The sequence below is a fragment of the Macaca mulatta genome, chromosome 1, assembly GCF_049350105.2.
Source record: "Macaca mulatta isolate MMU2019108-1 chromosome 1, T2T-MMU8v2.0, whole genome shotgun sequence".
Classification (NCBI taxonomy): Eukaryota; Metazoa; Chordata; class Mammalia; order Primates; family Cercopithecidae; genus Macaca; species Macaca mulatta.
In genome coordinates, this window is record NC_133406.1 from 70,327,192 (window position 1) to 70,398,347 (window position 71,156).

The window sequence follows — 71,156 nt, forward strand, 5'->3', positions numbered from 1 at the left end:
TAATTGCAGGGTTGTCAATTATTGTTTTGCCATCTACTATTACAATTCTATTTATTTAAAAAGTAAAAGGATATTTTAATAATATCTCAACCACTAAGGATGGTAAGATGAGCAAAATAGGATACTTACTCCCAAGGAGTTAATAAAACTGTAGGGAAACACATGTATAAAAATATGTACATAAAGACCAAATAGATGTGTAGCCCCTAGGACTCTTTTGCTTGTTAGAAAAAAACAGTACAAAATGGCTTAACAAAAAGTGGGGACTTGCTGGTTCGTACAACTGAAAACTCTGCAGAAAATGTGGCTGCCACCCAGTTTGATGTAGAACCTCTTGACTCTGTCCTTTTTCTCCAGTTGCACATGGCAACCTCAGCAGCCCCAGGCTACAGCCCCTTGCCTTCAAGGCCAGCTAGTAAGCTGCCTCCAGCAGCCCCAGCCCTGTACTCCCGCAGCACAGTGGCTCTACATAGATCCTGAACCCCTTCCTGGACCAACCACAGTGGTCCCTGGCCTGGTTTGCTCTGACTGGTCACCCAATGCACAGGGACCAGAAATGTGAGGGGAGTGGCTTTCCCGGAGGAAAACTGGGAAACCATTACCTGATTGGGATGGATAGATGCTGAATGGCCAAGAAGCCAAAATATCCTCTAAGAACTATGGGAACACAGAAAAGGTGTGTCCATGGCTAGCTTCACAAGCCGGATGACCTGTTCAGTCCCACCCTTAACAGGTTTCACTTTGGCTTAATGCTTTGCTGTCACTGACTTGACATTCTCAATAATTTCTGAACAAGGGGCTCCCCATTTGCATTTAGTTAATAGGCCCCGCTAATTACATGGTTAGTCCTGGATGTGACTTAACATTATTTTACCTACACAAGGAAGTGACTTTGAAACTGGATTTTGAAAGATAAAATGAAACAGCAGTTTTGCAAATGGAAAGGTTTGGATGGCAGGAGGAGGAGGAAATTCTGTCATCGACAAGAATGTTGGATGTGAGAGGCTTGATGAGAAAGTGAAACCACTAGCGCCTCAAGCGGTTGGGGCTTAAAGTGCCTGTGGGGTGTGGCCCCAGTGGAGTGGGAACAAAATATTCCTTCAATGAATTAATATTCAACACAAGTGAAGTGAAATTTAACATAAGAAAAAATCGTTTATATTTTTTAAACCTCCGTGATTCCAAATGGCCATTACAAGATAACTCCTCTTTTCCATCTCACTTTTCTACTGCACACTAAGGCTAACTTTCCCGTGTAACACAAGTGCCTACTGATCTTATCACTAGCGTGTTAGCAAGGTTAGCATTCCACTTCTGTGATTTCACCACCCAAATATTTATGAATCAGAGAGATGTTTCTAAGAACATGTTTTCCAATTGTTTACTTTATAACAATAATAGTGTGCTTTAATTACAAAGGTGACGTTTTACAACCTAAATAGAACAAGCCTCAGTTGTGTGGGAGTTCATTGCTTTGGTGATAAAAGAGAAACACAGACAGTGACTCAGGTGGAACATTTGTTTCATTTTCACTTTGTGTTTCCTTTGGTTCTACATGTCAGGACATGTAACAGAGCCAAGGCAGTGGAGTGCTGTGGGGAACGTGAAAGTTAAAGCTAACGCTCTGTATGTCAGAAAGAAAGGACAAGGTCCCCTCTCACCCACGGGCTCCCTTTCAAGGCCAATGCGAAGGGGGAAAAAGAAGGTGGCTTCCCTCTAGCACATAAATGGTGAACTAGTTAACAGTCAGTGTTTTGTTCCCAAATTCTTTAAAGGAATGCTGAAGAGATAACACTTGTTCTTCTGAATTGAGAATCTCTTTGAATTCTCACTGCTGTCTTATTTCCATTTAAATTAAGCCTAAGAGGAGAAATTAATGTTGGGGTATCTGCTAAGTGCCCAGTGTGGAGCCTCTTTCTGTCTTGTTCATTCTTGGATTTCCAGCTCTTTGAACAATGCCAGGCATGCAGTAGGCACTCAATACATACGTGATTAATAAGTGTATGAATTTATTCCTCACAGCACTTTTATGTAAGGAATAAAGTTGGCGGGGGCAAATTTTCAGATAAGAAAACAGAGACTAAGTGTTGGAATTTGAGGGAAAGAGGTGATTTGTCCAGCAAGGCACATCCAATACAGAGAAAATATGGGGCCTCCTCAGTGACTCACTTTTATGTGACCAGGTGTGTGTCTCGTCTGTAGAACTTTGGTCAATAGGGAATGACTACAAGAAAAAAGGGGCCCTTAGAAAGTAATATCACCATCATGATCATCATCCTCATTATCATCGACTGTAGACACAGCGCTTACAATCACAAAATTGAAGAACTGTAAGGAATTTCAGAATTTATAATAATAGAAACTCCCATTTACTAATGTGTTGTTATATTCTGGGTACTGAGTTATCTCTATTTCTCTCTATATATATATTTAGCCAGCTAGCTATCCATCCATTTATCTATCTAGCAATCATCTATCTATCTTTTCACCCCCTGCCCCATATGAGCCTTGCAAGGTGGGTCATACTGGCTTTACGTTCAATGTCCCAGGCCAGCAAGTGGCAGAGGTTGAGACTCTTGCTGCCTTCTGGAGCCCTTCCCTTAGCACAACCTCCTTGACTAACACAGGAGGAATCTGACCCTCAGAGAGGGACCTCAGGTTTCTCAGTTAGTGCAGAACCAGAAATTGAACCTTGGCCCAGTGTTGTTTCCACTTACCACAGTGTTCTCAGTGTAGATTAGAACACTTTGGATTTCTTTCTGTTTCGCTTATGTAAGTCACTGTGAGGTTTAGCAGGACAAAAACTGAGCTTATTGAATATTAATTCATCATTCCCTCTCCTACCTTAGAAACGATTTTGTTTTTTCCTGGATTCCATCTTAGCCCCTGGCACATTGTAGGCGTTCAAGGAGTGCTTGATACATTTAATTAAGCTAGGATTTGATTTGGATGGAATCTCAGTCTTAAGTACCCCTTAATGGCAGGACTGGAAAAAAGTAGGCAAATACACTCTTTGAAAGACACACAGTAATATTAGTTTTTGCCTTCATGAAAGTTTATGCTTTCATCTTTTAGCAATTAGCACAACCACACTATAAAACAATTGGAAAATTCAGAAATATATAAGTAGAAGAGAGAAAAGGTTACCCACTCATACTTCCAACAACTACTTTTAATATTTTATGGAAATTTCTTTATTTCCCTTATTCTATGTATTTTGTTGTTTATTTATAGCTTTTATTGAGTTATGATTGTTCTGTGTTGATATGTATCTCGTTTTTTAAAATTTATTTATTTTTAATTTTTATGGGTACATAGTAGGTGTGTATGTTTATGGGGTACATGAGATATTTTGATACAGGCATGCAAGATGGAATAATCACATCTTGGGAAATGGAGTATCCATCCCCTTAAGCATTTATCTTTTGTATCACAATCCAATTATACTCTTCTAGTTATTTCTAAATGTACAAGCAAATTATTTTGACTACAGTCACCTTGCGATGCTATCAATAGTAGGTCTTATTCATTCTATTTTTTTGTAACCTATTAACCATCCTCACTTTCCCCCACCCCCACTACCCTTCCGAGCCTCTGGTAACCATCCCTTCTACTCTCTATGTCCATGGGTTCAATTGTTTCATTTGTAGATCCCACAAATAAGTGAGAACATATGATGTTTGTCTTTCTGTGCCTGGCTTATTTTACCACATTTTCTCTATCCATTCTGTGCCTGGCTTATTTTACCACATTTTCTCTATCCATTCATCTGTTGATGGACACTTAGGTTGCCTCCAAATCTTGGCTATTGTGAACAGAGCTGCAACAAACATGAGAGTGCAGATATCTCTTTGATATACTCATTTCCTTTCTTTTGGGTACATACCCAGCAGTAGGATTGCTGGATCATATGGTAGCTCTACTTTTGGTTTTTTGAGGAGCCTCCAAACTGTTTTCCATAATGACTGTACAATTTACATTCTCACCAACAGTGTATGAGGGTTAACTTTTCTCCACATCCTCACCAGCATTTGTTATTGCCTGTCTTTTGGATAAAACCATTTTAACTGAGGTGAAACGATATGTATCTTGCCTTTAAAACTCACATTATCTCTACAGCATTCCTTAAGTTGTAACCTCTTTGTGAATATCTTTTAAAATAGTGGCATAGCACTGAAAAAAGACTTATTTAAATAAGTGTCTAGTTTGTCAATTCTCAATTATGCCAGGCTGAGGATCACTGGCTTTTCCTGGTTCTTGAAGGACAGTTCCTGGTCCTCATTAATCACTTTATAAGAAAGCTAGCTGGGGCAAATATTGTTATCCAAAGCCTGAGGGAAAGCACAGATTACAGCTGTGAACCAGTGACGTAGATTTTCATGGTACTTGGTAATTATCTGTAAATTTCCAATAATCCACACTGACATTGACTCCTACATTACGCCTTAGGCCCCACCCTGGCTCTCCTTCCTCCCTCTCTCTCCTCTCCCCCCTGAGTCTTTGCATTACTTTGATATCCCCAACATGCTGATGGCTAGGGACCATTCCCTTCTTTGACATCCCATTGCTAAGCATTTTGTCCCAAAATGCACTTATTAGTCTCTTCTCACTTCTACTCCCTATAATACCCAATCAGTTTCTTCCCACCCCAATGCTATGCTATATAACATCTGAGATAGGGGGATTCCTCCCCTCTCCATCTACCCTAACAACGAAGCGGCTGCCAAAATCCAAAGATGTCTGCCTGGAAGTTTCCCCAAATCATCCCCTCCTGTTTTCCTCACCAGCCCTGCCTCAGGTGAGGCAACACTGCTGTACTCCCAAGACTGACCAGGTACCTGCTTAGGGTACCTGTAATGGGGAGGGCCCCCAAAAGTGAGGGAAGCTCAGCTTTAATGACGCAATCCTGAATTTTTCAATGACAAGATCCAGGGGGAAAAGGCTCTTTTAATTTCAGTACGCATAAGAGCATTATGTTTTGTGAATAATTTTTATTTTGAGTGAACAACATATGAGAGTAGGCATACCACCATCTTCTCAGTTCATCCAGCCTCCGATGGCCTCACCTGACCAGTGTTGCAGCCTCCTGATGGCCCTCCATGGGCATCTTCTCTCCCATCCAGCCCACCCTCAGCCCTCTACCAGCAGTTTTCTCAAAAAACATCTGCTTGTGTCCATCTGCCACTGACAGACCCTGTGACCCCCTCCCTTTGTCTCTGGGGATAGAGTTCAAACTGATTATTACATCTTCAAAGCCTATCACACTCTGTTCTTCCCCGACTTGCTTCCCTAACGTCCCCTCTCTTTCATGAATACTCCTGCTCAGCAATTGCCTCACTGTTCTCCAAACACACTGCATGTTCTCTCCATTCTGTATTTTCATCCACTGAATGAACGCATATTCACTGTGGGTCTGGCATGTGCCTGGAACTGTGCAAAGAGCTGGAAATAAGGACAGAGATGAGTAGGGCACAGCCCCTTCCTGGCACTGACAGCCTCTTCATATGACTTTCTCTATGCCTGGAATGCCTGTCCACTTCCCTTGCCTAGAAAATGGTCAACTCAACATCCAGCTCCACAGTTACCTCAGCCATCAGCTCTTGCCAGCTCTCCTGGGCAGAGCCATCCTGCCCCACTTTAGCCCTTGCTGCATCAAGCTGTAACTATTTGTTGTCAAGTCTGTCTCCCCATGAGCTGTGAGCGCCTGGAAGGCAGATATGCATCACTGTGTACCTGCAGCTTCTGACACCGTATCCAGCATATAGTTGGTGCTCGTTAAAATGTTGGAGGACTAAACATACATACATACATATATAATATATATAAAATACCTACTATATTGCTGCACATCTGCTTCATGTATATTAATTTGCCACCTAAACAAGATTTTTAACTCCTCAGGTCAAGAAATGCTCTTGTATTGCCCTTCTATCCCCAAGGTGCCTAAGTAGACTGCTGAGAGCAGTGTCTGGTAATAGGACACAATTTTGATGCATTGATTGATAGGCATAAACTCACTGGAGTGACTCACTTTGCCCTCTGCCACTCTAGTTTCAAGTACAAGTTCATCATCTGATGATTCAAGTTCATCGTATTTTGGGAAAATAATAAAAGTCCAAAAAGCTCTATTCAGTTTACTCAGTCGATAACAGGGCTTATGTTTGTGGTTAAAGCAAATTATGAAATAATTGCAAATTTGGCAGAGGGGAAAGTATCCCTGAGGGCACAGGGATCTGGAATTTATTAAGCATGAATCCTCTGGGACATCAGGAGTAAGAATTTTCTGGTAAGGTCAACTCTAGAAGCATCTGTGCATTCAGCAAGACTTCGGTAAAGCGAGGGTGCTCATTTTCAACAAGGGAGGCAACGCTAAAGAAAAGTAAACACACGTCATGCTCTCTAAGATTCTGAGGACAGTATCGCTTAATATAAGTTTTGAAATAAGTCAGATCTGTGTTTAAATCAAGTGCCCACAAGCAATTTTCTTAACCTTTCTGTGCTTTGGTTTCCTCATCTGTAGAACCGAGATTAAAAAAAACCTACCTCACATGTTATTATAAGGATGAAATAAGATACTGGGTATTTTTAAAAGTGCTTACTATTGTGCCTGGCATGTAGTATGTGCTCAGTAAATAGTAATTACTAAATATGACCTGGCCACACATCAAGATTTTTAAATTTGTTTTCAAATCAGTCAGTAAGTCAGCCTGAGGGACAGAACTTTCCATGAGGGTCTAGACACTTTGGTGTCTCAGGTTTCCACATGACTTGGTAGCTTCAAGGGTAAGGCATGAAGAGGGAAAAATGTAATATTTATTTAATGGCACTTTTGAGGGTGAATTGTTTTTTAATTTTGGGGGTTATGCAGTAGGTGTATATATTTATTGGGTACGTGAGATATTTTGATACAGGTATACAATGTATAATGAAGGTGCATTGTTCGTTAATCCCATGATTAAGGAAACAGATATAAATGAGGAAATAGATATTATCCTCATTTTACAGGAGAAACTGAGGTTATAGGACCTTCTCAAAACAAAATAAGTGGTGGCAGCAGGAGGATTTGAACTCAGTTCTATCTGACCACAGGTTCTTTCTGCCATCCCTGGCTTCTACCCTGCACCACCCCCTTTTCAGCCCCAGGGATAGTATACCTTGTCAGCCACTAGCTAAGGATGCCCCTGAAATGTTTTAGGGTGCTCTTCTCACAATCAGCTTTTTTCACCTTGACCCTAATCTTAGCAAGAGCAGCATCTCCCCGGGCAGAGGGAAAAAAAGGGGTTCACGAGTCTCAATGGCTGCTAAGGTTCCTTTTGGTATGAGAATTTATGATTCTGACACCATGGAGAGCCACATTTCCTCTGTAAGCTCAGTTTTCTCATCCATCAAATGAGGGCCCTGAACTGCATCAGAGCATCCCAAGTTTCCCGTGAGCACTTGCCAGGAAGTAGTATGTATCGTGGCTGTGCACTCAGACTTGTGAGTCAGACTGCCTGGGTTGAATCCTGCTCTACTGCTCACTAGCTAGGTGACTTCTGGCAAGTTATTTACCCTGTCTGTGCCTCAGTTTCCTCATCTATAAAATGGAGATGTTCACAGGTCCATCAAAGGGTGGCTACAATAATTAAAAGCATTAACTGTATGTGAAGGGCTTAGTACATAGCCTGGAACACCCAGAATGCTACATAGCAGCATTTTACACTTAGAAAGAAGGGAGGGGGCCGGACGCGGTGGCTCAAGCCTGTAATCCCCGCACTTTGGGAGGCCGAGACGGGTGGATCACGAGGTCAGGAGATCGAGACCATCTTGGCTAACACGGTGAAACCCCGTCTCCACTAAAAAATACAAAAAACTAGCCGGGCGATGTGGCGGGCGCCTGTAGTCCCAGCTACTCGGGAGGCTGAGGCAGGAGAATGGCGTGAACCCGGGAGGCGGAGCTTGCAGTGAGCTGAGATCCGGCCACTGCACTCCAGCCTGGGCAACAGAGCGAGACTCCGTCTCAAAAAAAAAAAAAAAGAAGGGAGGGAACTAATCCTCTCAAGATCCCAGGAATAAAACTTTTGGCAGCCGATGCCAAACCCAGAATGTATTTGATATCTTCTCTCTTTCCTTAGATCTATATATGTTTAATATAACACAACATTTTAAGGATTTTTTACTTAAGGCAGACACTCAAGTAAGAACTCCTTTGTTTATCTCATGGCCCTGGTACACCTGTGTGTGTGCTCATGTCCAGTTTGAGAAAGATGGAAGTGAATGACTTCTAGGGTCCTTTTTGCTATGGTGTCTTTTAGTTCTGAGAATCACCACCAAACATCTGCACCTGTTCAGGTGCAGACTGAGGTGACCAGCTACCTGGTAGCCACTCATGTCACCAAACTGGCATAGAGATGGTAGAGCTGCCCGAGCTACAGTGAGAATTTTGCCTGCAGGCACAGGGAGAAGCAGAGCCTGGCTGCACTAATTCTGTACCACTAGCCCATGCTGCAGACTACATTTTCTGTTTCAAGCTAGATGAAGAGAAAATAAAGGAGGTTGGGAAGTAGAGAGGGGCAGGGATTAAAAAAGAAAGAAAAAGCGCCTGCAGGATTTTTTGTTTGGATATTAGAAAACAAGGAAAATGCACAAGTAGTCACAATCTTTGGGGGTCCTTCCATCTTCCACCATATATATGCCCTGTGTAGCATTTGAAGGTAGGCATCAAGACTCATTCTTTAACCCCGTTTAAGCATCCTGAGCAATGATGGTATTTGATGCCCCTTCCCTTATAAAAAGATTTAAATGTGTATAGCATTCAAGCAAAATATTAGCAACACTCTAAATTCTAAAAGTAGAGAAATGATTAAATAAATCATACAACATCCATTGGCAAGTTATGGTAATAAGAATCAGCATAGTGGTTACCTCTGGGAGGCAAAGGGGTCTAGTTGTTGAGTGGTGGGTTCCCAATGTGTTTTATTATCAAAATGTATACGTATATATGTGTGTGTTCTATGTAATCTTTTGCATATATGGTATACTTTATAATGACATATTTTTAAGAAGAAAGACCATATACCATTCGAGGTAACAAGAAAAAGAGCAAATTTCAAAGGTGCATGCAATATAAAATCGTAACTATATTTTACAATCATGTACATGAGAAAAAAGATTAGAGGGAAACACACTACAGTGCTGACAGTGTTGAGATTGTGGGTAATATTTTTTTCTTGTCTGTTTCCCAAATTTTCATAATGACAAAAAAATTATAGTAAAACTTTCCCCAAAGAAATCTTTTATTTTCAAATCACTTTCACATCTACTATCTCATTTGATTCTTACAACAACCTAGGGGGAGTCAATGCTAAGTAGTTCCGTTTTATAGACTGGGAAACTGAGACATCATGTTTATGACTTGTATACTCACTGTATACTTACTCAGTTGACTGGAGGTAAACCTGTGAATGAATCCCAGGTCTCCTGAGTCCTGCTAATCCCCTGACTTCCAGGACTTCATTTTGGATTCTGGGGTCTCCAGGATTTAATCTCTCAAATGGGAGTATCTGCTACCTGGGTTTTGGCCCTGTAGACCAAGGTAGATGTCTATGGTTGTTGATGATGGGCTACATGTAAGAAGTCCCCAGAGATGTAATGCATGCCTGGGGTGTTCTGCCACGCCCCTCTCTCACAAGGCACCTAGTCCATGGGGATGAAAACTCTTGGAAGTATTGGAGGTGGGAGAAAGGCTGTGTTTAAGTTGGACAGCATTTCTTAACTCTAGTTTTTGGAGGGGAAGAAAGGTTGCATAAATGGGTCTGCCCCTGTGGTATTCAGTGCCTTACCTATGATGTCTTCTCTCTCCCCATCTCTCTTAGGGAAAGTTGCCAGAGGCCCATAGGGTGGCTTTGGCAGAGGGTCCCCATTCAGGACCATCAGAGCTCAGTCCAAGGCTCCTCACTTCAGAAAAGTTGGGAGCCTTAGAAAGGGGGAGTGCCTTGCTCAAGCATATCAAAGACAGAACCAGACCCTGAACCCAAATCCCCTCCTCCTAGCCCAGGATACTTGGCAGGGCCACCCAGCATTGAGGAGAGCCCCAGGTGTGTGGTGGAGTTGCTGTGATGGGGAATGAGGACCGTTCTCATCGGTGTCTGCCTGGGCTCTCATTCCCACCCCCTTATGATTGTCATTCCTGGAGATCGCTCGACTTCATCCACTATTTGCCACTGACAAGGGGTACTCAATGAGTTCCTGGAGAGATTCAGGGGCACCTCAGAAAGCTTTTCTTGATTCATAATTAACTAATGATACCACTATTGAGGGCTGACCGGGTGCCACATCCTCAGAGAAATGTCATAACAATTTTATGCATTAGGCACTATTGTTAGTGCCATTTTTCATTTGAAGAAATGACTTACTTAAGGTGACACAGCATCTAAGTGCTGAATCCAGAATCCAAGTGCCTTCCACACTTTGGTGCCTACTGTGTGATGCTGCACCTGTTTCCTGACAATGCCCATTTTGGACGCTATTAAACTAGCAGTCACCACATTCAAACTGACTTTGTAGAAAGAGTGGGCTTCAGAAACAGAATAAAGTATAAGAAAATCGACTCCACTCCCGTTTCAAAGCGAAGAAGTAGGTTGAGCTAGGCAGACAGGGCTGGTAGTACTCTGCCGCTCCTCTGGTGGATCTTACCTTGTGTTTCTAGCATTCTGGGTGCAAATACAGTCTTAGGGTTTACAGAACAGAGTAATGGGGCAGAGGAATGTGGGAAGGGATTGTGCACTGAACTAAGAAACTGCTAGAACCATTAAATATCTCGAACTTTTTTTTTTTTTTTTTTTTTTTCGCGTTGGCTCCCTGCAATGTTTTTCTGTTTAGATTTGGTTGCCACGAGTGGGCTGTTTTCAATTACCTAGTTCCTTCCCCTCCCCTTTTTTATTTTTTCCCTTCCTTTTGCACATGTCCCAGCATGAAGTCTCCAACTCTTATCTCACTCAGCAAAACATACCAAGGCTGATCCGAATGTGGATTCCCCAGGCCGTTCACCAGCATAAAACCTCAGCAATCTTCAAGTCTCTGCTTAACCGTCTTTCATTGAGGATTAACCCCTGAAATCACCCTAGCCAGGGCTTCCTTCTAAGGCAAGACAGCCATTCTTTGGTTTGCGTCGAGAGGAGTTTTGGTGTGGAAAGTTTTTCTGTGCGCTCCTCTGCATGGCACTGGCTGTGTGTGTGCTGAGAGTGTGCACACTGGACATTGGTGGCATTAACTTAAGTCAGGGTAAAATGAGGATGCAAAGGACTCAGATGTTGATCACTCTCCTGTGGCAAAGACCTCAGGGGCTCCGCCTTGCTCTGTTCTTTTCCAGTCTCTCAATTCAGCAGGCATTTCACGGTTCTCCTGGGGGCTGAGGGGAGGGAGGCAGGCAGGAGTAGCTTTTGTTTTCCTTGGATAAGAGTTTCATTCAAGTGGGAGTGGACTTAGTTCTCTGTCAAGATTCTTATCACTTTCAGGGTTGAGAATGTCAGGATCAGACTTCTGTGAACAGCGGACAGCATTTCTATCCAGGTGTAACTTGGAGATTCCAAACTAAGAGTAATTAGAATGAAGCATGATTAATAAAAGGAACTGGAGGCACAATGGTAATAAAAATAACCCGACCAGGGTGTTAGGGGCTTCTCCCCCCACCCCAGTTACCCTTTCCTTCCCAAGGCAGAGCCCCTGACGTTTTGTGGAGGCCGGTCTGGCTGTTTATTTACTTGACGACCTAACTGGAATTTCCCCTTAAGGACGGGACCAGATCTCCACAGATTTGGCTTGCGTGTATTAATGGAATCATAGTTCAAGCTGTAAACTGGTGAAAGATTTCTGTTTCACAGCAGAAAAAGAGTAAAAAGCTTCACGTGTTCTCCCTCCTCTCCTTGCTTCATTTTATAATGGTGCTATTTATTCCAGGACAATCTATAAGTAGATAAAATAGCGAAGTAGAGATACCAAATAACTTCATTCAAATGCACAAACGCTTCTCCATCTAATCCCGCCCGGTGTTCTCGGGGTTGCTCCGACACGCCCGGGGTTTACCTGCGCGCACTCCAGCGGGAGGGCGGGTTGTGGAGGTGTGCTGCGCGGCGCGCGGGGGTGAGGGCGTGGGAGCGGAGGGTGGGGCCGGGAGAGCCGTTACCAGGGCGAAAAGTAAAGCGAAAACACCCGCCCTGCACTTCCCGCGCGACGCCGCTGGAAATCGGGTCAGGTGCAGAGCCAGATCTCTGAGGATCCCGCGTGGAACCCCAGGGCTTCGGGGCCCGCCCGGGCGCAAAGACTTCCGAGGCCGCCCTCCGCGTGTTCCCAGGTCCATGGGGAGAGGGGTGCTCTGAGTGAGGTCGGGCTAGGCGGCGAGGAACCCCGGTGGGGGGAACTGGGGACTTCAAGTGAGACCCGGGCTCCAGACACCTCTAATTTCTACCCCAAATTACCAAACTATGACCTTCGGCCGCCTCTCTCCCAGAGGCAGGTAGAAAGGAGGTGTTTCTGCCCTTTGCCGTGCTCCCACAGCCTGCGGCCGCGCAAGTCTCCCTCCCAGGCAGGTGCGAAAGTCCCGGGCCACACTTATGTCCACAAATAGTCATCCACAGGCAGTCAAGAAGGTTACTGGTTCTGCCACTCTCTGAGGAGAAACTGTTGTGGTCGGGGAATAAGAATCAGGAAATCGTTTTTAAGGTTTAAACCCAGTTCTGCTGAGGTCTCAGCTCGAATCTCGGCTACGGGGCCCCGCCTTTCCCGCCACCCTGGCTTGAGGGCAGAGGGGATTTCTGCTGCGGGTTCCGCCTGTGGTCAGTGCGTCCCCATTCCGGGCCGTCTGGTCCCAGTCCAGTAGGCTCTGGGAGCAGAAGAACCCGTGAAAGCTGAAGATGGGTTTTCCCTAAATATCGCCTGAGAGCGGGGCGACCCCCAGGCCTGGGCAGGTTCGCGGACCCCAAAGCACCTTCTCTTTCCCCCTAGTCCTGGCCACTGGCTTCCGCCCCCTCCTACGCTCCCACCGGGCTGCCTCTGATTCCTCCGGGACTCCGATCTTTTCACGCTCTTGTTGGTTTCACTGAGACGTTCTTGTCAATTTCAAACGCTTTGTGATTGAAAAAAAAGAAGAAAAATCGAACCGATACGGTCCTACCACTCGCCCTAGTCTCGGAGCCCGGAGCTGTCCTGCGTGTGCGTCTATGTGGAGGGTCCGGGGCCGTGGGCTCCGGCGCACGGTGCCAGCAGAGGGCTGCCCTCCGCTTTTGTGTTAACGGGCGGGCTTCTCGCGGTCCCCGCCGCGGAGGTCACACCCGGCGGGTAATGGCGTGGATACACCGAAGAGTGACTTTGGACACCTTCCCCACATCACAGACTAACGCTTCTGCCCCTATTCTGTCCCTGCTAGAGAAGTAGGAGGCCAGTGGGGGAGGGGGTATTTTCCTGAAGCTCCAGAAAATGACCACGCATTTTAGAGAAAGGTCGTGCCCGCTTCCCAGCCTCACCTAGTCTGGGCTGGGGCCGGGACCCGCCTCCCCACCTTCCCCGCCCCCCCGCTCCTCAACCTAGCGGAGGGAGAGATGCCAGCGCGGTGGAGTCATGCCGCTGGCTTGGGCACCATTGGTCATGCCTGGAACACGCAGCAGCGAGTACGCACATCTGGCGGCTATCCCAGGCGACTCCGGTCCTGATATGGAGAGAGAGGGCGGGCTGGTGTGTGTCTCAGTAAGCGAGGCTGGGGGAACGCGCCTCGGCTGGCTCCTCCCCGAACTTGCATCACCAGTGCCCCCCCATCTCCACCCGCCTTCCGCCCCGCCTTGGCCCCTCCCCCACCCCCTTCCTCCGCTCCGTTCGGCCGGTTCTCCCGGGAAGCTATTAATAGCATTACGTCAGCCCGGGACTGGCAACACGGAGTAAACGACCGCGCCGCCCGCCTGAGGGCTATAAAAGGGGTGATGCAACGCTCTCCAAGCCACAGTCGCACGCAGCCAGGCGCGCACTGCACAGCTCTCTTCTCTCGCCGCCGCCCGAGCGCACCCTTCAGCCCGCGCGCCGGCCGTGAGTCCTTGGTGCTCGCCCGCCGGCCAGACAAACAGCCCGCCCGACCCGGTCCCGACCCTGCCCGTCCTCCGGACCCTGGCCGCCCCGAGCGGAGCCTGGAGGTGAGCGCTGGAAGCCAAGGGAGTGAGCGCGACGAGGGCGGCTTGCCTTCATTCCCTTCGCGCCCCTCTAAGTAACCAGTCCGCCGACCCCTGACCCACCCCAGATCCGCGCCCCCAGTCTCCGGCTTGGAAATAACTCTGGCTTTAACTTCTTCTAAGCCACCGCTGCTCCTCGGCGCTTTGAAAAGTTTCCCGCAAAGCGAAAGAACTAACTTTCTCTTTTGACTTGGGGCGCGAAAGGTTCCTGGTGACGGAGGTCTGGCGTCCACTCTGCCGCCAGCCTGGAGCGCCGCTTCTCTCCGCAGACGGCGCTGGCTTGCGGGGCTGGGAGAGGGCGTGAGGTGGGTGGGCGGGTGCGCTGGGGTGTCCGAGGCTGCCCAGCTCGCCGTCCCGCTGCATCCCTCGCTTCGAGACACGGCACTGAGGGAGCCGATCCTTCCCGGGGTTGGCAGAGAGGCACGAAGGCGGGAGGCTTGCGGGAGGGCTGCCCCACGCGCGGAGAGGAATGAATGGGGAAGGGGCAGGAGGGCGGGCGGCGTCGCGTGCGCGGCCGCTGGGGGTCGCCCTGGGCACCCCGGAGCGCTGGCGGCAGGACCGTGAAGGCAACCCCGAGAAAAAGTTAGCTGGGATAAGTTTGGAAGTGGAGAGCGCTGGTGTCGCGCTGTCCCGGGGCGGACGACGGGAAGGGCTCCCGGCACCGGTTGGTGTCTGGAACCCGAGCCCGGGACTCCCACACACCTGGGACTCTCACTCTGGCTTTTCCTTCGGCCGGTCCGCGGGAGACCCACCGTGGCGGGGAAGCGAGGGTGTGGAGCCAGTTGTGCAGATATTTGAGAGAATGGCTTTGTGGTCTAGTGCCAGGACTCTGAGCGCTTACACTGCAATCGATGTCGTTGAGCCTCAGTATGCCGAGCCGGGAAATAGGGGCACATGGGCAGTACCGGCCCCCTCTGCGTGTTGGAGGGCACAATGCAGTGGTTGGACCAGATAACTGCTAAGGTCCTTTCTGTCTGGAGATTTTCAGATTCTAGGGTGGTGTAGTGGGAAGAAAAGGAGCCAGTGAGGGGACTTGAATGCTGTGGGTCTCTATCTAATGTCATTGACCGGTGTCCAGACAGTGGGGGAAAGGGGACTTTTCTGCAGGGCATCTTTTCCCTCACCAGTTTTCTTTCCACTGGATTCCTTCTCCTTCTGTGCTCCTCCTATCCCCATTTTTGTCTCTCATCTACTTCCTTTCCTCCTAAACATTTTCTTTTACCTAATTTCATTGCAGAGGTCACATATGCTTTCTTACAAATAAAATAGTTACTAAATCCTTGATGAAGCCAGAAAAAAAAAAAAAAAAAAGGAGAGCCAGAAAATCTGGATGTTCTCTCAATGTACCCCTTTCGTTGTAGGTGACAGTCACATCTTCTGTTCGAAGTTTCTGTCTCCACAATTTAAAGTGAAGGCAAAAAATTGGTATTACTGTCCCCGTTGTTTTGCAGTTAGCATTGGTTGTAGAATAATGCTACAACATACAGGCTCCTGCTTTGAGGATATCCTGGTCAAAGATGGGATGTGGTGAGGATTGCAGTTACTGTCAGAATTGTTTCAGAGACAGCAAAGAAGGCAGCACCCCACGCCCGCAGTGGGGCTAAGATACAGCACCCAGCATCTGTGGCAGTGCTGGGAGCCTTCTTTCTCTCTCTCTTCCTCCTTGCCCTTTAGCCATTATAGAATTCCTTTCTCTCCATGGCTCTTTTCTTCGATAGCCCCTCCCTATCTCAGTCCTGTCAAAGTCTCCTCTGTGGTTGGTACCAAGTGCCAGGACTCTTGACCCCTTATCTACCTGGCTAATGGCTCTGTTCTCTGGTTGCCTTGTTGGTTGATCCCTTGAGGTGGTGATACCTATTGGTGATGGAGCAAAATGAGCAGTTGGTGGGTGGTCAGCAGCTTGGCATGGGATGGGCCACTCACCAGCTTTATGACCTCAGGCAAGTCATTTTTACCTCCCTGGACCAGTGTACTCATTACAAAATGAAAATCTGACCTAGATGATTCTAATATTGAGAGGGTGTGATTTCCATTAGATAGAGTCCATGATTCCTTTCTTTTTAAAATTGGCTGGGCATGGGACAAGGCCAGTGGCTTCAAGTGTTACCCAGCCAGGGGAGGAGGAAGGACATAGTCAAGATGCCACAGAAGCTTTCCAAGGGAGAAATGGTTTTTAAGTGAGAATTGGTTTTCTTTCAAATATGTAATGGAGAAATGCTGGTGTCAGCAAATAGTGGGGTGACATCTACCTGGTCTGCGAAGAACTTGGGGTCAATCAGAGTACAAAAGAGGCTCTGAATGACCTGAATTTCTTGAAGGTTTTAGTTAATTCCTCACTAACAGGGCTTTGTTGAATTGATAACAACAGAATGAGTTTTTCCTGAAATGGAGAAGATGGAGTCACAGTAATAATGACTACCCAGTGTATATGTAAATCTCATATATCCTTCTTAACAGCCCTTTGGGGCAGGCAGTTTTGATCTCAAATTACAGAGGAAGAGAATGAGAGGCCCAGAAAGCCTAAGTGATTTGTTGGTGAGTGCTTAGTTTGTGATTGGCGCTGATAGGTTCAGAAACATTGTCTCTGGCCCTTGATGCCCAGCTTTGCACCTACAATCTTCAAGAGGTCTGGGAGGAAGACCAAGATATGAAGAGTTAGTGAAAGGCCAGTATTGGCTTCCTAGTAACATAAGATGGTTAGCGAGCAATGCTTAGTGGAAAGAGGATGAAAATTAAAAGTGAAAATTCAATGTAGCTGTAGCTACTAGGAAATAAAAATCTGGGAGCTGAATTTCCAGTTAAAGGAATACATGAGTAGTTTCACTTTCTTGAAAATGATGTAACTACCAATGATACAACATGATTTCTGATTGGAAATAATCAAGCAGAAACAAAATGCAAGTTCTTGGTAGCAAGTCTGAACAATTTTATGATCAGCATAGAAACTCTGATCTGAGGTCCCCAAACAATTTTTTTCAATGATCAGGATGTTTGAGGATCTCAACTTTCTGAAAAATTGTCTGATGATTTAACTTCATTTCCTTGTGGGGACACAGCCTGAGTCTAGGCTGAATCATAACTCAAGAGACTGAGTAAAAGAATAACTAGAAAGTATCCCAAGAAGTTAAGCTTTAGCCTAGTGCCAAGAAAACCCAGATATCTACAGATACATCTGTTTTACTTTCTGAAAGACTTCTAACATTTTTACAACCATTTCTGTCCCCAAGTAAGCCCACCCAATGCTTTCCATAAAAGCATTCCATACCACTGACGTTCTTCAGCTTCTTTCATTGGGACTGCTGACTTTACATAAGAAGAAGGGTCGGGATGGGAGTCACAAACAGCAGACCCCAAGCCCTGAGATCTCATTAATAAACCTAGTTGGGTGGCAAAATGGAACTACGCTCTACTGCAGTGAAATTCAAAGTACCATGTAGAAGGGAGCCATCCAGGCCTCCGAACAAAGACTAGCCCAGTGGTAGCTCTGAATGTCATCCCTGAATCACTGGGTTTTTAATAAAGTTGGAAAGGGCAGGGAAACATGAATGCATGGGAGAATCTTAAGCCTCTGGCTTTAGAAGTCTAGTTTCTCAGAGTTTATTGCCTGACAGTGACAAGTATCCTCCCAGCATCCTAAGATTATAGGATTAAACTGAGAGAAGAACTTCAGTTCTGACTCATTCTTTGGGAAAAGAATTACATACATAGCCTGGGTTTCTTTGACTAGTCAAGGGCAGCTTTCATTGGCCTGGAAGTCTTGCCTCCATTGGTGTATGTTAGATCTCTAGGGGGAGTTGAAGTCCAGGGTATTCTATTCAGAAGCCTTTGAGATCAAAGAGGGTGACCAGCCGCCCTCCCTCCTGGACCCCACAGAGCCTCTGTCAGAGAGCCAGCCCTGGGCTGGAGAGATCTCTGGGAGGCTTAGTAATCATGGAGCTCCTGGCCAAAGGAATGTTTTCCAGGGCATGTTCATGTATTAGTTCCTCAATTCCTCATAGGATATTATGGGAAAATAGGGTGATTGTTACAAGCCCTCTTTAACAGAGGAGAAGAAGCCACTGGGAGGTACAATGATAACACATGATGGAGTAAGTGGGCTTCAGATTTTCATCTTCTGACCCCAGTATGAGAATTTTGTGGATAAGAGACCTACTTGCTCACACTCCCAGAGGGCAGGTAGCAAGCAGCCTGGGTGTGCACCCTGACATAAAGATTAGCAGTTCATTAAACAGAGTTCAAGTTATCCCCAGGAATCTCTACTTAGCCTCGCCTCCATCACTTCATTTCCAGGCCTCCCACCTACCTTAAGGCCTGTCCCCCAAAAATTTGCTCTGGTTTTTTGTTTTGTTTGTGCAATATAACATAATACTGGTTTGTTTTTGTAATGTGTAATAATATTTGTTCATTTTTTGCAATGTACAAATTAAGGGCATGAATCCTGGAGCCAAACTAACTTAATTCCAAATCCTGATGCTGCCCCATATTAATTCTGTGACTTTGGACAAATGACTTAGTTTGTCTAAACCTCAGTTATCTCATCTATAAAAGGGGGCTAAATCCTAACTCACTGGGTTCTCATGAGGATTAAACGAGATAGTGCCCCTAAGGTTTCTGGTATGAAGGAGGCACTCCTTAAATGTTTGAGACTTGCCAGAGGGCTTCTTCGCTGTCTGGACTGTGCTAATGACCACAGATCCCTGGTGAGAGGAATGCCCAGACCACACTCATCCTACACTCATCCCTATACTCATTGCCCCTTGGAAACCAACTGCAGGGAGGAGGGGGAATGGCCACTGCTGGAGGGAGTACCCAAGACTTATGGGGGACTCTTCCAAATTGGGTCCGTGTAACTGTCACTATTTCTACTCTTTTTTTTCCTTTTGTCATCCTTTTGGGTTCACTGAGCTATAGAATAATAGAGAGAGATGAATTTAGCAACTACATCGCTGAAGCTTCTACCCCGGAAGTTGGGCCCAAGCAATGGGAATGAGAAAGGTAATCTTGGACTATGGGGGGCATTTGATTTGATGGCCCCATCCCCACTTCATTTATTCAGTTGGCCAGTGAGGCATGGCGAGTCAGGTGCTGGGCCAGGCTCTGGGTAAAGCAATGGTGTAGACTCAGTGCTGGCATTGGAGGAGCTCTCAGTCATTTACCAGACACAGACTGGGTCCTAGAGAGCTGAAGTGACTGGCTCAAGTCACTGCTCTTTAGTGCCAGAGCCAGCCCCCGGGTTCTCTGTCCCCACACCCAGCCTAAGTCTCTCCCTATACCACAGGTCTGAACAACTCCCACACAATACGGCACCTCACTTTTCTTTAAGGCCTTTTGCTTTGCCAACCTTAACCTTAAGAATCCAACTCCCCATCCCCTGCCAAAGTCTGGGGTGAAGAAACGCACCTGGCTACAGTTACCTTTCTCATTCCCACTGCTTGGGCCCAACTTCCGGGAGAGAAGCTTCAGAGATGTATTTGCTAAATTCAAGGATTCCCCACTTTTTGCTTTTACTTCCACTCACTGATAGTTTCAACTTGATGTCAAGCCTCTCTGCAAAAGAGGCTGAAAATGAGGTTACTCATGATTTTTTAAATGGCCTCACTGATTTTTAAAAAATGTTCTTCCTCTTTCAGGACTGTTTGAGGCCACATTTGCACATAGGCACACCAGCCAAAACTCATAGCTCTTGTGAATTCAGAGTAGCCTGAAACATCATCCCTAATAAACTTCAAATAAGCATTTTGTTCATGTCACTGAGCTGTGTGTATTTTAAGAACCTGTTTTACTTAAGATGAGGATGGCATGAAACGAAAACAAAACAGAAACCCAATGGCTTATGGGACTTTTCTCTGAGGGTGGAGTTCTGGTGTTGGAGGTCTGGTGGAGGAAAGGGACTTGATCCCATGCCCCAGAGCCCCTGAAACAGTTTGGGTTTCAATGTGTCTTTCAGCAAAATGATGCTTCAACACCCAGGCCAGGTCTCTGCCTCGGAAGTGAGTGCTTCTGCCATCGTCCCCTGCCTGTCCCCTCCTGGGTCACTGGTGTTTGAGGATTTTGCCAACCTGACGCCCTTTGTCAAGGAAGAGCTGAGGTTTGCCATCCAGAACAAGCACCTCTGCCACCGGATGTCCTCTGCGCTGGAGTCAGTCACGGTCAGCGACAGACCCCTTGGGGTGTCTGTCACAAAAGCCGAGGTGGGTTCTACCACAGGTGTTCATTCTTTTAGCACATGTTTTGCTCACAGCCACTGTGTGTTGGGCATGTTCTAGGCAGGGGGCTGTTGTTGAGAGTGAAACAAACGAAACCCCTGCCCTCAGGGAGCTTACCTTCTCCTGGGAGGAGACAGACAATACATAACATGTAAATACATTAAGAGATGAGTGCAAAGGAGAAAAAAGCAGGGAGTGAGGCAGAGAGAACAGGTAGGGGTGGGGTTGGTGGGTTTAAAAACTTTTCAGGCCAGGCATGGTGGCCCACGCCTGTAATCCCAGCATTTTGGGAGGCCAAAGTGGGATTATCAATTGAGTCCAGGAGTTTGAGACCAGCCTGGGCAACACAATGAGACCCAATCTCTATAAAAATATTAGCTGGGCAAGGTGGTACATGCCTGTAGTCTCATCCACTTGAGAGGCTGAGGTGGGAGGACCGCTTGAGCCCAGGAGGTTGAGGCTGCAATGAGCCATGATCACCTCACTGTAGTCCAGCCTGGGTGATGGAACAAGACTCATTTTGCTTTTAGAGACGGTGTTGCTCCATCACCCAGGCTGGGGTACAGTGGGGTGATCACAGCTCATTGTAGCCTCAATCTCCTGGGCTCAAGCCATCCTCCTGCTTCAGCCTCCCAAAACACTGGGATCACAAGCATGAGCCATTGCACCCAGCCGGGGTTGCTGTTTTAAATTAGGAAGTCAGGGAAGGATTCACTGAGAGTGGCTTTTGAGCAGAGGTCAAAAGGAAAGGAAGAAGGAAAGAGGAGAGGGAAGAAGTCATGTGGGTATCTGGTAAAAGAAATTCAGGGCACTGAGGTGGGAGTATTGGTGCCTGGTGGGCTGTGCAGTGGGACAGAGTATGGGGGTGGGAGATAAATAGGGGCTGGTCATATTGAGTCTTACAGACTATTGTTGTATAGATGTGGCCCTGTGCTCAGAGTGAGGTGGGAAACCACAGAAGGGTTTTGAGCAGAGAAGCAACAAGATTCAACACACACACACACACACACACACACACACACACACACACACACACACGTACATTTTTTTTGAGATAGAGTCTTGCTCTGGCACCCAGGCTGGAGTGCAGTGGCATGATCTTGGCTCACTGCAACCTCTGCCTCCCAGGTTTAAGCAATTCTCATGCCTCAGCCTCCCAAATAGCTGGGATTACAGGTGCCCGCCACATGTCTGGCTATTTTTTGTATTTTTTTAGTAGAGACGGGGTTTCTCCATATTGGCCAGGTTGGTCTTGAACTCCTGACCTCAGGTGATCCACCCGCCTCAGCCTCCCAAAGTGCTGGGATTACAGGCGTGAGCCACCATGCCCAGCCTTGATTTATATTTTTAAATGATCACCCTGGCTGTCATGTTGAGAATGGGCAGTAGGGGCAAGACAGAAGCTGAGTGCGCAGAAAGGAGACCATGGCAGGAATCCACGTGAGTGGGTGTGGCGGGGGGCTGCGTCAGGAGGGAGCAGTGCAGGTGCGGAGAAGTGGTTGGCTTTGGATCTGACTTGAAGGTAAAGCTGATTTGCTGATAGATTGGATGTGGGGTATGAGAGAAAGGGAAGACTCAAGGGTGACTGAGTTTTCTGGCCAGCACAGCTGTAAGAATGGAGCGTCCATTTGCTGCTGAGATTTGGGATTATAGGGGTTAGGGTGGTGGCAAGAGCAGGAGATCTGTCCTATTCTGCACCCCTGTGGAGATGTCAAGCAGGCAGTTGAATATGTGAGTCTGGAGTTCAGAGGAGAGTCTGGTCTAGAGATAATAGAGTTGGAAATTATCAGCATATAGATGGCACTTAAAAGCCATGAGTCAGGATGAGGCCACCTTCTGTGTCCAGTTGTTCTGAAGAAGCATGGAGTGTGGTGGTCCCTATTTGTATCACTACTAGGACCCAAGCACCCAGACAGTAGAGCAAGGACCAGGCAGCCTGCCCCACCCTTCCCTGTAGCAGTGTTCACAGCCTTGGGACCGGGTGTTGCTCCAAGTTCACTTCTGTCTTACACACTTGCACTGTTCCACACTTGGCAACCTTGCATAAGACCCCTGGAATAATAAACATGGTGAGAAGTCTGGGAGGCAGCTTCTGGTGATGTCATAGTGGCTTAAGGATGTCAGAACTGAGGTTCCACCATTTTATTGGCCTTTTCCTCGTGGTGGCAAGTGGAAGTGTTTCACGCTTACTAAACTGGCATGACTGCAGCCTTTGGGCAAGGAGTAGTGAGACTGACCTAAAAGATGGTCCTAGTTCACCACTTGCAGGTGGCACCCCAACATGGGCCGATTAATGCCACTTTGGTTGGGAATGGGCTTAGGTGCCTTCTCTGCAGGAGCATCATGGGCTTCTCCCAAATTTGGGAAGCTGGTGCTCTGATGCTCCAGGTGAAGTCAGAGGTGAATGGGGTTTGCCCTTGGGTCTTAAATCGAAGAAGAGGCCGGGAGAGGGTGGCTACGTGATGATCCTGAGGTCGTTCCTGGTTCCCAAAGAAAGGAGATGTTTACCAAACAGAATCTGTTTCAGCTTTAAATGATTACAGTTAGTACCAATAGTTATCAATTTGCATATTATCCTCATCTCAAAATCCAAATGCATTTTCAAAATTGGCTAACTTTTACTAATATATTGCTGGTATAATTTTAACTTTGATTTTTATTCTTCACTCACGTGTGTGTGTGTGTGTGTGTGTGTAGGGGTTTTCACACAAAAGTCTAGAGCTTTATTTTTTTGGGGTCCTTTAGCGCTAGCACTGGACCTTGTCTGCCAGCTTTTGCTGGCAGTAAAAAGCAGTGTATTTGAGATAGGTGGCATTTCTTACTACCCTTTAAATGTGTCCCTTTTGGATTTTATAGGTAGCCCCTGAAGAAGATGAAAGGAAAAAGAGGCGGCGAGAAAGAAATAAGATTGCAGCCGCCAAGTGCCGAAACAAGAAGAAGGAGAAGACGGAGTGCCTGCAGAAAGTAAGTGCCTTCTAGCCTTCCCCTTCCTCTCGCTCATGCCTATCCTCACCAGCTTCATGTGGCTGTCAGAAGAAGAGTTAGAAAACCCCTTACCTGGTTATAATTTCCCAAGAAGGGCCTTGTAGCTGGTAGCAGAAATGCCAGTTGCAGAATAAGGAGGTGGCAAAGCAGTAAACACAATGGATGTGACTGTGGATATATAAAAGCAGGTGTGTGAATTCATCTGACGCCTGACTCCCAGCAGCCTCGGCCAGTTCATACATGTCCATCAGCTTCCAGGCTGCAGGACATGCCAACCCAGTTAAAGAGGCTTCACTTGACTGTTTTCCTGAGAAAAGGAAGCTGCCAGCTCTCATTTGGCTCACTATGAATAGCCTTTAATTAATCTCTTCAAACAAGTAATTTCCTTAATCCACAAGCAGTGGTTACATTTGCTTGGCATTCTTGTCTGGTTCCTAACTCTACAGTCCTTCTCCCTGGCTTAGCCAGCAAGCTGAGCCCCTGGCTGTGTTCAGCCGGCCCGCCTTGAGAGAGATAGAGCTTTTGTGGGTAGGCAGGGTGGCCGGTGGTGCCCAGCAGTCTTTCCAGTGGTTGTGTCCCTCCTCCAAATGTGGTTAGGCCAGGGCAGAGTCTTAACCCAGGTCCCACAGATCCCCAAAGGGTTATGTTGATTGCTTCAGGGGATCAGTGAAAATTAGGGAATTTCGTGTGTTGCCATATACATTTTTTCTGAGGAGATGAGCTTCTCATTGAGATCTGTGACTCAGAATCGACTAAGCCTCCCTGAGTCTGGATTTCTCCCCAGCTCCCAAGGCCCTTTTGGGTTCCAGAAGACCTGCATATGGGCTGTTGACTCATGCAAATGAGGTATCTGAACTATTGGTTCCTCTGCAGCTTCAGTATTAGTAGAGTCACAGGCCGCCTCTGTGGCATCACCAGGGCTTCTCTGAAGAAGAGGGTCTGCATTTTCCTAAACCTAGTGCTGCTCTCCCATCTCCCATCTTCCTCTCCCAGCTTGATGGGCCCCAGGGTGTCCCAGGTGCACCCCTGCATCCAGGCAGCAGTCCAGGCCACTCCCTCCTCACTGGCCCTTGATGCCTCTGTTGCTTGTCCCCCAGGAGTCAGAGAAGCTGGAAAGTGTGAATGCTGAACTGAAGGCTCAGATTGAGGAACTCAAGAATGAGAAGCAGCATTTGATATACATGCTCAACCTTCATCGGCCCACGTGTATTGTCCGGGCTCAGAATGGGAGGACTCCAGAAGATGAGAGAAACCTCTTTATCCAACAGATAAAAGAAGGAACATTGCAGAGCTAAGCAGCCGTGGTATGGGGGCAGTTGGGGAGTCCTCACTGAATCCTCATTTTATACCCAAAACCCTGAAGCCATTGAAGAGCTGTCTTCCTGTGTACCTCTAGGATCCCAGCAGCAGAGAACCAACAAGGCGGGAGGTCCTGAAATGACTCAGTGGGCCCTTCCCATTCTGCCCCAGAGTGGGTCTCGGACCAGGGCAAGTGCATCCTTGCCTCAACTCCAGGATTTAGGCCTTACCACACTGGCCATTCTTATGTTCCAGATGGCCCCCAGCTAGCGTCCTGCCGGCCTTTCATCTGGATTCTACAAAAACCAGGATGCCCACCCTTAGGATTCATGCAGAAGTGTCTGTACCTTGGGTGGGAGGGATGGGGCCATCTCCTTCACCGTGGCTACCATTGTCACTCGTAGGGGATGTGGAGTGAGAACAGCATTTAGTGAAGTTGTGCAATGGCCAGGGTTGTGCTTTCTAGCAAATATGCTGTTATGTCCAGAAATTCTGTGTGCGAGAAAACTAGGCAATGTGCTCTTTTGATGTTTGTGTCACACAACACTGATGTGACTTTTATATGCTTTTTCTCAGATCTGGTTTCTAAGAGTTTTGGGGGGGTGCGGGGCTGTCACCACGTGCAGTATCTCAAGATATTCAGGTGGCCAGAAGAGCTTGTCAGCCCCTGGAGAACAGAATTCTCCCAGTGTTAACACAAAATCCATGGACAGCATGATGGCAGGTCCTCTGTTGCAAACTCAGTTCCAAAGTCACAGGAAGAAAGCAGAAAGTTCAACTTCCAAAGGGTTAGGACTCTCCACTCAATGACTTAGGTCAGGAGTTGTGTCTAGGCTGGAAAAGCCAAAGAATATTCCATTTTCCTTTCCTTGTGGTTAAAAACCACAGTCAGTGGAGACATATTTGGAAACCCCAGTCAGTGGAGCCTAGGTGGTGCCCAGGCTTCAGCATTATTGGATGTCGATAGTATTGTTTTTGTCATGTAGCTGTTTTAAGAAATCTGGCCCAGGGCGTTTGCAGCTGTGAGAAGTCACTCACACTGGCCACAAGGATGCTGGCTACTGTCTGTTAAAATTCTGATGTTTCTGTGAAATTCTCAGAGTGTTTAATTGTACTCAATAGTATCATTACAATTTTCTGTAAGAGAAAATATTACTTATTTATCCTAGTATTCCTAACCTGACAGAATAATAAATATTGGAACCAAGACATGGTAAACACGTGTTGTGTTGGTTTCTGTTCATTTAAATCTGTTGGTTGTTGAGATCTAGCCATTCCCTGCCTTTCCCTCCCCATTATGGGGGTTGCCTAGCTTTAAACTTCTCCAGATGTCATCCTTTGCTCTTTGGGGCATCACTAGATGGGATAGTTGACTTTCAGTCCTGTTCCTCAGTCTCGGGCACCTTATGCTCAATTTCTCATTGACAAACCCTGAAACACGGCACCAAACATATCCTTTAGATCAACAGTTTGGTGTTTAGAATTTTGATATAAAATCTGAATTGCTAGATACCTTAATTATTTTCTCAGAATGTACAAACACCTGAAACATACACCTACTGTTCAGCTTGAACCTTTGACCCCTAACATTCTGCCACAGAACTCCTCTCAGAGAGTTACTCACTTGAGTTACATCTGTTATGTCTAAATGTGTGTCTCATTGTTGGCAAATACATATCAGAAAAGAATGGGAAGGGGTACTGGAGGAAGAAAGAGAGAACCGTTTTAGACAGCATGGGTGTGATAATTCAAAGAAAGATATTCCACTGAATTTCCTGGAATTTCCAGGGCATATGATTCCTTAGGCCTGCAAGAGAGCCAGGCCCCATTGCTTTTTGTGCTTCTCTATAACGTTCACAGGCTAGACATAAAAACTGGCCACTTGCCACTGGTGCCATTCTTCAGAGAGTCACTGTCTTCATTAAATGTCAGATTCATTCGTGCGAATTCTGTGCCTACTTCTTTGACCTCATGTATGGTTCCTTTAAATGATCACTTATGACACAGGTGTCTTCATTTTACTCTCTTAATCGCACATCAGGGGTCTTTCCTAGTCTGTCAAGAGCCATCTGATGTTAATACCATTCACCACTTCTTTCAGGAGATAATCTATGTTCCTTTTCTTGGTGGAGGGGAAAACGTCCCTTGCATTTACCTTCTAGTTATGGGTAGAGGCACCAGCCACCAGCCATTATAAAACACAAGACAATTTGTAAGCTGCCATGGACAACAATGGATTAGAGAGGAAGGAAGTTGGGGGTGGATGGTGGCTGTGGCAAGAAAACTTGATGTGTATAGTAAGTGTAAATGAAGTTCTGTCACAAATGCATTAAAAATTGTTTTATGTAGCCAAGGTTATGTTTTGATACTTTAATTTTAAAAAGGATGATGACTATGCATTTACCATCAAGTTATTTCGTTTCTTTTGTTTCACATTTAGAGGAAAGGGAAGGTGGGGGGATCTGAGAGAATAAGCTTAGATGGGGCCACCACCATTGTCAAGCACCCGGTTTGACAGTGTCTTTGCACCGAGCTGTCTCCTGTTGGTAGTGGTGATGTCACACTGCCAGGGTGTGGAAAGCCACCCTCCCTTCCCTCTCTTGCCTTCCACCTGCCCCCCTGGCTTTCCCTGAGAGCTGGCCTGATACCTCTTTCAGAGTCAAGAGCTTTTAAAGGGTTCTGGCCCAGGGCAGGAGTTCTGGAATGGAATCTTTCCACTTTCTGTTAACTGAAATACTATTTTCCATCCGTATCCTAATTTCTCCCCAGGGGCTTTGAATAAACCTTCAACACGCCAACCCATGTCAAGCTTTCTCCTCTCTTCCCTGTCCCATAACCTCTGGTTGGGTTCATGTACTGTTTCTTTGTGGAGTGAACAGTGTTTCCAATTAGAATCTGCCTGAAATGAGGCCACATTTGCCCACTGAGCATCCTGTGTTCTTATGGTGGCTCTCACTCCAGAAGATTTTAACATGGTCTCATCAAACACTGCTTTCAGGAAGGAATTTACACTTAAAAGGACTGTTGAGGACTAATGCTAACAGAAGCTAACATTTATTGAGTAGGACAATACACTAAACACTTCACATGTATTATCTCATTTAATCCTCACAACAACTGCTATCCCCATTTTACAGATAAGGGAGTGGAGAGATCAGTAACTTGCTCGAGGTCTCACAGTGGATCTTTCCAAAGCTGAAGCCTATGCTTTTTTTCAACCGCAATGGTTTCAAACAAGAGTATATACATTTGTGAGTGTGTGTGTAGGGGGTAAAATATACAAAAAAATTGCCATTGTAACTATTTTGAAGTGTACAATTCAGTGACATTAAGTACATTCACAATGCTGTGTAACCACTACTATCTAGTTTCAGAACTTTTTCATTGTCCCCAAAGGAAATCCTGTACCCATTAAGGAGTCACTCTTCATTCCCCTTCCTTCCAGCCTCTGGCAACCACTAATCTATCTTCTGTTTCTATGGACTTGCCTGTGCTGGATATTTTATGTAAATAGAATCATACAATATGTGGCCTTTCAAACAATATGGCTGGCTTCTTTCACTTAGCATAATGTTTTCAAGTGTCAGCCTAGTGTATTATGTAATAGTGCCTTATTTCTCTTTATGGCTGAATGGTATTCTGTTATATGGATACTCTACATTTCGTTTATCCATCAGTCGATAGACAGGTGTGTGTATGTTAAGAAAGAGCTAGCCTTTATCTTCAAGGACTAAATCTCTAAGGTAGGATTTCGGGCCTATCAAGCTGGGAGAAAAGACAGTTGGAAGCAGGGGCTCCTTCTCAGAACTTCCAGGGAACAGCTTGGAAATAACTTATTCCTGGGCTAGCTCTGTGGGCACGGCAAGGCAGGAGGTATAGTGGCACCTGTTCCCCATGGGTGTAAATGGCTTCCAAACTACTTCTGCATGGTAGAGAGGTGAGTAGAGGAGGGCCTTTGGTAAGCTCCCGGAATGTAAGCTCACAATTTCCATCCTACCCTCTTCTCCTGGCATTTCACAGGGTAGGGGGTAAGAAGAGGCATGGGGCAAACACTGGGGGCCTTGAGAAAATATCTGGGCTCCCTGACACAGGATGTTGGTATAAACATGATGGAGGGGAGGAATAGAGGTGGCCCCCCGGATAATTTAATCCCCAACTCAGCGCAGCCCCTTCCTGAAGTGGTTGTCCTGGATTCTCCATAACATGCACACACACACACACACACAGAGAATTAATTATGCAACTTATTTGGCTTGCCCAAGCTTTTTTTGTAAGTTCTGTAGTGGTTCAGAAGGAAGACATTAAAAGCAGCAACACTTGTATTCAAATAATGCCTCCACTGCCTACAAGTTCTACGAATGTAGGTAAGTTACACAACTTCAGTGTTTTTACCTGTAAGATGAGAAGAGTTGCACTAGTATCAAACTGGAATGGAGTTTGATACATAGTATGGCACCTAGGAGAAGCAATCTCTCATGTTATTATTAAAGGTTGAGGTTATTACTAAAGTTTTCCGTTGTCAGCATGAACTGAGATCTTTATGGAAGAGTGGGCTAAGAACCAAGACTGCCAATTCTAGGTTAGAAAAAATTTTAAACCATGTACTCAGATGGTTCAAATTTATCCCATTATCTTGCATTCCTATAGACCCTGTCTAGTTACTGAATCTTTTGAATTGGGAGTGAGGAAAGGGAAGCAACCACACAACATTTTCTCATTTGAAAAAATTTTATTTTGGCACCCACTTGAGTACCTGGTAGGGTGGGGCTGTCCTCTATGGGGGCAAAGGAGTATTAGTGAGGGGATCATGGCCCTGGCCTGGGGGATGACAACAAAGGGCTATGTGACAGCAACAGGTCACAAAGGGAAGCAGAAGATAAATATGGCCGCAAAGGGGGTTTAGGCAGAGAGGGTGATCACTTACTGTCACTAGGACTACAGTTTGTAGACTCTCAGGGAGAGAGACTACAAACTGTAGTTAAAAAAATCAGAGGTGGAGGTCAGGGGGTTAGAGCCAGAAGAAAACCTCTCTGGAGCCCACCCTGCATCTCTACATCTTGGAAGAGTCTGCAGTTCAGGCACCCCACAGAACCCCCATAGCAATCATCTGTACTCCCACCCCCACCCCGGCCTCTGGGAGGCTCTCAGGCAACAGCAGGGGCCTGTGGGGTGGGGTGGGATTGAGAAACAAGCTGCAGAGCCATCTTTGTGACCCAGGAGCACCACTGGTCCCTCATCTGCCACCGAGGCCAAGGAAGACCCAGAGACCTGCCTCACCAGCCCTGCCATCGTGCTGAAAGACAGCCATGAATGGTGATTCTCTGCTGCCGTATTATACGGCCCAGAGTGGCTCCAGCATGAGCATGTTCAACACCACCATGGGGAGACTGCAGCGACAACTGTACAAGGGGGAGTATGATATATTCAAATATGCACCGATATTTGAGAGCGACTTTATCCAGATCACCAAAAGGGGAGAAGTGATTGATGTGCACAACCGTGTCCGTATGGTGACCATGGGCATTGCACGAACCAGCCCCATCCTCCCACTCCCAGATGTCATGCTGCTGGCACGACCAGCCACCGGCTACGAAGAGTATGCTGGACACGGCCAGGCCACCAAGAGAAAAAAACGCAAGGCAGCCAAGAACTTAGAGCTCACCAGGCTCCTCCCCCTGAAGTTTGTACGGATCTCTGTTCACAACCATGAGAAACAACAGCTGCGCCTGAAGTTTGCCACTGGCAGATCTTGCTATCTGCAGTTGTGTCCTGCTCTCAATACACGGGATGACCTCTTTGCTTATTGGGAAAAACTAATTTACCTCTTGCGGCCACCTATGGAGAGTAACAGCAGTACCTGTGGCATTCCAGCTGAAGACATGATGTGGATGCCTGTGTTCCAGGAAGACAGGAGGAGCCTAGAAGCCGTGGATCTTCAAGGAAAGGGGGATCAGGACCAGGTCAGCATCCGGAGCCTCCACATGGTCTCTGAGGTATGTGGGGCCACCTCTGCTGCTTATGCTGGAGGGGAGGGACTCCAACATGACTTTCACAAACCCACTAATGTGCTCAATGTATCCATCCCCAAAACATCTACGGAGCTTGCTGAGGAGCCAGCAACAGGGGTGACTAAAGAGGCAGCAGCAGCAGGGGCAGCTGCAGGGGCAGCAACAGGCACCGTAGCAGGTGCCTTGAGTGTGGCAGCAGCCAATTCTGCCCCTGGACAAGTGAGCGTAGCCATAGCTGGGGTGGCCACCATAGGTGCAGGAGGAAGCAAAAGCAACATGGCCATTGCAGGCACTGCCAGCATGGCTCCAAACAGCACAAAGGTGGCCGTGGCAGGGGCTGCAGGCAAGTCCTCAGAGCATGTTTCCAGCACGTCCATGAGCCTTTCCCGAGAGGGCAGCATGAGCCTGGCCATTGCAGGAGTAGAACTGACCAGCAGGACTGCTGCAGAAACAGACATGGATGCAGCAGCGGGACTTCCTGTCTCCACCCGGCAGAGCAAGAGCAGCCTGAGTGGACAGCATGGAAGGGAGCGAACCCAGGCCAGTGCTGAAGCTTGCAAGGAGGGGAGGGAAAGAAGGGAAAAGGACAAGGCTCTTGGAAGGAGTTCCCGTCGCCGCAGGACAGGTGAAAGCCGCCACAAAACAAGGGGGGACAAGATTGCCCGAAAGTCTTCCAGCAGGTCCTCATTCAGCCACAGAGCCAGTAGAGATGACAAAAAGGAGAAAAGCTGTAGCAGCCCAGGGAGCAGCAGGCACGGGGAATCGCATAAAGGTGTCAGCCACACGCCCATCTCAAAGGAGTCCAGGACCTCTCACAAATCTGGGAGGAGTTTATCGACCACCAGCTCCGGATCCAGCAAGAGACTTGGCAGGATCAGCTCTTTCCTGAGGAACGTCAGAGCCAACCTTACTACAAAAGCAGTGGGCACACCACATGGCAGAGATGTGGACATCATGGCTAAGACGGTGGAGAGGAGCACCAACGTGGCCAATGCCGAGACAGCAGAAGGTGGCCAGGGGCTGGAGATGGTTGGTTCTATGACACCGGACATCATGGAGACAATGACTTTTGAAACCCATTAAATAAGACCCAGAGATGGAAGCTGTAAAGGAGCCCAGAGCTCATAGAAGTGTCCCTGGAGAGCCTATTCCAGCATTCTTTACTGCCATTTAAATAAAGAACCATACATCTGAGAGTGGCTTGCTGGCTGAATTTTTGTGTCCCACAGCCCAGCAGTGACCTCACAGTGGATTCTGTGATGTCAACTGTGCTGCAGCCTGAGACCCCAGGATCCAGTCAAGGGGAGCCCCACCTCACACCCATGCTCAGCAGAGCCTAGATGAGTGCTCCAGCCTTCCTCAACCTCTTCCTCGCTTTGGTTCGCCAGGACTATGGCTGAAAGTCTGGTTGGGAGCTTGGAAGCTCTACCTCCACCATCTCCCCATCCTTTTTATAAACTTGTCCCCCGAGCCCTGGAAGATACAAAGACAAAGCAAGAACAGAACTCTCACCCCCTTGCACTATTCAGCGGAGGGAGTAAGGGAGCAGCAGCATGTGTTGGCAACCAGAGCAGGGAGGAACATTGTCTAGACTTAGCAATTCCACTCCTAATTATACTCCCAAGAAACACATATGTTCCAGGAGACAGTCACGAGAATGTTTATAGCAAAATAATACTGGAAAGTGCCTAAATTTCTGACAACAGAATTGAGAGGGGTATATGCAGTGACAAAAAATGACAGCTACATATATTATATGCATAGATACGTTTTGCTCTTTCAAAAACTTTAAAAAGCAAATTGCAGAATAAGATAAAATTCTACCTATAGGACAGTTCAAAAACAAGATCAAATACAAATAATATGTTACATATGTGATACGTGTTTGGTAAAACAAAACAAAGGGAGTGGGAAAAAATTCAGGACAGTGGCTTTCTCTGGGGTGGGAAGGCAAGAGATTGGATCAGGGAGGTGAACACAGTCTTTCAGTGGCATTGGGAATTGTTTTAGATCTTAAGCAAGGAGGTAGGTACAAGGATGTTTATTATTTTGTTGGGTTTTGCATTTCAATATTGAGTTTTGCATGTTAATACCTCTGGAATCAGAATGGTCCTACAATCACCGTGGCAGTTCTGATGAAGTTATTGCTCCAGACATATATTCGCCAATTCCTTCTCCTTAATGCTTTCATTTTTACGCAGGCACAAACGTGATCTAAGTCTGAAAGGCCCATTTGGTTAAGATTCAGATGTGAATGACATTATTACAAAAAGCCTTGGGAAAGAAAGAATGATATCCCTATTTTACAGAAGAGGACACTGAGGCTCAAGAGGGTAACTTGCTCCTGTCACACAGGGACCTTTGCAGATCTACCAGCCCACTTCTTTATGCAAAGACCTGCCTGAGACATGGGAAGGAAGCAAAACCAGCAAATCCAAGGAGAATCGGGCAACACAAGAACCTGAGACTTACCAAGTTCCTACCACCATGGTCTAAACTTTATAGAGATGAGCACCAAAATTCCTGGATTGAGAGGAGGGAATGTGGGGGCAGGGGAGATGCCTGGTGGTGAGCTGCTGTGAGTTGGCTTTGGAACTTCAGTGAGCTCAGAGTCCTTAGTTGGCCTTATCTCAAGAGTGTCCAGACCACCCTTAAGCCATGTCTGGCTCCCAGGCTTCGCTCCCCAGCCTCTGCCTCAGCTAGAAACAGACCTCCCTCCTGGAATTCCAGGCTTTGCTCCCCACAAGGGACCGCTTCTGATGGGGGCTGTATCTCTTTGCAGCCCAGTCCTCACCCAGCTGCTAATAAAACACTTAAAAGCCAGGCCCAGAATGGTTTCTCCATACCAGATCTTCAGAAAATTTCTTCTGCTGGGATTCCAAAAGCAATTAAACCACACATGAGGTGGTTACCAGTTAGGTCACAGCATCCTTGCTACTTGGACCTCCATAGTTAATTCCTAAAGCTACTTTTGAGAAAAGTCACACACTTCATTATCAAGGTAAGGAGAGGTCTCTTCTGTCCATAGAGGGAATTGTAGGCATGAATCTATGAAAGAAAGGGGGTTGAAAAAGAAAGAAGGCCCAAGACTTACACGCAGCCACCATTTCCTTCTGCAAAACAAGGCTCCTGACCCCAAGATGAGGAATTAGTGGAGTGAGTCAAGTTATTCTTAACAAAGGGGAGAACATGCCAAAGATTAGACATGAATTGGCTCTGTGAGGAAAACAACCTCAGAATCATTAACCCAGAACTCTAGAGAAGATTGGGGGGCCTGCAGGGAGATGAATTAATGGTTTACTCTCGACCAGCTTTTCCCTTGACCCAAGTGGGGAAATTACAAAAAGATCACATCGCATTCCTTTAATCTTCTGATTTCCACACAGGCAACTGTAGGTAAACACTGGTCTGGAAGACAAAAATGCAATACAAACATTTGTACAGCCCTTAGCAGTTTATAACACCCTTGAATTACGTGTTCTCTTCTGATTCTCACATCTCTCCATTTTGCAGATCAGGTTGTCTAAAGGACTTGCTCAAGGTGGGAGGTGATGGGGCAGAGGGAACAACTCCAGTGCAACAGCTTTTGGGCACCACCGACGTGTGCTGGCCACGGGTCCCACATGGAGGTACAGAGCCGGTGGAGGACACAGGACAGGCATATGTGTGAGTAATTATTGCAACTCTGAGTGACGGATACAATGACAGATGCATGTTTAGGGAACAGGATTTGTTCAGAGGAGGGATTTTGGGACACGAGTCAGGAAAGGCTTCACAGAGGAAGTGGCAGTTTTGAAGGATAAGTAGGGCTGTGTGCCAGGTGAAGAAAGAATGGGGAGCAAGGGTAAAGGTAGAGGAGGTGTGGAGTGAGGGGTGGAGAGAGGGAATTAGGCCACGGAGGAAAATGTGTGCAAAGTACAAAGACTTGAAACATCACAATGTATTGGGGTGATTGTTGGGTAGAGGACCAGGGGAGAGGAGGGACACAGGGCAGGAAAATCAAGTAGCCAGATCTTGGGGCCGTGGGGTGCTGTGTGGATGTCCAGCCTTTAGGAGCCACTGGAGGCTGATGTCTGATGGCAGTGAGGGCTGTCTGGCTCCAGGGTGGAGACTTGATGGGCAAGGGGCTTCCTGGAGCCTGGGACCCTTCAGAAAGCCATTGCACTAATCCTGGCCAGAGATGGGAGGCCCTGAACCTAGCTGGCTGTTAGGAGACCGGGGGAGAGGGTCAAGAGGTGTTGAAAAGATGAAACAGAACAATTGGCTTTTCCATGCCCTGAAAGACAGAGCACACATGGGTTAGGCCTGACACTCTCCTAAAGGAGGCAGAACTGACAAAAGTGGAGACACCTTCCCTCTACCATGACTGTTGTTCTGTAAAGGGGGCGGCAAGCAGAGGAGCTCATGGCAAGCAAGGAGGAAGATGTTAAGGTGTGAGAAAACAGCTTCTAGACCCATGAGGGGCAAAACACAAGGATAAGGCAGCCGGGTGGGGCTGCGGGGCTTCAGCTCTAGAGACCTCTGAGAGTAGAGGAGGTCTCTACTCTCTACTCCTTCCTTTCTCATCTGCTGGGAGCTGGGTCAGATGCTCTCCCATTGAGCTCTTCTCCGCGGAGCATGAGTCGCCCAGTAGAGCCTCTGGTGGCCATGTGCTGTTACTGCAGGTCAGGGCTAGAAGGAGGGGAGCCAGGACTGAGGCTAAGACACAGTCACCCTTCCCCTTTTTCACACCACTATCAGCCTGGTGCTGATTCACTTGTAATCAGCTCAATCCCTCAGCTGGCGGCCACCCCTGAGCAGGCAGCGGGAGAGCTGCGAGCTGGTAAAGATGAGTCTCATCCAGGCAGTGTGGCTCTAGTCTCCTGGCAGTGAGGTGACAGAGCGTGGAATGGCCGCAAGACAGGTCCCCCGAGAGGCTGGGCTCCCATCAAGGGGACAATGAGTGACTGCCAAGAGTCGGGGTGGGGTGGAGTTAGTGTCGGGGTCCCTCTGCAGGCTGGTGGTCATTTGAGAAACACTTGTTGAGCACCTATGATGGGCCAAGATGGGAAATCAGGCACTGTGAAGATGCTGCCATACACAGCAGTAACACAAACCCAAGTAGGGATGGCTCTCGGGCAGCACGCAGAAGGAGGCTTTGCTGAGAGGGGAGGTCTGAGCGGAAACAGCAGGCTGAGCACTCCTGGAAGAGGCTATGGCATGACAGGGAAAGAGAAGGGCTTGGGCGACATGGGTCTGTTCACAGATGGCAGACAAGCTCAGCGTGCCTGGGCGCAATGTGTGATGTGCTGGAGGAGAGCCGGCGGTGGGGGGTGAGCAGTGGGAAGAAGCATGAGAGTGTGAGGAAAATTAGGCTGGAAGGAGGATGAGCTCTGGAAGGGAGGTGGAACTGACTAAAGCAGAGCGCCTTCCCCCTGCAGGGACTGTTGGTTGTAAAGGGGACAGCAAGAAGAGAGGAGGCTCACGGGAAAGCAAGGAGGAGCGTATGGCTTTCCAGGTCTCCATTCCCTAATGCTGCATAACTCCCCTGAGTCCTGGGATTTTTCACTACCCAAATGGGAGCTATAGTGCAGGGGTGAGGGGTGTGCACAGCTGGGCTCTTCGAGAACAAAAGGTCAAAGGAAGCCCAGACTCTTCCCCTTTGCCAGTTTAGAGAACCTGAAATGTGTCATGAAGGCCCATGTCTTCCCCACACTCTCTAATGGGAGCTTTCCCACAGATGTGCCAATGTATTGATCTCTCTTCCCGGGGGCGGCTGAAGGATGAGGCCAGTCAGCATTGACCGCAAGGAGCCCCACTGGTACGCCAGTGTGCCATTCCAACGTTGTCATTTTCTGCGTATGCCATGGTCTGCAAAGGGTTGGGAAGCATCTTCCTAGACATGCACACAACACAGTGTGTGTGAACTATGAGCGCAGAAGCCAGGAGCAGCTGAGAGGCACCTTCCTTAAAGAGCTGGCCTGTTCCTCACAGCATCAGTTGATGCCAATCTTGTCACCCCTGTTTTCTCTTCCCACTGACATCGGCATAGCCCCAGAACCCTGTCTTAAAGCAATTTATACTGGTTCAAGAAGAGATGAGAAAAATGTGGACAAATATAGTATATTTTTCATAAAACTTTTCATAAAGTTAAATATATTTTTTAAAGACCTGTTCTGGCCGGGCATGGTAGCTCATGTTTGTAATCCCAGCACTTTGGGAGGCTAAGGCAAGTGGATCACCTGAGGTCAGGAGTTCAAGACCAGCCTGGCCAACATGGTGAAATCCTGTCTCTACTGAAAATACAAAAATTAACTGGTCTGGTGGTGCACACCTGTAATCCCAGCTACTCAGGAGGCTGAGGCAGGAGAATCGCCTGAATTTGGGAGGCAGAGGTTGCAGTGAGCCGAAATCCCGCCACTGCACTCCAGCCTGGGCAACAGAACAAGACTCTGTCTCAAAACAAAACAAAACCAAACAAAACAACCTGTCCTTTCCTTTGAGACTATGTCCTTCCTCCTGTATCTTACTGTTTTATTTTGAAGTATGACACACATGCAGAGCAGTGCACAGGTCAGAAGCATACCACTCAATGGTATTTCACAATGTAAGCAACCCCAGGCAGTTAGCACCCGGATAAAGAAACAAAACATCATGGCACACCCTCAGTAACCATCTCATGATCTCTTTCAGTCACTACTCCTAGGGGTAACCACTATCCTAACTTCTAACACCATAAATTAATGTTGCTTCCTTTTCCCACTACATATAAATGGAATCACATAATAATGTACTTTTTTGACTGTGGTTTCTCTCACCATCATGTTTATGAGATTTGTCCATGTCTTTTCTGGTAATAGTTCATTCATTCTGTTTGCTATACAACATTCCATGGTGTGAATATGGTACAATTTATTTATTCATTCTGCTGTTGATGGGCATTTGGATACTAAAACATCACTGCTTCTCACTTGACTGGAGCAAAAAAAAAAAAAAAAAGAAAAAGAAAAGAAAAGATTACTGCTATGGACATTTGTACACAGATCTTTTGGTTAAAATGCTCATAAATTTTTGTAGGGTATATACTTAAGAATGGAATTGAATATATGCATATTTTCGGCTTTAGTGGATACTACCGAGCTATTTCCCAAAGTGTCTATGCCATTTTACGCTGCCCCTTGGCATATATGAGAGCTCTGGTTGTTTCATATCTTTGTCAAAATTTGATAGTGTTTATCTCTTTCATTTTAGCCATTCTGGTAGGATGTAGTCCCTTTTCTCCCTTTTTCATGATAAAATGTACTTTAAAAAAATACAATATGGCCCGGCACAGTGGCTCATGCCTGTAATCCTAGCACTTTGGGAGGCTGAGGTTGGAGGATCACTTGAGCCCAGGAATTTGAGACCAGCCTGGGCAATATAGTAATGATATAGGAGTTAAGAAGAAATTGCTTAATTTCTTCTTACTGCAAGTCCTTGGTAAGGTTTTTCTTTTCATGAAAAGCAGTCCCAAAATAGTTTCTTTTTTTTTTTCTACAAAGAGCAGCCTGTAAAATCGAGCTGCAGACATAGACAAGCAAGCCAGAAGCTTGTACAGGTGAATGCCAGCAGTTGTGCCAACAGGAAAAAGCTACCTGGGACGAGGCATGTTCAAAATGGCAGCTCCATCTTCCCTTCCCTTTGTCAAACCACATGTGCAGTAAGAAGACAATACAGCACCAGCCAGGCAAAGACCCCATTTACATAATAAGATTCCCCCAATACTATGTAAACATCATACTGGTCAAACCAATCTGTGAGCCCTACATAAATCAGACACTGCCTTCTCAAGCCTGCCTATAAAATCGGGTGTAGTCCACTGCAGGCTGGGTTTTCCCCTTTGGGAGGCCCTCTCTTTCACAAGGGAAAGAGCTGTTCTCCTTTCTCTTTCTTCTTTTTTTTTTTGAGACAGAGTCTTGCTCTGTCACCCAGGCTGAAATGCAGTGGCGCGATCTGGGCTTACTGCAAGCTCCGCCTCCCGGGTTCACGCCATTCTCCTACCTCAGCCTCCTGAGTAGCTGGGACTACAGGCAGCCGCCACCACACCTGGCTAATTTTCTATTTTTAGTAGAGACGGGGTTTCACTGTGTTAGCCAGGATGGTCTCGATCTCCTGACCTCGTGATCTTCCTACCTCGGCCTCCCAAGGTGTTGGGATTAGGGGTGTGAACCACTGTGCCCGGCCCTCCTTTCTCTTTCTTTTGCCTATTAAACCTCTGCTACTAAACTTACTCCTCGTGTGTGTTCATGTCCTTAATCTTCTTGGCTCCAGATTATGAACCCAGGTATTTACCCCAGACAACAACACTGCTTCAGTGAGACCTCATCTCTACTAAAAAAAAATTAAAAAATTAGTTGGGCATGGTAGTGCATACCTGCATTCCTGGCTACTTGGGAGGCTGAGGTGGGAGGATGGTTTGAGCCTGGGAGGGGGAGGTTGCAGTGAACCAAGATTGCGCCACTGCACTGCAATCTGGGTGGCAGAGTGAGGCTCTGTCTCAAACAAAAACAAAAATGATATGATGACCTACAGAAGATGGTAGTTTTGTACTAAAGTCCTTAGTGGGCAAATGAAAAGTTGGCTTCCAGATTTCTTTTTTTTTGAGACGGAGTCTTACTCTGTCGCCCAGGCTGGAGTGCAGTGGTGCGATCTTGGCTCACTGCAAGCTCCACCTCCTCCCAGGTTCATGCCATTCTCCAGCCCCAGCCTCATGAGTAGCTGGGACTACAGGTGCCTGCCACCATGCCCAGCTAATTTTTTGTATTTTTGGTAGAGACGGGGTTTCACTGTGTTAGCCAGCGTGGTCTCAATCTCCTAACCTCGTGATCTGCCCGCCTCCCAAAGTACTGGGATTACAGGTGTGAGCCACTGCACCCGGCCTCCAGATTTCTTTTGAAATTTCACACCTCTAAAACCTCAAAGTCTTATTTATACATTTTAAAGGATTTTTCATTGCTGTTTGAAACAAGCGTTAAAAAAACAAACAAAAAAAATCTCCTACCATCCTGTTCCAGTACTTTTAGTTTTATAAAAAAATCTAGGCACAAACACAGCAGGAATTTGGGTAGGGCTCAGCTAGGTGATTCTTCTGCTCCCTGTGGTATAAAGTGAAATTGATCAGTAATACTTAGCTGGAGCATGGGCTGGCCTGGAGGGTCCAAGATAGCTTCATTCACTTATTTGATAAGACTTGAGGGAAATTATTAGAAGGCAGGGTTCAGCTAGGATTGTCAACAGGAATGCCTATGTGTGGTTTCTCCAGCACAATGGCCTCAGGTGGTCAGATTGGCTTCCCTCAGAACAAACGTCTTAAAGTAACTGAGGGAAAGCTGCTTCTGACCAAGCCTCAGAAGTCACTTGGAATAACAACACATTTTGTTGTTCATGCAAGTCTTAAGGCCAGCTCAGATTTAAAGGGAGAGAAACTAGACTGCATTTATCTTGGTAGAGAAATGGCAAGGTCACATCATATAAGAGCATGTGGGATGGCAATACTATTGTGACTCTCGTAGAAAAAATACCATTTTCCACGCCCTCACAATCTATCCTGCCCCCTAAGAAAGTAAACCTGGCCAGGATGTATCTGAAGAGTACTGAGAAATTGCAGCAGACATCTCTATCTTTTGTACTTTCCTTAGCTCCCTCTTTTACACTCTGCCTTCTTCCCCCTTTTCACTTTATTTTCTTATTTCCCTTTCTTTCCCCAAACCTTTTAGTTAACTAAACTCATAAGGACATGTCTTAGTCCGTTCCTCCCCATCTCTCCTACACATCTGTAAATCTTTGATCCCTGGGTGACAGAGAGATTACTGAGATACTTAGACCCATAGTATGTCAGGCTTGGAAGGGGCTTGACTAATCCCAGATGCACTTTTACATATGAGGAAGTTGAGGCCTAGAGAAGGGACTTTCCCAAGGTCCTACTTCAAGTAAGTAGCAGAGTTCTGGCTAGCACAGCATAAAGCATAGCCTAGAGTGGGTCTCAAAGAATGTCAACAGCTTCCTTTCGGTTTCGAATGCCTGGAACTAAAGCCGCTTGTTTCCGTTTCACATTAATTGCCTCATCATTCCAATGTCTTTAGGCCTCTTGGTGAAGGAATGAAACTAATGCTAACAAGCCCCTGTGCCCAGAGAGGCCTGCCCCAGCCCTGGCTTTGGTCCAGTCTTCAGAGATGGATGAGGGGCTTGTGAATGGAGCAAGTTGGGATCAGTGCAACAGCCCTTGCATCCAGCCCCTGACACCCCCGACACAGCAGCTGCTCCTTTCTAATGCTGAAGTCCAGGGATTCTCTGAACTTTAACACCAACTGGCAGCCTACAGGCCACTTTTGAAATCATCTGGGCATCTAGAGATGGTGAATTTAGCTGATAATGACTGCGGTCAGGCTGAGGATAAATCTGAGGTGATATAGGCCAAGAAAACACAACTCTCTGGTCAGGCCCAAGAGGCAGCAACTCCGTCATGTTCAAGTCTGTTTCCTCTGATAACAGCTCCAAACAGGCGGAAGCTAAGGCTCAAGGTGGGGGTTGGGGGAGCCCTAGTGGGGCCACCAGACATCCCATAGCATTAGCGACTGGATCTTGAGAGGAAGATCAAGGCTGTGGTAAACAGAGGGGTTTGGCACTGTGCTCCAGAATCTGAATAGTTAATGATGTGGAGAATGACCTTCTAAGAAGCCTCTCAGAACTTTTTTTTTTAATCCACCAGCACATTGCTTTTAGCCGCACAAGACAGCAGCTCTGCAAATCAGTGATAAGCTGAGAGTCCCACCTGGGTGTGCTGTCACCGTGGGGCCACAGTGAGAACCTCAAGGCTTCTGTGTGCCTGGGGCAGGGGGAGAAATAGTCTCCATGGAGGACTCTGTTGATAAGAAGGTACTGAAATAATTATTTTAATTAGTATAGCCTGCAACCTCCTTTAGGGGAGTGGCCATGTTTCTGGGTATCCAGGTCTACCACAGTTTGCCACATATTAGGGGCTCCACAAATATTTTTTATATTTGTTATAAAGACCTTCTGGTCCTCCATTCAGGCATGATGGCATCCATACATCCCCTCCTCCTGGCCTCCTTCCAGCAGATCTCTGCTAGCTCTGACAGGAGGCCTAGGACAGGGAGAAACCCCACGAAGGATTTTTGGCTTCTCCTGGCCACAGATTCAAGACTAACAAACCCTCCCCAAGGGCCCTCCAAGGGGAGTGGTAGAAACAAGTTATGGAGGGGCCTGTGCCTTTCTTCATGCCAGGGTCCCTCCTTCCAGCTCATGGATTCCTTCTCTCCAAAGAAAGGAAGGGGCAATTTCTTTCCCTTATACTCCCCTAAAAAAGGAAAGGAAAACTTAAAACAGGAAGAAACATCATTAAACCAGATGAAACATCATGAGCTAACAGTGCCATTTCCCAACCTGTGGTTGGCCAGAGCCTGAACCTGGCCATCATCCACACAGCCTGCTGCCGTGGCTGCAGCAACTGAAGTTGAAATTGTAAGAGCAGCTGCCACGTCGGGCATGGAGCCAAGCAATTGGGAGCCCATCCGGTGTTTCTCTCCAACCTCTGCAATCTTTCTATTGCATCTTATCAGGGCTGCCGTGTGTCATCATAGCCTGTACTGAGTGTTTCCTCTCTGCCAGCCACTCTTCTAAGAACTCTACAGGGATTATTGTGCTTGGTTCTTTCCCCACAACTCTATGAAGTAGGCATTATTGTTCCTATTTTACAGATGAGGAAACTGAGGCATAGAGGAGTTACAAGAACTTATCCAAGGCCCTCAGAGGTGGAGCCAGGATTAAATCCCAAAGGGGTGACACTGGAACCCACACTCCTGGCCCCACCATGGGCTGACTCTGCAAAATGCATGGCCTTAGGAGGCTTCCAACCTACACTGTGGTGAGTGGCTGGTCTACAGTCAGCAGTCAATAAGCTCCATGCCTTAGAGCACTGGGCACCATACCAGGTGCCACTCTCTCCCCTGGCTGGGGGACAGCTCCGTTTCTGCCGCAGACATTGCCTTTCCCTCAGGCACAGGAGTGTCTTGGCCACAGGGAAAATGAATTACATGTGTAGGTAGTGCAGCAGCTTGTTACTTCTAGAAAAACAACTTGGAGCCCCATCTTGCTGTCATCTGCTGCGCCTGGAGTCACTTTCAAATCTGTCATCTGTACCTGTGGGCTCTTCGTGACACCTCAGACAGTCCCAGGACAGACCCCAGCAAGAAACCCCAGTCTAACATAACCTGTCTGGCAAAAGAAAATAGAAACAGGCCAGGCGCGGTGGCTCATGCCTGTAATCCCAGCACTTTGGAAGGCCGAGGCGGGCGGATCACGAGGTCAGGAGATCGAGACCATCTTGGCTAACATAGTGAAACCCTGTTTCTACTAAAAATACAAAAAATTAGCTGGGCCTGGTGGCGGGTGCCTGTAGTCCCAGCTACTCGGGAGACTGAGGCAGGAGAATGGTGTGAACCCAGGAGGCAGAGCTCGCAGTGAGCCAAGATCGCGCCACTGCACTCCAGCCTGGGCGACAGAGCAAGACTCCATCTCAAAAAAAAAAAAAAAAAAAAAAAAAAATTAACTGGGAGTGGTGGCACATGCTTGTGATCCCAGCTACCCGAGAGAATGAGGCAGGAGAATTGCTTGAACCCGGGAGGCAGAAGTTGCAGTGAGTGGAGACTGCACCACTGCACTCTAGCCTAGGAAACAAGAGCAAAACTCTGTCTCAAACAAACAAACAAAAACAAACAAACAAACAAAAAACAAACAAGAAAATAGATACAGCCCCTGGAGAAACTGCCTGACCATACACTCTCTGCCTTTAAACAGAAACTTCCTAGATCACTACGTCCCCTTTCCATTCTCAACTAGCCATGCAGTGCTTGCCTGCTGGTTTGCCTCTACTTAACTCCCCTGACTCTTGCCCCCTCTTACCTCTCCTTTCTGGTTCTCCTGTTTCTACACTAGGGGTCCACTTCCCACGGGTTGTCTCAATCCTGAGTCAGACTCTCTGTCCTCCTCCTTCTACATCTGCTCCCACCCCTGTACCCAGCTCACTCCCTTTCTCCCACACTCTGTCTTTATTCCAATTCCTTGCTTTTTCCTGGCTTCCTTGCCTTTTTGCCTTTACCCAAAACCGAGGATCCCTCCTCACCCAACTCCTATCCCATCACACACAGCTCCCACACCTACCGCATAACTCTAATCCTCTCTCCTAGGCTCCAACACATTGAGGAGGAAGCCTCAGGGTCCAGACAACAGAGGACCCCCTGGCAGGCTTCTCAGTGGGCCCAGGGTGAAAATCTGCTGGCCAAAGGGATGATGAGACCTGTTTCTTACAACTCAGTGCTGTGTGCTCTGAGGCTGAAGCTGTCTTCCTCTGCCATTTCCCAGGGGCACAGAAGCTTGAGTCTTTTTGCATTAATTCCCTGGCTTGCTTTGACTCAGAGTCCAGCGTTTGGTAGCATGCTAATTTATGCAAACCAAATGCAAACGAATATAGAAAACTATGTGACCCTGGATTTACTGGAAATCAGAGTCTCCTCTTACAGGAAGACTTAGGGAAATTTTGGAATCTACTTCCCAAGAGAAATATTAAAATAGAATGGCTTTCAGTTTGGGGTCGGGGAGGGATGTGGCCAGAAGTCATTCAGAGGAAAGAGCATAGTCTGGGTTCCGTGTGCATCCTCTAAGCCACCCAACAGAAAGCAGAGGAAGAAAAAGCATCTGGCTGCCAAGCCTGTGCCTTCTTTCTCCTGTCTTGACTCTGAGCTCTGGTTTAGCTCCACGGCACGCCCGAGAACAGAGCCTGTGGGCTGTACTGCTTCTTTGGAAACAGGGGCATTTTATTTATATCTTACTTCCCATGACAGCACTTCACTATTCTCCTCTCACCTTGCATCTCCCTACACTGTCCCTTTTGAACTCGGCTCTCATTGGGTATGGCTGATCGAGTGCACAGTATGTTCTAGGACATTGTTCTGGAACCCGATCAGGGGTTGGGCATTCTGGAGGTTCCTATAAAGCAGGCCTCAGAGGCTAAGGGGCAGATCAACTCAGCCACAAAGGCTTAGGTGCCTCATTTCTTGAAGAAGGGAGAAAAGGACCACTCCGTGAAAGGACAGGAGGGATGAAGGTGGCCCCAGAAGCCTCAGCCCATTCTTCTGATCCAAAAAGAAATGTGCTGAACAGCCCCAAAATATAGAAACTGACCTCTTTTGGCCAGGAGCAGTGGCTCATGCCTATAATCCTAGCACTTGGCAGATCGCTTGAGCACAGGAGTTCGAGACCAGCTGGGGCAACATGGCAAAACCCGGTCTACAAAAACACAAACAAATTAGCCAGGCATGGTGGCACCTGTCATCCCAGCTACTCAGGATGCTGAGGCAAGAAGATCACTTCAACCTGGGAGGCAGAGGTTGCAGTGAACTGAGGTTACACCACTGCACTCCAGCCTGGGCAACACAGCCAAACCCTGTCAAAAAAGAGAAAGAAATAAAGAGAAAGAAAGAAAGAAAGAAAGAAAGAAAGAAAGAAAGAAAGAAAGAAAGAAAGAAAGAAAGAAAGAAAGAAAGAAAGAAAGAAAGGAAGGAAGGAAGGAAGGAAGGAAGGAAAGAAAGAAAGAAAGAAAGAAAGAAAGAAAGAAAAGAAAGAGAGAGAGAGAGAGAGAGAGGGAGGGAGGGAGGGAGGGAGGGAGGGAGGGAGGGAGGAAAGAAAGAAAGAGAAAGAAACAAGAAGGAAGGAAGGAAGGAAGGAGAAAAGAAAAAAGAAAAAAGAAACTGACCTTTTCTTAAAGATCTCAAGAGAAGGAAAGATTCTTCCAAAGTCTTTGTAATAGTCCAGTAGTTCCATCAGATTTTTTTACTCTGTTAACATAAATGCTTGATGCTGCATGGAAATCATTTTGTTCTGGTACTTTCCTCGAGGTAACTAGAGAACCACTGTTCCTGGTTATTCAGATAATAGCTCAGCAAAACCTTCACATATGTTGCGAAAAGACCTTAAGACAAACTCCCCCAAGATTCAGGGACCACCTTGCTGCCTCCCTGAGAGATCACCCAAACTCAACCCTCTACTCCCAGGGCATAGGAGCTGTGGGTGCTGATCCATATTCCCCTAATGACACAAAAGTTTGCTGAAGGCCAACTTTCAGCTAGTCAATATTTGGAGTTGCCCAGAGGAAGGAAAAACTGCTTATCTGTATATTTAAAATGGGAAGGACGCACTGGGTATCAAGCACGTCATGTATACTATTTCCTCTAAGTCTCACAACAGTCCCATGAGATCTGTATTACTCCCATTTTACAGATGAGTGAACTGAGGCTAAGAAAGTTGAAGTCATTTGCTCAAGGTCACAAAGCTGATGAATAGCTGTGGCAGAACCTTTTAATGCTCATTAGTATCCATTTTCTTCATTTTTAGACACATGCTCAACTACATTTCCTAGCTCTCTTGCAGTTAGGCAGGCCACATGACTGAGTTCTGGCCACTGAAATGGGGACAGAAGTGATTTTTTCCACTTTCAGGCCTGGCCCATAAAGACTTTGCAGATGAGCTTCCACTTCCCTTTTTCACATCACTATCTGGATGACCCCGGGTACCATGGAGCCATGTGATGAAGACGGGAGGAGTTTGGATCCCTGAATGACTACATGGAGCAGAGCACCCTTCATCCTGCCCTCTGCTCCCTGCACTAGACTATGACTTAGATGAGATAAAGTTTCACTGGGTTATGCCACTGAGAGTTTATCCTCAATAATAGCATGGTGGGGGCAAGATCTGAAACCAAGCATGTCAAACTCCAAAGACCATCTTTTCTCATTAAGCCATATAGCCACACAATATAGCAGAAATGTAAAAGTTAAACTATAAAATGTTATCTAATCTCACACTTCATCTCTCCCCCTCCATGCCTCTCCCATAACCAAGAACTAGATTCCTAGAACCAAGAACTTTAGATTCCTAAAGATTTTAGAGAAATTGCATATATAAAAACATAAAATCAAACAAGCAACTGATAAATATTTGTTGACTGCATACAACAACATGGGAGACAAAACTGCTTTTGTTGTTATTGGAGAGCTGGAGAAAGCCTTTCAGCATTCATGCCAAAAAGAGTCCTCTCCACCACCTTCCTCCAAGAACCACTTCCACTTGTGGCTCCATCCCATGGATGTGGAGCTATGAATTTACAGGACATGGAACATGGTTGTGGCCATCATGAAAGCCTACCAAAGCCATTATCAGTGATTGATAGCTCACCATTGCATCCTGTCATCCCTGCCCCAAGGCAAAGAGAGCTGAGTAAATATCATATAGGGACTATACTATGATCATGACAAAAGAAACAGACTTAATCAACTTTCCCCCCACAGGCTGTCATTCTATCAAATATAAGCTAAAATTAGCCAGTAGTTTTGGCATGATAGAATCAGACCAATCTGATTTTGAAATGAGGGACAGGAAAAGGATTATTGGCAAGAAGGGAAAAATAAAGGGGAAAGGTTTTAAAATTTTTCCATTAAGATAGGAAATCGGCTGGGCGAGATGGCTCATGCCTATAATCCCAGCACTTTGGGAGTCCGAGACGGGCAGATCACCTGACATCAGGAGTTAGAGACCAGCCTGGCCAACATGGTGAAACCCCGTCTCTACTAAAAATACAAAAAAAATTAGCCAGGCGTGGTGGCAGGCACCTGTAATCCCAGCTACTTGGGAGGCTGAGGCAAGAGAGTTGCTTGAACCTAGAAGGTGGAGGTTGTAGTAGGCCAAGGTCGTGCCATTGCACTCCAGCCTGGGCAACAAGAGCAAAACTCTGTCTTAAATATATATATATATATATGAAATCCTTTATAATTTACAGGGGCTAGGAAGATCTCTCCTGTTCCCCTCAAACATTTCCACCAAAGTCTAGGGAATAATTAATTTTTTTTCTTCTTTTTTTTTTTTTTGAGACAGCCTGTTGCCCAGGCTGGAGTGCAGTGGTGTAAACACAGCTCACTGCAACCCCACATGCTTGGATTATGGGTGCTGAGCCACTGTACCCAGCGAGAGAACTGATTCTTGGTCTTAACACTTTGTCCCTCCCCCTTTAAATGCTGGGCTGGTCTCTCTGGAAGAGTAACCCACAACTGTCTTATTAATCAATTATGCTTTATTGTGATTCAGAACTTGGGGGGAATTAATATTTATTGAGTCCTTTTAATCTGCCAATTATGCTTTCAGGATCTTTAAATACATTGTTTTGGCTGAGTGTGGTGCCTCAGACCTATAATCCCAACACTTTGGGAGGCTGAGGCAGGAGGATTGCTTGAGGCCAGAAGTTCGAGACTAGCCTCGACAACATAGTGAGAATCTCTCTCTACGACAATTTAAAAAATTATCTAGGCACGGTGGCAGGTGCCTGTAGTCCTAGCTACTCATGGGAGGCTAAAGTGGGAAGATCACTTAAGCCCAGGAGTTTAAGGTTGCAGTGAGCTGATCACACCATTGCACTCCAGCCCAGGCAACAGAGCAAAATGCTACCCTTCAAAACAACAATAACAACAACTATATATAGTTGTTGTTGTTTTTTTTCTCAATTTTCACCTTTTACAAATGGGCAAACTGAGACTCAGAGAAGCTTAATAATGGCCCATGACCACAGTGGCAGAAGCTGGATTTGAACTCCAGTCTGATTCCAAAGCCCTTGCTCATTGCACTATGCCAGTGTTTCTTTTTTTTCTTTTTTCTTTTGTTTTTGGAGATGGAGTCTCATTCTGTCAACCAGGCTGGAGTGCAGTGACGTGGTCTCGGCTCACTGCAACCTGCACCTCCCAGGCTCAAGTGATTCTCGTGCCTCAGCCTCCCAAGTAGCTGGGATTACAGGTGTGCACCACCATGCCTGGCTAATTTTTGTATTTTTAGTAGAGACAGGGTTTCACCATGTTGGCCAGACTGGTCTCGAACTGCTGACCTCAAGTGATCCTCCCACCTCGGCCTCCCAAAGTGCTGGGATGACAGGCATGAGCCGCCGTGCCCAGCCCAGTGTTTCTTGATCTAGGGTGCTCTTCAGAATCAACAAGGGGACAGTTAAAAATACAGATTCATGGCCTTGGCCCCAGCCTCCTCGATCACTCTCCTGGGGGCAGGGCTCAGCAATCTGTGTTTTCCAACACCCCCAGATGCAAGTGGAGATGAGTCAAGTTTGGGAAATATCACACTGTGCTTTGCTGTGGGAAATTGGAAGAGGGTAAGTCGAGCGGGGATGGTGAGGGAATGCAGGGAGGAGGGAACAGAAAGGGACCATCTACAGTGCTGCTCAGGCCTGGCCCTGCTTAGACAGACACTGGCGCCTGTCCCAGGAGTTGAGCTCCTGACTGTGGAACCTGGGGGAAGAACCTCAAATCAAGAAACGGACTTTCCAGTCGGATGTTCTCCACATCTCTCCTGTGGAAAGGGGATACCATGAATGCAGAATTCAGCTGCGAAAAGTCATCTCCAGGCCTGTTTTTAAATTCACCATAAATAAAGAAAGAAAAGCCTGTCAACATTCAAAATGTGCTAGTCCCTTTTCTGCTTCAACAAAACAGCCTTGATTTAGTGCTCACTACTTCCAAGCCTGTGACCACTAAGAGACAACTGGGATGAAGTTGGCTGCCACGCAGTCTTGGAAGCCAATTCATAAAGAATGGTGCCAAAATCGGGATGAGGGTACTGTTTGGGTGTGAGGAACTGAATGGCTACCTTAAAAAATTTTAGTATATTCTTGTATATACACAGGGGCCATAAGAGCTCGACTTGGGAATTGTAATAACTGCTGCCGTTTATTGAGAGCTTAACTTTTTACAGATACACAATCCCTTATCCACAGGTTGACCATATAATTTATCATGCAAACCAGGCAATTTTGAAAGTGTAAAGGAGGGGTGGGGGAGCTATCAATAATTTCACCAGGACTACAATTGTAAAACTGGGATGTATGATCACCTGATTTATCCAAAACCCTGCAAACATGCTTCAAGTTCAGGCTTTTTTTAGATTTTATAAAGGTAATACTGTGTACATGCATATATGCGTATGTGTATACATACTGTATGTATGTAGGGGGATCCAGGATAGTACCTCATAATCAAACACATTATATTTCTGCAGCAAATGTATGAATATTCGCCCCAAATTGAATAGACACATCAGGTCAGATTCTGCTGACTAATGATTTATGAAAAATACTTTTTCATGAAAGTTTTCAGAGAAACTTGGAAAATTCTTTTTAAAATTGTGGAAAGGGCTTATGGACCTGTACCAAGAGATCTGCTAAGTATCTTTAATTGCGTAGCAGAGACACTTAGCTGTCCCACTGTAAATACCTTCTCCTTCTCCCTCGATACTAGAACCTCCAACTTGTGTTTGGATCCAAGGCTGTCTGGAGTAAAGACTGTGCTTCCCAGGCTTCCTTGAAGCTATGTGTGGTCATGTGACTAAGATCTGCCAATGAGATCTGTAAGTGGAAAGATGTGATCAGGGCTGGTAGTTGCCCCACATGCCCAGGTAGAGATGTACCTGTTGTTTATAGCTGGCGTTCATTCTGATTAACTGAAACCCACGCCTTACTGATCGTTAAATATTTTCAAAATTACTCCCTGTGTAAAACTTTTAGGAAGTCTCCTTAAAGGGACAGGCATGTCCTTCTGCCATCCCTCAACCTTACTTCCTGCTGGCTAGAATGTGGACTCTGATCACTCACTCCACTTTGGATCATGAAGATGAAGGCCACAACCTGGAGAGGATGAAACTGAAAGCTGGAAGGGTCCTGGGTCTTGGTGACTCCTTGGATGGCCTACCTTTGGATTTTTACATGAGAGAAGAAAACCTTTTTGTGTTAAGTCACTGGTCATTTGTGTTTTCAGTCTTTCTCAAAATAACTGTATGCTAGGGTTTGCTCTGACCATGCTGCTTAACAAACAACCCTGAAATCTCAGATGGCAATTGTATTTATTTCTCATTCAATAGCCTGCACGTCGGATGTTGTGGCTCTGCTTCAGACTGTGGGTCTTCGTCCTGGAACTAGCAGACACTCAGGACAAGCTCTCCCCATAACCCGGAAAGCTCAGGAGATGAAGCCAAAACACAAACCCATTTAAAGCTCCTGCTAGTGTTGCTCTCATATTCCATTGGCCAAAACAAGTCACGGGACAGCCTGACATCAAGGGGAGAGAAAATAGGGGAAGAGAGGATAAACACCTGCTGTTGATACACAGAATTGACACATGTGCAACCCAGGCCTACAGCTGCACAGGCACCAGGGGCTTCTGAGCATTCTAGGCTCCTTCCAGCCCTCCCAGCATCATGAAGGCGGAGTGGGGGGACCACTGCTCCCTCCCTGATCATGGCCTGAAATTCCAAGTGTTTGCCCCCGACCCCAACCCCGATGACACTACCAAGTAGGTGGCAACAGGAAAGTCTCTCTTCCTTTGACTGCCCCTCTCTACAGTCACCCCAGACCACACACCAGGCTGCACAGGTGTCTCTGGCAGTCTTTCCCAAAGGGGTGAGGGGAAATGTTAAAGATGGGAGCTCTGCTGCCTTACATTTGTGTGTCTCCCAAGGCTCCCCTTCTTCCAAACTTCCTTTGAGAATTTCTACCCAGTGGCTGTGTGCAGGTCCTTCCCACACATCCAGGAGCACCTGGCACTTCTGGAAGTTTGCTCAGGAAGGAAATGCATTTCCTACAGTTCCCCAATAAACCTCTCCAGGGGCCTCATTGTCCAACTGCCAGGACCCACCCCCAATTCATTAATTGTAAGGTTTAGGGAGGGGATTTGGCAAATCAGCCTCAGCCACATCCAAACGCCTGAAAGAAAACACCAAGAGAAGTTGCGGGGGGCAGGGTGTATGTTGGGGATATTGCCAGTAGGTAAGTGGGTCTGGGGGAGGAACAGACCTGGAAGATTTTACCACTGACTATGTGACCTCTGGCAAACCAATCCCTTTTCTGGGCCTTTATTTGCTTTAGTGTTATTTTATTTGTTGAAAGAAGGGATTGCCTTTGATGGCATTTAAAGTTTCTTCTAGTTCTAACAGCCTGTGATCTAAGGAGTAAGGGGTGAGAAGGAAAAGACCAGCATATGGGTGCCCAGAGGGACACAGCATGGTGGGGGCTCAGTCACCCGGGGATAGCATGAGGCTGAAGTTCAAGTTCTTCAGTCCTTATCAGATTGTAGTCCTTAACACCAAGCTTAGCTTTACCTCTCAGCCACATTCAGGGCCGTGGACTAAAGCCACAAAATTTGTGCACAACAGGGGCTACCTATGATGACGACTGCAGTATATATGGCACCCCCCAGAGTTAGAGCAGTTCTGGCCTCATCGCTCACAAACCTCAGTTCCAGCAACTCCAAACTACCCTCAGTTCTCAGCACACGTCATGGTGCCTTCCACAGTTTCCTTTCCCTGCTACACCGCTATCCCTCGATCTCCCTACCCCTGCCCCCACCTTCCCCTGGCTATTGCCTACTCATCCTTCAACGTTCAGCTGAGCCTCCTCCCCACCCAGGTTCGGACCCCCTCTGCATCACTCCCTTATCACTGTACTCACTACACTGTATTGTAGCTATCTGCTGTGAACCTCTAACTACTGTCCTACTAGACTCTGAGCTCCCTTGGGGGCTGAGGGGAGAAATTGTGTCTTATCTATCTTATTTTATGCCCAATGTCTTTCACAATACCAGACAAATGATAAATGGGCAATGTTTGATGCAAGAACAAAGAAACAAACGAACTGGGAAGGAAAACTGAAAGGAATGTCACATGTAGATGGTATAGGCCACCTTTGTTTCTCCCCCACACCCCAGCTGCCACACATACTACATCTGTAGTTCAGTGAAATCATGTCAATAAACACCAAGGGTGAACAGTAACCTTTGAGCTAGGGAAAATAAATTGCCCGGGGAAGAAGCTTGTTGTCTGGTAGGCAAGAAAAGCCTTCCTTAGTGATGGTGGAGAAGAGAGCAAGGTTGGGGTGCAGGGTCGACTGGGGGCAGGATAGTCAGGAAAGAAGTCTTGAGGAGAGCAGGACTTGAGGGGCCAGTGGTGAGGAGGCTGGGTTTGGTGGGCAAATGGAGACCAAGCTGTCACACACCTGTGGCTTCACCAAGACAAGAAAGAGCCTGTGGCCTGGCCAGAGAGGGGGAAGAGGATTTCAGTTGGAAATCTGAGTATGAGGTGTATGCGAGCAGTGGGAAGGCTCCAGCTGAAGGGGACTGAGACGCAGAGGGACCCAGATGGCAGGAGCAGGTGGCGTCCCTCTGCTCCCTTCTCCCACTCTCCCTGACTGTGCTCAAGGTGTCCAGAGCTGCCTCAAGCCCGGTGGTCTAAGTAGGAGACTTGGTGATGCTCCCTCAGGGACTGGCTTCAGGAAGTTAAGTGGGCCTGATAATCTGGCGGAAATTTCTGTTTGCTTTAGAGAAGATGATTAAAATTGCCTAGTCACTGGATTTGAATACTCAAGAATGAGTTTAATTGAGAAGAGAATGTTTCTTTTTAGATGATGCAATAACTGCCATTGCTGGGTTTGTTTGCACCAAGGGGAAGAACTTAAATATCTGAAGTGTCTGAATTGTAGTGGTTGTTGGAGAGGATGTTTGACTTGTCCTAAGATGATGGCCGAGGTGGTAGCCAGGGCTGTCATGAAGTGTAAGGATTGAACCTTACCCTGAAATCTCCATCAAAGAGGTCACTTAGCACACATTAAAACCCATGCATTCACCTCAACATACCCTATGAATCTGCACTCTCTAGAGCCAGGAGCAGCCAGTTCAGGATTTTCACTGGCCTGGCACCCAGCTCGGGTCCCACTTCACTTCCCTTCGAAGTCTGTCGGCCGAGAGACGGCACTGTGCGCCTGCACATGTTTGGGCTGTGTTCGCCTGTGTGGGTGCAGGTGTGCACTTGCACATCGCTGGCTGTGCGTGGTCTTGCAGCATGCTTAGGCAAACCTCTCCCCAACCTGGGTCTGGGGCCTCAGACATAGTGAAACTGATGCTGTGCGAACACGTGTTTGATTCAGTTTAAATGGAGGTGGTGCAGACGAATTGAAGTTTTGCATCAATACAGTAGAACTTGCATAATCCAAGACCGCCTGTTTCTTCTCTCTGCCTTCCCCACCCAAATCATCCCCAAATCATCCCTGAGAAGCCTCTGCTCCCATCAGTGTCGTCCCTGGGGGCCTCCATCAGAGAAGTGTGTGGGAGAAGCAGGTGCAGATGACAGTACTCCCTAGTCCAGCTGCCTCAGAAACTATTCCTGGGGTCGGCGGCGTGAGAGACCCACCCACCACCACGTGTCGTGGGTGTCTGCCCCAGCACAGAGTTCACACCCAGTCCCCCGATGGACCCCCTTGTGCGGGGGTCTGGGCAACGCGTGGACTGGGCCACAGCCCGTGCCCCGAGCGAGCGGACTGCATTCTGAGGCACCTGCTCTACTTCTGCCCAGGCCAGGTGCTGTGGATCCAAGCACTGGGCATGGCCACAGCGAACTTTCCTGAACAAGTAGTACTCTTCCAGCTGATGCATGCACTGGCATTTATTATGGTTGGGCCAGTGCTGGAAGTGGAGATGTCTATAAGATGGTCATGAGGATAGGATGGAACCCATACTCTAAGAACACAAATAAGGCCATGGAAAGGCATATCGTGGGTATCTTCAAAGAGGACTTCTGCGGCGAGATCTTCAATGTGGCCATCCTTGGCTACCTCAGACCTGAAAGAACTTTGATTCTTTAGGGTCACTTTTTTCAGCAATTCAAGGTGATATTGAGGAAGCTAAGAAACGCCTACATTTACCAGAACATTTGAAACTTAAAGAAGACCATTTCTTCCAGGTTCCTAAAAGCAAACTAATGAATGGCCACTGATTAAAAAAAATCTTATTTATTCATTCACTGTATTCTAGTATTTCACTGCTTAAAACTGTCCAGTCTCACCTCGGTCATAGTTGTAAAATCAAACACTTTCCTGCAGCTGTGAACTAGTTTAAACAAAACAACTTAATTACTATCTTGTGCTTCAACTGTTAAATTATTAACAGGTTTCATTTATTTAAATACATAACAAGCTTTGTTTAAAAATCAAGATTTTCAAAATATGTTGATTAGAATGTACCACTAAAAGGGTATTAAGTGTCTTATAATGGAAATGAAATGTATGTAAGTATGGGCTAAAAGGCAAGTCACTAATTTGAGATGAGAACTATGGTTCTCATGGCAAAAACCCAGCATGTATGTACTTGTATAGCATATACTCCTAAACAGAGAAGACTTATAAAAGTAAATACATTAAATAGGAATTTTATAGTTTATTATAAGCCTAAGGGGAAAACTCCAGACTTTGTATTTGTGATATATGATGCATTAATATATTATTATAAGCATGAAGACATTTGTGAAATTTTGTTTTTTGTCATTTTCTTTTTTTTTTTTCTTTCTGTCATTTATTTATTTATTGACACAGGGTCTTGCCCTGTCACCCAGGTTGGAGTACAATGGTGATCCAGGTTTATGGCAGCCTTGACCTCCTGGGCTCAAGCAATTCTCTCACCTCAGCCTCCTGAGTAGTTGGGACTACAGGGGAAGCCACTGTGCTCAGCTAAATTTTAAAATCTTTCTGTAGAGACAGGGTCTCCCTACGTTGCCCAGGCTGGTCTCAAACTCTTGGCTCAAGCAATCCTCCCACCTCAGCCTCTTAAAATGCTGGGATTACAGGCCTGAGCCACTGCACCTGGCTTTAGTCATTATCTGGGCAGTCACATCGTTGCACCATTTTCATTTCTGTATAGAGCTGCCTCAGTTCTAAGTGGTCTGGACTCCCTCTGCAGATCTTTATTGTTGTTAAGACAGTAAGATAAACTTTTTTTAATCTATAGATCTCCTTTTTGTTGGATAACACTTCTTTCTTCTTCAGAGTAGATATTCTTGTAGATATCTGTAAGACTTTAACATTTTTCTTGACTTTGATTTTTTTTTCCTTTTTTAGGAAAAACAAAGATACAACAGACTTCATCTTTAGGTTTCCTCAAGATTTAAGTGAACACATAAAAAAAAAATTTAAAGGAACACATAGCCGTTCGTTTATATGTACCAGTTTCTTAACACACACACACACACACACACACACACACACACACACACACTGCTTGTTTTCCCTCTAGCCTAAGAGCCAATTAAACTATAAAATACTTATAAAATTATTTATTGTTAATGTAACTATATGTTCCAGGACAAATCTAAACTGGTGTAGTTGTATACACACAATGTAATTTAATGCTAGTCTAAGAATGCTTGTAGCCTGAGAGAAAGGCATAGGTTTTGTTAAACAATCTTCATACTGTAGATTTTTTTCGTCCTACTGACTGTGATTTTTGGCCACTTGAGTCTTTTTGTTGATATTGGCAGAAAGTTGAAATCTTTGGATATTTAGAAAATTAAGATTACAGATTGCGTTGGGCCCCTTCAAACAGTATATTGCATTATTGTTCACTTTAGTAATAGATTTGGTGGTTGGTTTGGTGGAGGGATAGAAGTATATAGAAGGTAATTTTTAAAATAATTCACTATGGATCATTTTTTTCCTAATCTGCATAAATGAATTTGAACTGACTTTAATAAAAATATTTTGAAAGTACATAGAAAAACATCTGAAACAGTTGTTGGACAAAAGGAAAACATGTATAAATTTAATTGGATTGTGTTTTACTTTTTGGTGTATGAATTTATGGTAAACAATGCAGCTTGTGGCTTTTTTCTTTATAGAGCTATGTAGAAAATATTATTTTTAATATTAGAAATCCTATACTTGAAAGAAGCCTCAATTATATGTGGCTTTATGAAGCAAAGTTAAAAATAAACATGAAAAATGTGAAAACATTTGTGTTTGTTTTGTCTGACTAGCTTGCTGTTAATTATGTTCTCTAAGTGTGTGAATGTTTTTTGATACTTTGTTGTCACCTTCCATTTTGTTAAACAGCCATTGCTTTTAAGATGGAATGGTGTGGTGCATAGAGGTTAGTACAGGTTAGTTAACTGTATCTACATTTTTCAAAGTTTTATATTAATTATCTATTATAAGAAGTTACAAGGCTGGGCACGATGGCTCACGCCTGTAATCCCAGCACTTGGGGAGGTCGATGCAGGCGGATCACGAGGTCAGGAGATTGAGACCATCCTGGCTAACATAGTGAAACCCTGTCTCTACTAAAGCTACAAAAAATTAGCCGGGTGTGGTTGCGTGCACCTATAATCCCAGCTACTCAGGAGGCTGAGGCAGGAGAATCACTTGAACCCAGGAGGTGGAGGTTGCAGTGAGCCAAGATCGCGCCACTGCCCTCCAGCCTGGGCAACAGAGCAAGACTCTGTCTCAAAAAAATAAAAAATAAAAATAAAAGAAAAAGAAAAAAAAGAAGTTACAGTAGTGCCATTTTGATTAGTCTGAATGTTCTCAGGCCTTGAAATAAATTTTGACTAAGCAATTTTTTTTTCAGAGCGGGAGTGGAAGTTTATTTTAAAAGCTTTAGGCCAGTAAGGAAAAACAGGAAAGGAGAGAAGGAAAGTACAACTTGGAAGAGGGCCAAGCAGGCGACTCAAGAAACCAAGTGCACAGCTTGACATCTTGACTCCCATGGGGGTTTGATTTGTTGGCATACTTCCAGGATCTTATTGGGAAGCTGCTGATCAGTTTCAGGTGTTTTCTATCTAGCAGGAGTCTACCGTTCCCTGGCGCCAGCTGTGACCAATTATTACTTTAAACAAACTGTTAACAACCACCTGGCCATCACCTGATGGTTGCCCAACACTTTGGTGTGTGTGTGGTGGGGAGCCTTCTCCTGCCCTGCTCATACCTGACTAGCTACCTACTGTAACATTTACCCCTGCCTTAAGAGTCCAAGACCCCAAATCTTTGGTGGAAAGTGGGTGAAGTCCAGTCTTCTGTAACTGTTTCCTGCTGACGAGGGGCGGTGGTGGTTCTGTGAGTCTCAGCCTCTCACTGTCTAGGCTGAGTTGGCTCCATGAGTTGCTGAAAGTGGTATCGAGCCAAGTCCAAAGAATACAGAAGCAGGATTTCGCCTAGGTCATATCCCACAATGGGCAGTCTAGAGGCCCCTGTAGAAGGTGATTCTTGAATATTGAGAGGACGGTGTCCCTTATTGAGGATCATCTGGAGCTTAATGGCCTTACTTTGAGGTGAAAAGGCATTACTTATCTTTCTGCTTAAAAAGGAACCTCAGATCTTCCAGGGACTCGCAAGCGTGTTCAGGAGCTGAGGGCATTGTTTCCAGCTCTGGTGTCTCGGAGCCTTTCCACAGCTTCACTCAGGTGTGATGTATCCAGCTGGCAAGCTCTGAGACTAAGTAACTTTTTAAATGTTCCTTCTAAGTCTTTTTTTGTTTAACAACTCTATTCTTATAATTCTCAAAATTGTGAACAACTAGCCACACTACAAAGTTAGTGGACATAGATAGTCATGTTATAATCAAAGTAAACTTACCCAGCTGTTAATAAAACTTGCAAAATCATATGAAGCATATAGTCATGAATTGCTTCCTGGTAATTAATCATGGTGGCCATAAGTCAGTCCAGCCATTGCTTTCCCATTTCCCAGGCCACAGGCTCAATAAGGGCTTTTCAAATTCCTGGATATTAGCTGGGCCATCTGGCTTTGTTTTGGCCGAGTAGTATCCAACTCCTCTTTCCTATTGGAGGGAAATCTTTTATATAAGGTCTTGGTGGGTGGCCACTTTGGAGACTAAAAAGGCCAAGCCCTCCTTCTCTCTGCACTCAGCTATCCAGGTCATACGCCTGAACCCCAGCCAGAGCCAATACTGTATTGCTGCCAAGACTTCAATCTTGAATGAGTGACGCATAGCCCAGAAGCACTAGAATTCTTCCACTGTGATGAGGAATCCACACCAAGCCACTCCGGCTAAAAGGCATTTATTGTGCTTCCTGGTTTTTTTCCAGACTGTTTCCTCCAGACTCACACCACACGTTTCTTCCAATAAATGTCCTTCCTGGTTACAACAACCAGATATTCTTGGTTTCTTGCTCCTGAACACGTTCCCCCTGATTATGGCAGGCACTGTTGGTCACCCAATGGCTGCTCCCCTTTCCTTTCTTTCTAATAGAACCCCAAGTTTTTATTTCTTCATATCTCTACCTGGCCCAAGTATAGGGACCATGACTGGTCAGTCCTATCGCCTTGTCCAGCGACAGGTCTAAGGTTAGGCCTGTGACCCAGCTCTAGCCGAAGAGACCTGAGGGGAAGCACTGGAAGCTTCTGGGAAAGGCTTTCCTCACTGATTGTCTTCCTGCTTGAGAAGCTGCCACATGAGAAGAAAAGCTTGGAGCCACTGCAGCCATCTTGCCACCACGAAGGAAGGCAGCAGCAGCCCTAAAGAAGGCAGAAGGAGCCTGGGTCCTTGATCTCTCAGAGCCACCACAATGACCCTGGAATCACCTCCCTCTGAACTGTGGATTTTCTGTGATGAATCGGCCCTTGTCATTTAGTTATCTTATACTAAGTGTTTTGTTATTTGCAGCCAAAACATTCTGAAAAACTGATTCTCTGAATTTCACTATTTTCCCAAATAATCATCTGCTGTTGGAGCTGGAAGAGATCTGGGAGATCTTTGAGTTTCTTTGTAATAGAAGAATCTGAGTCGGATATGGAGGCAGAAGCAGAGGGAGAACCCAGGCCTCCTGAATCTTATCTTGTGATGAGCTTTGCCCTATGGTGGTCTCCCCAACACCCTGAGGAGGTGCCCAGGACATTCCACAGGGAACCATGGGGATAGAGCCTGGATTCTGACATCTGAGAATCATGGGCAAAGGGGCAAATAAGAAGGGGCAGAGTGAGCCTCTGCTGGGCTTGGGCAAGGCTGTGGGCTGAGACACCTAAGATGCCAGAGTTGTGTTTCCAGCTCTTTCTATCAGGGCTCCTGTTATATGCCTGAGTGTGTGCATGTGTGTGTGTGCACGTGGGCACACACCAACCTCTGCCCTGGGTTCCACTTTTCAGCCTCCCTGAGTCTCTAGGATCTCCTGCTTCCCCACCAGCCTGGCAGCAACGTCCTCTTCCTCTCATGGATGAGTCCTTTTTGCAGTTTCTGGTTGGTTTCATGCCCTTTCTTTTTTTCTTTTTTCTTTTTTTCCACTTTTTAGGGCTTTATGTAGAAAGTGTATATGTAAGGAAGTAAAGCCGTTTCCATTTACAGTTTACAAACTAGAACCAGTGGAGTTTGCCTTGGAAGCCCAGTCTGGGTAACCAGTCATGCCCAGGCTGGCACAGAGGAAATCAGCATTCTTCCTGTACACCTGTAGTCAGCAGGTGAGATGAACAGGGCTGAAACAGCTCTTCAGTGTCGATTTTCATCACTGTGAAATCACAACTGTATAAATTTCACCACTGTATGAATCTACATTTATAGAGTGAAATGGGAACTGCTTTGACAACACTAATTGTGGGTATATTCAAAACCAACCATAATGGGAAAAAAATACAAGTGCATCAAATAAAGCCACAGTATTGTTTCAGAATACCATTTGGATAGAATGCATAAGAATGTATTACCACACACACGTGCACGCGCATGCGCACGTGCAACTGAAAACCATGTTGCCCAGCCCAGAGTATTTGCACTTTATATGCAGGTGTATAAAAAATATATTGGGTACCTACCAGATGCTCACATCCTATAGATTAGTAGTTGTTCCCCCAAATCCAATGTAATTCAAGAATTCTCATTTTCAGGAGAAACATTAATTTGGGTAAACCAAGGATTTTTATGGTAAAGATGTATAACGACTCTCAACTGAATTATCCCTTAAGTATATTTGTGTATATGTGTATGTAGAAATACATTTACCTTCAATAGGACATAGTATTTTTATTTTTTAAAATGCAGTGGTTTTTTTTTTAAAGAAAAATTGCAGAATTTACTACACTAAACCCTTCACTTTTTTCACGCCACTTCACAATTTTTCCTACAGCTATGCCTGGACAAAGACAGCTCAAAGAAAGGCTAGGAATTCACTTCTGGGCCTTACAAAGCTTCAAAAGAGTGAACCAGATCTAGGGGGAACATTGATCCTGGATGCAGCTGGCTGACTGAGGTGCTGGTGTGCTGTTTCTTCAGAGGTTTCAGGAAGGCGGCCCCAGCCCAAAAGCACCCTTCCTTCACCTGGGAAGTCAGTGCCTGAGACTCCACCATTAGAGATACAATGCAAACCTTCCTGGGAGACAAAACTCCTCATATATGCCTTAAAGTGAGTTTTTATGATCCTTTCAAGAGGGTCAATGTTGAGAAGAATCCAAGTGGAGAAAGGACCAGGTTGGTTGAGGGTAGCACCAAAAGATTCTCTTTTTCACCCAGAATAGGTGCTGCAAGTCTGTCCTGCTGGTGATGCACATACTGGAGAACAAGAGGGTCATGGAGACAATTATGTAAACTTCCAGGGAGAAAAGCTGGGCAAGGGGAAGGGCATGGAGGTGGGTGGTCAGGTGTATCGGGGCATATTGTGGAGAGAAGTGTAAGAAGCATGTGGTTACTTTGGTAGTGGACACTAGAGAGCCATTGAAGGTTCTTAAAGAGGAGAGCGACATAATCCAAAAGCCAAATCTGATGGCTATGTGGACAGGATTGAATGGAGAGACTGGCATCAGGGACTCCAGGGAAGACATAATGAAGGACTGAACATGGCCATAAAGGAATGGTAGAAAAGTCACAAGAAAGGCACAAAGTAGAATCCAGGTGACCTTGTCCCCAAAGACTTGTAGGAAGAATGCTGGTTCCCTCACAGGGAACTAGAAACGGAGGCCAGGAAGCTGGTTTATAGGGAAGAAATACCGAGTTCAAGGTACCTGTAGGTCATCCAAGTGGAGATGTTATTACATCATTAGTATTGGCTGACAAACATTAAGAGATTACTCTCTATCAGGCACCATGCTAAGCCCTTCACATGCATTATCCCATTTAATTCTCATAGCATCCCAAAGGGTAGATATTTTTATCCCCATCTTACAGATGAGGACATTACAGCTCCAAGAGATTAAGTATTTGCCCAAGTTCCCACAGCTAATAAGAACCCAGGCCCCTGGCTCCAAAGCTCCTAACCACCATGAGGCCCTGGTGCTTGGGGAAGAGGTCAGAAGCTGGTCTGTGGCCACAGAGATGACAAGGGAGCTCTTAAGAATGGCTGGGACCTCACTAAGGAAATTCGAGAAGGAAGAGGAGAGAACGAATCTTTATGGCGTATCATTAGACAAGTCACTCAACTGTCACCATCTGTCAGCTAACCTTGAACGAGACCTCTAAGAGCAATTTCCCTATTCCCCAGGATGTAAATGGGGTTTGGAGTTGGCATTGACAACCCACTAACAACAGCTCACAAGCTCACTAGCAGAGTAACCCGTAACTCAGTGTGAAGGAGGCTGTTTGCTCCTTCCACCCTCTGATCAAGACAGCTTGTTTTTCTAAGTAGGACTTCTTTTCTGGATATAAGTCTTGGGACAGAACTTTGAAGCAAAATCTGGATGCAGAGGTGGAGTGGGATGGGAGGGAGCAGGTTTAGGGGTCACTGCACTTTTCAGTTATTCCTTGGGAGCTTCAGACATAGTCTGGAGGGTAGGGGGGGACATTGACGAGACGAGAGAGTAGAGGATGGCCTGTGGAGGAAGAGAGGTGGAGGAGACAGAGGGACAGGGCATGAGGGCTCGAGGGAGCAGGGCCTTGGAAGCATTCGCCCTCTCTCTGTGCTCACTTTTATCCACCAGTTCCCCACTCTGTGCCTCTTCACTCTTTTTTCGTCTTCTAAAATAAAAGACATTCAAGGGAACACTTACACTGAACCCAAATTGGTTTCCTTTCCCTCCAAGCCAGGTGTCAGTGGCACCTTCCTCTCTTGGTCCCCCAGCACGATGCCTCCTCCTTCCTCATCCCACATCCCTTCTGGAGCCACATCCAGCCCAATTAACCTCAGAAACTTCTCCTTCATCAGGCTTCCCTGAACCCCATGAGGTGAGCCTCGAGAACTTGGAGAAAAGCTCCTACTCCCTTACCCCCAACCCCTCTTAGGGCCTGGTGAGGAGAGGTAAGATGGGTGGGGGGTATAATCCCCGCTCAGCCTCCCCATCAAGTCTGTCTTCCACACTCCAGACCCCAGGGTCCAGCACACTTTGGGTTCCTGACACATGTTTGTGGAATGAATGAATGAATGAATGGGAAAATGGACATGTAACGAAGGATGCCAGAGCAGAGCCTGCTGAGTGGAGGAGGCTTCAGTGAGTCATGGGGCTCTCCATGCCTCCAAGGCAAAGCTGTGAAAACCATTAGCTGTGAATCAAGTCCAGCAGGCCCAGAGCAAGCTTCAGTCGCCCTGGCTGCAGAGTTCACACCCTGAGCGCCCATCCCCAGACCAGCAGCCTTGCCTCCTACACCCAACTCCCCCAGTGAGATCTGGTCTCAGGCCTGCCTCATTGTCCACACAGGCCAAGGGTATGGGGTAGAAGCTCCCAGCAGGCAAGGACTTTGGCTTACTCACCTGTGTACCCCCACGGATAGGCTCACAGTAAGTGCTTAGTAAATACCAAATGAAGGAAAATAGAGTTATTTGGTGTTTGTTCTGGTCTGAATGTTTGTGCCCCCCCATCCCCCAAAAAACTCATATGTTGAGATCTTAACCCCAACATGATGGTATTAGGTGATGGGGCCTTATCAAGGTGATTAACTCCCAATCATAGGCCATTGGGAGGTGATTATGGTGGCGCACTCTTGAATGGAATTAGTGCCCTTATAAAAGAGGCCGAAGAGGGACCTCTCACCCTTTCTACCATGTGAGGACACAACCAGAAGGCAGGCTTCACCCAACACTGAATCTGTCAGCACCTTGACTGTGGGCTTCCCAGCCTCTAGGATAGTGAGCAACAAATTCCGGTTGTGTGTAAGCCACCCACTCTATGGTACTTCGTTACAGCAGCCTGCACGGACTAAGACACCGCTCGTTAGGTGCCAGCAACTTTAACACATAGATGTCACTCAAACCAAACAGCAGTTTTGAAAGGCGAGTCCTCCTGTGCCTATTTTTGCTGATGAAACTAACACAAAGAAATTAAGAGACTTCCTAATGGCTACCAAGTATTTTGGTAGCAGAGACCTGGCATTGGTTCAAATCAGGTCATTTTGCTCTTAAGGCCATGTTCGTTCCACCAACCATAAATACCCAAACCATCTGGGTTCTGTAGGAGGAAACTGAAAGAGAAAATCCTGGCGTCCCAGAGTCCACCCAGGTGTAGTGCGCTTCCCTTCCTTCACCCCACTTAGGAGAGGCAAAGGAGGCACGGAGTAGGGAAGGATGGCAGCTCCTCCCACATCTCCAGGTGGCTTGCTACTGAGGCCTCTCAGATGCCCGGCATGGGGGAGAAGGGGACTCTTCCTGAGACCTAGAGGTCCTGGATAAGGACTAATTGTCAAGGGTGAGCCTTCAGTCTACCCCAGGCCCTGATGGCCGCATCCTTCTGCCGGGATCCATGCTCTGAAAGTACCAAGTGTTCAGTGGATGAGAAGAGAGAGCGAGTGAGCCTGGCAAGGATAAACCAATCCCCACTTGACCCCAAAGCAATGTGAGCTGGTTAAGAGAGTGAGCTTGGCCAGGAAAGTCAGTCAAGACAGAAGCCCTCAGAAGACAGCACCTGAGACAGATTGACATCAGCCCAGCCGGCCTCCACCAGCATGCAGAGGTGTCTGAGACGCACTCCAAAGGGCCCAGCTGGGTCAGCAGATTCCAACTGAGACTGTGCTCTGCCTTCCAGAGCTGTGTGCCTGTAAGCAAGTCACTCACCTCCTAATGGAGATCATGATGTACTTCACAAGATTGTTATGAGCATCAAAAGAGATGGGGCATGTGAGTGAATCCCTGCCCAACAAAATACATGGAATAAATAGAAAAAGGCATTCAACTAACATTTGTTAAATTGAACTGTTCTTATGTCTAGCTAGATGTGGGTTTCATAGTTTTATTTGACTGGATTTGGGTTGCATTTCCTCGTATGTCCTCATTTTCTCTTTTGATTTTTAAGTGGGGAATGACAATAAAAATTCATTGAAGGTCTAGTATGTGCTAGATTAGTCCTTCTCAAAGTCCGGTTCCTGGACAGATTGCACCAACATCCCCCGAGATGCAAATTAGAAGTGCAAATAAATTATGGAGCCACACTACAGTCCTACTGCTTCAGAAACTTGAGGTGGGGCCCAGCAACTCTTGTTTTAATAAATCCTCAGGTGATGCTGATGCACACTAAAACTACTATGCTAAGTGTTTTACATGAATAATCTCTTTTAATTCCATAAAAGCCTAAAGAGGTGGGAAGTAGAATCATACCCCTGATTTACAGAGGACAAACATGGGGTTTGGTGAGGTTAGTGGCCTGCCCCAGGTCCTCACCTGGTAAGGGAGCCCCAGGTCTATGTAACCCACACCACTGCCCTCTCCCCTCACTGCCTTGATGCCTCCTAGAAGTGAGATACTTTTGTTCCAAGAGGGCTTCCTGCAGGCAGATGTGGGAGCAGGAGTCACTAGTGACACTGGAGCATTCTCCCGGGCTGATGGGTAGAATAGACAGCTATTTTTATTAGGTTTGCAAGACCAGCTGGACTGTTATCATCTATGGGACTAGGCAAACATCTAGCACTAGGACTGTCCCATTCCTGGGCTGGAGCTAAGAAGGCGTGGCTACTCGTTTGCAATATTCCCAGAGCACCTACCATCTGCTAAGCATGAGCGTCCACAACACTGAGACCTGTTGTAACCACTGATGATGATGTCGCCTTCAAGGATGGATTAAGTTCCTACTACTTGAAGGCACTGTGCCAGAGGCTTTACAATATATTCTTCTCCTGGTGTTATTATGCCCTTTAACAGATGACACCGTTGAGACCCAGAGAGAGGCGGGGACAACAACTTATAAGCAACGGGGCAGGGTTCTGGCCTGCGTACTCGAAAGATGATTTCTTCCATTATGCTATCCTTTGAGAAGACAGGAGGGAGTAGGGGAGAACGGTGGGGGCTTCCAGCAAAAGGACAAGGCCCTCAGGGCCTGGGGTAGAACTGGAGGCCCACTCTTGACAATCAGTCCTTACCCAGGAGCACAGAGCCAGGCAAATCTGGTCCCAGCACCCATGCCTGCTTCCCCTCCTGGCTCCCTGACGCAGGAGAAAGCCCCCTGGGGCTCACTGCTGGCCGGAGAGCACCTGCCGCTGATGGGACGAGCTCCGGTTTTCCGTGTGCGCCAAGAGGGCTCAAGGTAGACCTGCCAGCAGCCACGAGATGGCGCTGAGATCCAGGAGACTCCGAGCACTGCCGCCACCCTCTCCGAGGCTGCCCCTCGGAGGACCCAAGCGGTCGCGGAGGACGCTCTCCCACTCCCCACCGGGATTCCTCTTCCCTCCCTCCTCCTTCCTCGCCCCCTGGCCCTGCGAAGAGTGGAGGCACCATCGGGGAGCCCTAGGCCCAAGGGCGGGCTGGGACTCCCCAGTGACTCCCAGGCAGCCCGGGGACAGCTGCTTCTCCCCTCCCCTGCCCTCCCTTCCTCTTTCCGTGGGCTCCTCCCCAGCCCTGCCGGTCAGTCCTGGGCCACTGCTCTCCCACAGCACAACTGAAGCAGCATCGCAACTCGCAGACTTAACGACTGCACAACTAAACATCAAAAATGAACTCTTCGTTAGAAGACATCCCTCTGCTTGAAAACTCAGCCATCGAAGTTCCCCCTATGTGTCAAAAATAAATTATGCGTAGGAGCCAGAGTCCTGTGCCTGGTGTCACCTCTCTTTCCCAAAGTCCTCTCGCACCAGGAAAACCATGCATGTGCATAGGTCCGCGCGCGCGCACTTGGAGAGGTAGAATTTTGAGTTGAAAATCTGGATCTACCATGAAAAATTGTGTGACACCAAGCAAGTTCTTTAGGACTCTTTGAGCCTCAATTTTCTCATCCATAAAGTGGAAATAATACTAGCAATCGCTTCATGGGCTGTTGGAAAAATTAAATACATCTAAACCATTTAGAGATGCTTTAACACATAGTAAGTATTTAGTAAATATTATTTCTTTTCCTCTGACAGTTATGGTGTGTGTCCATCATTTGGCATTCAATGCAGGCAGCCTTGTGTTTTTGGCTAATTTCTCCTATAGGACATCCCACCCCCAAGGGCCGTGTCTTGCATATCTGTATGCTCAGGAGCACCCAGCACAGGCTCTCGCCTGGTGCATAGTAATCAGAGTGGGCCATAGTGACCACCACAAACCACAGCCTCTGGCTTCAATTCTGCCTCCCTCCTGTCTTCTCTCAGGTGCTGGCTTCATGCACAGCCCTGCTGGCGCAGTTATCGAGTGTCCTCACCTCCACTTCTCTGCTTTGGGGCGGGTCGTGCCCAGCTTTGAGGTGGGTCGTGCCCAGCTTTGAGTGGTGAGAGCTGTAGCCTTTTGCTCTCTGCTAGGCCAGGGATCCCCTTCTGAGAGGATGACGGGGGCCAGGGTGGGGGGGATATGGTGCTTGTTTTGTGCCCTGGAGAGAGTGTGCGCCACATAAAGCTTGCTTGAGCAGAGGAGAATGACCTGCCCCGACACCTTAGCCTTGACCCAGGTTCGTATGGTGTGAAGCCCTTGCTTCCGCTGTGATCGGGTCCGAAAGGTTAACAAGTCAATTTGTAGAGGTCTGTGTCTGGGAGTTCTTTGGGGTTTTTATTTGTGTCTTTCCTGACTCTTCTATCTCTGAGAGTCAGGTCTTTCCTCCACACCTCTGTCTTGCACTGCAGTTCCCCAGTGCGCAATCATTCCACGTGTGTTGACTGACTGCCAGACACATTGGCTCTGAAGGCTTTACCAAGCTGGCTCTCAGTCATATATATATTTTTTTAATTTTTGAGACAGGGTCTCACTCTGTTGCCCAGGCTGGAGTGCAGTGGCACAATCATAGCTCACTGTAGCCTCGAACTCTGGGGCTCAAGCGATCCTCTCACTTCAGTCTTCTGAGTAGTTGGGACTACAGGTGCCTGCCACCACACCTGGCTAATTTTTATTTTGTATTTTAGAGATGAGGATCTCGCCATGTTGCCTGGAGCTGGTCTCAAACTCCTGGGCTCAATCAATCCTCCCTCCTAGGCCTCCCAAAGCACTGGGATTACAGGAGTGAGCCAACACACCTGGCCTCAATCAGATCTTTAACATCCAATTTATTCAATTATGTCAGAGGGCCCCCTGCTGAAGCTGTTCACAGATTGCTCTGATATCATTAAAAAGCTAACCACATATGCAAATGAAGTGTTGGAGGTGTGAGGGTGGCTTGGGGTAGAAAGTGCTTCTGGTTCATCTAGGAAGGCTTCCTGGTGGGGGAAGGGCAGGGGCTGAAGTTGTCACTGAAAAGGATGCAGTTTGATACAGTGAGGGGGGTGGTGTGGTTTTAGGCCATAACCCTCCCTTTCCTGGTGCAGGTCCTCACATGAGTCATTCCAGAGTTCCCTTGCTGGTCACTGGGAACATTCTAGTGTGTGACCTCTCTCTGGCAACAAGCTGAGTTCCTGGAAAACAACAATCACCTCTACCCTCTTAACTCTTCCTTAGAAATCCTACTGTCTGCAGCTGGGAATGAATGGAATGAAGGTCAAGGATGAAGTAATAATCAAATACTGGGTTTTGGGTGCCCTGGTAACTATCCGGTTTCCAGTTAGAGTTCCTGGATGACATCTTCTTTCCGGAGGAAGACAGAGTCAAATGAGAAACGTGAGTTGAGCCCAGGGGAAAGGACCATCCGGGAGATGCCTGAGGGGCTCCAGGGCATGGTAATCTCTTGCTCAGCTGGCAGAGTGGGGATGACACGGCCAGCTGCTCTCTGGAGTCCTTGGCCTTCCTGTTTCCCTCTGAGGACTTTGAGTGGGGAATCTAAACCATATGTCTCTGATTCATTTACTGTGAACTCATCAAGTTGCAGTTTGGCGAGAGTCCTTGGATGTCTCGGAAGAGCTTTTGGTTTGGTTTCATTTGTTCTTTCTAGTGCTTTTCCTTTGAAATAGGAAGTTTATGTTTGCCAAAAATAAGTTGAAAAGCTAATTTGATATTGGATCAGAGCATAAAAAGAAATCAAGAAGATATTATCCTTTGTGTGTCCCTATTTTTAACTTTGCAATGCAGGCAAGTCATAGCTGACATTTAATTCTGTGGATTGGGCACTATCATTATCCCCATTTTACAAATGAGAAAACTAAAGCCCAGAGTGGTTAAGTAAATTGCCCAAGTCCACATAGCTAGTAAAGTGGCAGCTTTATCTACGTGCACAGTAGCATCGCCAAGGGCCCGTCATGCTTTTAGGGGCTTATGTAAATATTTTAATTTCTTTTAAAATCAGAAAAATGAACTTGATGTTGAAAGAGAATTTAACGTACTTGTCTTTCTACCAACACAGTCATATAAAGTTTAACTCTTTCAGAAGCAGGCACCGTCTTGAGTACCAGGGAGAATGAGAGAGAGAATGGAAGGAGCAGTGGTTGGGTGTCCACTGCGCTCGGCAGGGCTGACCACTGTGTGAAAGTGGCCCAGATGCCACGTCAGCCCCCTCAGTGAGGGGACTCAGCCCACACCCTAAGAGCAGACTATATTTAATAAAGTGCCACTGGGCTTGGACTAGGTAGATCACACGAGGCTTCATGAAGGAGCTGGGATTTGAGGAGAGGGTTAAACACAAAAGGATGGGAGAGTAGAGACAATTTGAGGAACGGAGAATTCCCTGTACTGGTGGAGACTGGGGGTAGCTGATGTAGAAGTTGTACTGATTATTAGTTAAAACTCAGTTTCTAAACTACTTTTGAATTGTATTTTGTTTGTATTTCACATTGAAGATCTGCATCTAGCTGTTACTTGTTTTCATTCTGTCAGTGATAATTAAAGCTCAATTGTTACTTAAACTCACAAATGATTATCTTCTGTAATAGAAAGGTAAACAGGACTTTTGCTTTTGTTCATTTTGTTATTTCCTGTTAGAGGTTAACTAATATTCATTCTTTAGCAGTTAATGTCTATATAGCAGACATAGATATAGCAGGTATAGATATTGCTGTTTAGCAGCAATAATTAGGAAATTGTCCAAAAGGTCATAGGAAACCATCTCACTTCCTTATTTTTGCACCAAAATGAAATACCAAACATTGCAGTGTGGTTTCCATGGAAGGGACTCATGGTTTACAAACAGTGCCCCTCAGAGATAGGACTTGATAAAGACGCCTTGGGGGACAAGGGGGTAGGCAAGGCGGGCAGGGAGTGGCCAGGGGGTGAGCAGCGGGTGGGTGCTGAGGTCTTTTTCCCTGCTTTAACCTGATCAGGCTGTTTACATATGTTAGGGTTTCTAGAAAATATTTCATTTTTTAAAAGGGAGATCCTTTGAAAAAAATAAATTTGAAAACCACTGCTATAAAAACTTTAAGAAAGTTAAAAACACTAGGAACTAGGTGGTTTATTTCTTTATTTCTCTGCCTATTCCGGGAATAACTTAAGATGGCTTATACAAATATTAATACAAATCATTCAGCAAGTTTTTTTAAGCAAAGCAGAAATGAAAAGAAGGAAAAATAGTGGTAGAGAAGTCAGACATCCCCAGGGCAAGGTTCATGCACCAATGTACCCGAGGAGGAGCAGGCCAGCGGGGCTGGGCGGCACAGGCTGCAGCTGGCAGGTGTGGTTCACAGAAGGGTCACGCAGACAGAGGCCATCCTCCCTCTGCAGGATGAGGAGACGGTGGCCTGGGCAGAGCCCTGATATCCTGTGGAAGCTCCTAGGATATTAGTGGGAGTCCCTTGGAGTTTTGTTTGACTTTGCAGAAGCGCGTCCTTCTCCATCCCAGCCACTATCTTTGTCCTTTCCTTCCCTAAAGACGCATAAACCATGGCAAGTGGAGGTCTCCGTCTGCCCACCTAGCTGTCCTCAGTCCTCTGGCCACACACCCTTCACACCCTAGTCACCCCCCCCAATCAAAAATTATCAAAAGCCAAATTTGATCATTTGTCTTGCGTTTACTCTGGACCAGGTACCGTTCCAAGTACTTCATACATTCAGCCTTCCATGTCTGTGGGTTCAACCAACTGTGGATAAAAAATATTTTTAAAAAACAAAACATCTGTACTGAATATCTACAGACATTTTTTCTTGTCATTATTCCCTAAACAATAAAGTATAACAATTGGCCGGGCGCGGTGGCTCAAGCCTGTAATCCCAGCACTTTGGGAGGCCGAGACGGGCGGATCACGAGGTCAGGAGATCGAGACCATCCTGGCTAATATGGTGAAACCCCGTCTCTACTAAAAATACAAAAAAAAACTAGCCGGGCGAGGTGGTGGGCGCCTGTAGTCCCAGCTACTCAGGAGGCTGAGGCAGGAGAATGGCGTGAACCCGGGAGGCGG

At 46.6% G+C, this 71,156-nt stretch overlaps 2 protein-coding genes, 1 long non-coding RNA gene and 1 pseudogene across 4 annotated transcripts; 3 read left to right on the plus strand and 1 right to left on the minus strand.

Moving 5' to 3' along the window:
- Positions 1-9,101: 9,101 nt before the first annotated feature.
- LOC106993678 (uncharacterized) lies at positions 9,102-13,751 on the minus strand. Its single transcript, XR_001439966.3, has 2 exons — positions 13,652-13,751; positions 9,102-11,571 (listed from the first exon to the last, which is right to left on the minus strand). It is a non-coding gene; the product is annotated as an uncharacterized LOC106993678 (long non-coding RNA).
- Positions 13,752-14,083: 332 nt separating this feature from the next.
- ATF3 (activating transcription factor 3) lies at positions 14,084-25,900 on the plus strand. 2 transcript variants are annotated; one of them, NM_001266010.1, is given in 4 exon segments: positions 14,084-14,156; positions 20,140-20,383; positions 23,255-23,362; positions 24,481-24,980. In NM_001266010.1, coding segments are annotated over 3 exon segments (546 nt in total). In that variant the 5' UTR covers positions 14,084-14,156; positions 20,140-20,143; the 3' UTR covers positions 24,679-24,980.
- Positions 25,901-29,363: 3,463 nt separating this feature from the next.
- GARIN4 (golgi associated RAB2 interactor family member 4) lies at positions 29,364-32,162 on the plus strand. Its single transcript, XM_001107796.5, has one exon. It carries the CDS (start codon positions 29,989-29,991, stop codon positions 31,771-31,773), a length of 1,785 nt encoding a protein of 594 aa, XP_001107796.3. The 5' UTR covers positions 29,364-29,988; the 3' UTR covers positions 31,774-32,162.
- An 18,859-nt stretch (positions 32,163-51,021) lies between these two features.
- On the plus strand, positions 51,022-54,585 carry LOC100429775 (riboflavin kinase pseudogene; annotated as a pseudogene).
- The last annotated feature ends 16,571 nt before the right edge of the window (positions 54,586-71,156 follow it).

Excerpts from the sequence above, each read along its gene's own strand:
- ATF3 (XM_028844193.2), top strand. The coding sequence starts at position 20,144 with ATGATGCTTCAACACCCAGGCCAGGTCTCTGCCTCGGAAGTGAGTGCT. Across the intron at positions 20,384-23,254 it reads TGTCTGTCACAAAAGCCGAG|GTAGCCCCTGAAGAAGATGA; the intron begins GTGGGTTCTACC and ends TGGATTTTATAG. Across the intron at positions 23,363-24,480 it reads AGACGGAGTGCCTGCAGAAA|GAGTCAGAGAAGCTGGAAAG; the intron begins GTAAGTGCCTTC and ends CTTGTCCCCCAG.
- GARIN4 (XM_001107796.5), top strand. The coding sequence starts at position 29,989 with ATGAATGGTGATTCTCTGCTGCCGTATTATACGGCCCAGAGTGGCTCC.